The 72,089-nt window shown below is 39.8% G+C and overlaps 3 protein-coding genes across 4 annotated transcripts; all 3 read left to right on the forward strand.

The window, feature by feature from the left end:
* Window positions 1-8,981: 8,981 nt before the first annotated feature.
* On the forward strand, window positions 8,982-16,678 carry LOC131721964 (UDP-glucuronosyltransferase 2B31-like). Its single transcript, XM_059015392.1, has 2 exons — window positions 8,982-9,407; window positions 14,754-16,678. Exon 2 carries the CDS (start codon window positions 14,759-14,761, stop codon window positions 16,361-16,363), a length of 1,605 nt encoding a protein of 534 aa, XP_058871375.1. The 5' UTR covers window positions 8,982-9,407; window positions 14,754-14,758; the 3' UTR covers window positions 16,364-16,678.
* A 12,756-nt stretch (window positions 16,679-29,434) lies between these two features.
* LOC117404702 (UDP-glucuronosyltransferase 2B31-like) lies at window positions 29,435-39,451 on the forward strand. 2 transcript variants are annotated; one of them, XM_059015396.1, is made up of 2 exons: window positions 29,435-29,505; window positions 36,536-39,451. In XM_059015396.1, the coding sequence occupies exon 2, from the start codon at window positions 36,544-36,546 to the stop codon at window positions 38,143-38,145; it is 1,602 nt and encodes a 533-aa protein (XP_058871379.1). In that variant the 5' UTR covers window positions 29,435-29,505; window positions 36,536-36,543; the 3' UTR covers window positions 38,146-39,451. The 2 variants fall into 2 exon arrangements, with proteins under 2 accessions (XP_058871379.1, XP_058871378.1); XM_059015395.1 differs by lacking the exon at window positions 29,435-29,505 and adding an exon at window positions 30,041-30,089.
* A 5,658-nt stretch (window positions 39,452-45,109) lies between these two features.
* Window positions 45,110-54,605, forward strand: LOC131721954 (extracellular calcium-sensing receptor-like). The gene is made up of 8 exons (XM_059015360.1): window positions 45,110-45,394; window positions 45,670-45,948; window positions 47,244-47,515; window positions 47,591-47,891; window positions 48,923-49,150; window positions 51,195-51,318; window positions 51,818-52,290; window positions 53,308-54,605. The coding sequence occupies exons 1-8, from the start codon at window positions 45,137-45,139 to the stop codon at window positions 53,740-53,742; spliced, it is 2,370 nt and encodes a 789-aa protein (XP_058871343.1). The 5' UTR covers window positions 45,110-45,136; the 3' UTR covers window positions 53,743-54,605.
* Window positions 54,606-72,089: the final 17,484 nt, after the last annotated feature.

Raw genomic sequence — 72,089 nt, forward strand, 5'->3', positions numbered from 1 at the left:
TCCACCAAAGAAAGGCTTTTCTCCCCTATATACAGGTGACCATTCCCTAATTAGCACTCACTTACCTAATTGGGGAATGGCCACACCTGTGATTGTTGGCAGGGACAGAATTAACCTCATCCCTGTCAAACCTAGCCCTATTTTTCCCTTTTTGATGATGGGCAGGTCAGATTTAGTCCTATCAATAGTCACCCTTTCAGTCCGATTTTGGAAGTAATTCTTAAACCAACTTACAGCAACAGAATCAAAAACAATATTCTGCAGTTTAATAATCATGATTTCATGGTCAACAGTAACAAAAGCTTTGTTAGATCAATGAAGATAGCTGCAGTGTTCATTATTGCATTATGGGCAGCAGTGTGGAGTAGTGGTTCGGGCTCTGGACTCTTGACCAGAGGGTCGTGGGTTCAATCCCAGGTGGGGGACACTGCTGCTGTACCTTTGAGCAAGGTATTTTACCTAGATTGCTCCAGTAAAAACCCCACTGTATAAATGGGTAATTGTATGTAAAAATAATGTGATATCTTGTAACAGTTGTAAGTCGCCCTGGATAAGGGCGTCTGCTAAGAAATGTATTATTATTATTATTATTATTATTATTATTATTCGTTTATTTGACAGACGCCTTTATCCAAGACGACTTACAGGAGCAAAAACAATATTTAAATAGTGTAGTTTGCAGTAAGTACAAATACTACTAGAATACAATATTCATATAATATATCATTTAGTACGCTGGCAGTGGCAGTAGCTGTGTTAAGCATGGGTCTAAAACCAGACTGCTGAGGTACCAAGAGTTTATTTTCAGTAACATAATTCAACCTGTGTTTGATTACATTGAATACAGTTTTGGAATTACAGGCAATAAGGAGATTGGACATGAATGAATTAAATCAGAAGCAGAGTCAGATTTAAAGGGAAGTTTATCAAGTGATGACTCATGGTTGTTCGAGTTTAAAAAATAATAAAGAGTTTTTCTACTGACGTCTTAGATTCATTATCTTCATTATTCTTGGTCAGGTTTAGCCTGGTTACAGGTAACCTTGGACAGCACAGCAGGGCTGGGACTTTCAGTTCAGCATTCACGAATGTTAGTGTGATAGTTTATTTAAAGGTACTGATAATGTACTGTAATATCTTATCATATTTATTATGAGTGATAAAAAATGACAATACCCAGGAAATGTTAAAGTCTGAGGATGTCCTAATATGGACATCCTGATTGGATGAATGAACTTTTACCTTCACTGTATCAACATTTTGTAAACATGATTGCACAGTAACAGTTTATTACAATCAATTATTAAACGACAGGCAAATATGCAGCTCTCTGATTGGTCAATCACACATTGCACCCATTGAAAAATCTCACAACATCCTCTCGGCAGGATCCTCATCACAAAATATTAATGATGAAATATGAATCCGCTAACAAAAAGGATATCAGGAGATTGAAGAAAACAGGGACTCCATGAACCGCTCTTGTTGTAATAAAGCACGTGTTACAACTGCTTTCAATAAAACAGATGAGTCAGGAAAGAGATCTGCAACACTGACATTCAACGGGGGAAAAAGGTCATGACTCTGAAGCAAACAAACCAGTGGGATGATGTATGAGGACTTTAATAATCCACTCGAACCTGCACTTTTGAAAATGCCTGAAAATCCTGCTTTTTAAATTCCACCCTCGGCACCTCCCACATCACCACCTACTCACTGGAGCCAATGGGTAAACATTACACTGGTTCATGATGTAGAAGCTGAGCAAAGCGGTGGATATACAAACCATTCAATACGATCTACTGCTGTTCATATTCTCAACAAAGCTGTGCTTGAAACACAGTGAATAACATCCATAAAAAATAAGTATGTTTGTACATAATGATGATAAATGTCATTTTCTAACCCATGTCAAGCATGGTACTCCAGGGTGTAAAGATATGCTGGAATATAATAACAACACCCTGCTGTATCATCATTCTTAAACATTCTGCATACTTTGTTATTTTTCTTACTTATTTTAATCAATAAAAGCCAAAAATTTACAAAATCCTTTTTTACCTTTTCTATCAAATAAGCATTATATATTAAAAAAAAAAAATCAACTACAATTTTTTTCATATCTGGAACCCATACAAATGAGAGTAGATGTTAAAACTTCATGCTGATTTGAACTCGGCTCTCGCCAAGATAGGCTCCAACTAAGTTGTAGCTTTACAGTAAAATAATGTGATCCATCTGTATCTCCATCCATTTGCGTTTCCTTCCATATGATGATGTAGATATCCTTCTGTCTGGTGTTAATGGTTGAAGTGTAATGCTGGCTCCAGGGATCAGCTTATTTTGCCTCCCTGGCGCATCAGCACACACAACGGCTGCGATGCTCTCCATCCTCGCTGTTCCACTTCAGCGTCTAGTTGAGCATACCACAGTTTCTTCCTCTCATACTCTTCATCTACAACATCCTCCCATGGCACTGTTAACTCTACCAGGTGAACAAGGCATGCTGATCCAGACAACAAGACAATATCTGGTCGAAGGTTAGTGGTGGCAATCTCAGGTGGAAAACATCTGCCAGCATTTTCCAGTCTAGAGCAGCTTCCAGGTGTCCTGGGTGAGGCTTGGTTTTAACACCTTTTCTTGGTGGTTGCTCTCCTCGGTGGAGGAATGTTGTCTTTTGTGTGTAATGTTTAGATGGAACTGGTGGCAACTTATTGGTCATGTTCCGCTTGTGATGTTTCATGATAAAAAGAAAATAATGTAGTGCTGAATTCTGAAGTTGAAAAAGTACATTGCAAATCTCCAAAGTAGGCTTTCACTAAATTTGTTATAAGATCAAATGCTGCCCAAAGAAGTTCATGTGGCACTGAACCATATGCATTAGCCAAATCTAGGAATGTCACATGGAGTTCCTTCCTCTCCTTTTTAGCTGATTGAATTTGTTGCCAGATCACATTGATGTGTTCTAAGCATCCTGGGAAACCTGGAATGCCCTCTTTTTGTACTGAAGTGTCAATGAAGCAGTTCTTTAATAGGTAAGTTGAAAATCTCTGAGCCATAATGCTGAAGAAAATCAATTAATGTTGTTAGTAATGGCAGATTATTAGGGAATAAGTCAAGTAAACTTCATATTAATTTGATCTAATAGTTTTTCTCAATAGATTTTAGATTTTGGAAAACGACAGAGATTTGAACAACAATTGCAGATAAATGTGTTATTACAACTGAATCTCAATGGCACCCTGCATTCATTTCAAGGTGACGTAAGACATTGTGAACAAAACTATACTGAAAAATGTTTGGCCATAACAGTAGAATCAAACACAGTAGCATATTCTTAGTAAAGTGGTACATATTGTTATACCAATTATCCCAAGCCTTGTATTTTTCATTTCCTTTCTTATTTCTGGGCAACCATATCCCTCATGTGTACAAACAATGTCTGTGCAATTCACAGAACTAAAATCACTATCCTGATTGCAATAGAAAAAAACAGTAATGGAAGCACCGTTAGTCTCATATTATATTGCATGTATGCTGTCCTTTTCCCAACGAAAGCCTTGGTTCAATGTACTGCTGGTTCATTTTTCGATCTGTGTGCCATATATATATATATATATATATATATATATATATATATATATATATATATACACATTGAATTTTGGAAAAACATTTCTAAAATACCTATACTTTGAATTCATGAATCGAGGCCAACATGTCTTGTCAATTCTTAAACTTGGCATCCTTTTCCCAATGTATACATACCAAATGCAGCAGGTGGCAGTGTTGTGTTGTTTTCTGTATACCAATGGTGCTACTCTACCTTTGCACTGTAGAAATCTGCTTGCTAACAGTAATATAATGTACATGTGAGGAAGTGTCTCCTATACTGCCCTAAGTCTATCTCCACTTTATTTCCAGCTGTGTCCTTTAGTCTAGTTCTGGTTTCTGCACTTGATTGGTTTGCGTTAAGTGTGTCAACTCCTAATTCTTCTTTGCTCCAGGCTAAATAGACGGAGTTCTTCCAACCTCTCTTTGTAGCTCATTCCTTGAAGCCCTGTGATTAGCCTTGTTGCTCTTCGTTGGTCTTTCTCCAGGACCACAATGTCCCTGTGATACTGTGGTGACCAGAACTGGACACAGAACTCTGATAGGGTGGTCTCACTGGTGCATTATACAACCTTCTCAGAAGCAATTCATCTGACTTTTTTTTTTCAAAAAATAATAACGGAAATACCCAATGATCAATCACAATTATTAATAAAATACAAAAATAAAATAATATTTCATTTGTAATGGTGTGTGATAGATTGAAAAATGCACAAAAAGTGAGTTATCTGGACATCGTGCTCAGAAGAGACACTTTGGGTGGATTTAAAAAAGAATAAATGGATTTGCATGGGTTTTGTTTGTTTGTGTTACCTGATTAATTGATTTTGTATTCGGATTTGTTTTTCTGACCCAGACATAAGTCAAATAAATAAAATCAAATTGCAATATATATTTACCTTATTATAGGGTTGTAACGGGACCACAGCACCCTAAATTACCCAAATGGTTTAACTTTAAATTTATAGCCAATCTGCCAGGTCTGAACAAAAAAAAATAGCTCAATATGTTCTTTATAATTCAAGGAAGCAGCCCTGAAACAAGGCAGCAGGATACCCAATAAAGACACAAGATGCCTGTGGTTTTATTACAAGCTTACAATTGTAGACAAAATACCCAGTTTTAAAATACTCAGATCAGAAGCTTTTGTAATACCTGGGACAGGTTCAGTAATCTGGCCTGTATTTTATTCATGGTAAATGGCACTTAATGGTCTAAAAATATATTTTTCACGATATTCCCCTGATTAAACAGAATATTTATTTAAGCAGAAAAAATAGTCAAATTAAAAATCGATCGTGTTTCTCTAGTTATTATACAAACAATGTTCCTAAATATTTAAATACCTAACAACAGTTATGTCCACCTTTTAAAGACATTCTATTTTCAAACAAAATAAAAACATAAATAAACATAAAAACAGCAGCAAACTGGTGCAATGTTCCCTTCTTGTACTGACAGAGCGATCTTTGGCAGAATTATTTCCAGTCTTTGATGCAGCTGGTATTGTTTTTGTTGAAGACATTTTAAAGAAATTGTTCTGTGCAATATGTTCAATCGTTTCAAGTAAGCAAACTAAACCAGCTGCTAGGTTCATAACCTAAGCGTTGTATATATTTTTTTGTACTAAAAAAGATGTATATTTGCACTATTCTTTCAGAAATAGTCATTTTCACAGTGAACTATATATTATATGGCAATGGCTAAATTTGACAGAAATCATGAAATCATGAAATGTTTCTAAATCCCTGCTGCAATCTGGCTCATGCTGTGTCTCAATCAACAAAAATATGCCTAAACAGAAATGTCCCTTGTGGAAGTGAAACCTTCACGCAGGTGTGGCTGTTATTGCGTCTGCTCACGAACGGCCGTCATGCATTTTATCTTGCTCAACCTGGGTCAAAGCCTGTCAACCCACATCCTGACGTGGGTCGATGGGACCCTGGTTAACGCTGAGCGCTGTTGTCTGTGGCCTCAATACTGACAACGGCAGTCAGGTCCACAGTAATATCAATGCAGGTAGTCCAATGTCTCGCACTCACAGGTGCTCAAAAGAATAATGAAAACAAAAGGCGAAAGAAAAAGGGAAAATAAAACACAGTAATAAAACTACAAAATAAAAGTGCTGCACTGGGCAGCGTTACCCCTGCCCGGGTCTCCATCCTGCGCTCACCCGTCCCCTCAACCTGCTTGTACTATTTGGGGTTCTGCCCAAGTTTTTTCCCCGCTACTAAAAATTCCTTTTCTTTTTCTTTTTAATTAATTATTTGTTGTGCTCGTTCTTCTCCGGCTGTGCTCGGTCCGACAACAGCGCTTCCAGCAGCTGGCTCATTTCGTCTTAGAGAGGCAGGCTGAGGGAACAACAGAGTGTTATTTTATAGGGTCAGCAATCCCCCAAGACCCGCCTCTCAGCCACTCACAGAGAGGGAAAGCCAACACACCCTCTTCACCACCATGACTGACAGGCAGATCTACGAGGCTGCTGCTTAACGCCACATTTCCTTGCTTTTGTGGCGATTCGTTCAAACCTAACTGCCGTTTTATAAGCAGAGAGCTACAGCTCTAGTCCTATCTCTAGCATTGTATTGCTAAACCCCCCCAGGTAAGGAGACTTGCTTTCACTCACTCGCCTGATGGGCGATGAACCAGCAGTATGTAAAAGGGCTTTAAGTTATTATTATTACTATTATTTATTTCTTAGCAGACGCCCTTATCCAGGGCAACTTACAATTGTTACAAGATATCACATTATTTTACATACAATTACCCATTTATACAGTTGGGTTTTTACTGGAGCAATCTAGGTAAAGTACCTTGCTCAAGGGTACAGCAGCAGTGTCCCCTCCTGGGATTGAACCCACGACCCTCCGGTCAAGAGTCCAGAGCCCTAACCACTACTCCACACTGCTGCCCATTGATCATACTTGCTTGTTTACTTTTTAATGAAAAGGATAGCCTACGTGCAATGTAATATTTTAAAGATGGTGCTTCCATTATTATTTTATTTTCTGTAGCGTTATTATTTCTGTTAGCTTTTTTGTACACCTAAGGGATATGGCTGCCCCTAATTTACTGTATCATACATGCAATATTTATCTGGGAAAAGGTTTTGGTATTGCTGAATGGTGAAAGTGGGACAGTTAAGTCCCTCCCATTTCCCCAATAATTCCGACACCGTACTTAACTTAAATGGAGCAGAGATTCCACTAAGTGCAAAGCCTGGTTATTTATTACAGAACATCTGGACACGTGGTAAAGTAGGCTACCCTATGAGTGGTGAAAGAGAGCTCAATTAAAAAAATAATCTCATTTAGTTTAAGATATTTTATTATCTTTTAATGGAGCAGACTATTTCTTAATGGTATTTTCCATTGCAGTAACAGATGCAACCTGGGCAATAAACCTTTTAAAACAACTGGATGTTAAGTGAGTGACTGTTTTAGAAGAAGTGTTAACTCTGACTGTAAAAATGTCCCTTATTTACTCTTAAACCATGTAATAAATCACTTGCAGTTTCTGATTGATGAAATCAATGTATACAAATGAAGCCGACATGTGGTAGATGTGATTTTTGTAGAAGCGATTGTGAATGAAGTGATGTCACAGAAACTGAATAAAAACAGTCAGAGAACTGTCGGGAAAACATAAGGAATTTTGGGACCAGCTCTTTGATGAATCGAGGCTTGTGTCTCAGGTAATAATTAGACATACCGTGATTGAAATTCAATGTTTCCATTCAAATCGGATGTTACATTTTAAATTGATGGCATAAAATTGAACTTTCAGGCTAAAATGTTACTTCTGGGCCATGAAATGTAACTTTCAGCACACAATGTGACTTCCGGCAGACGCTTGCTAAGTGATGTGCCTTGTTTAGGATGTGGCTGCAGTTTTTTAGATGTCACCACCCTGTTTCAGTCCCCTGGTTGCAGCTTCGTCTCTGTGTAGATTTGCTATCTCTTTATCTGTTTAAAAATAATTATTCTCAGTAAGTATTTCTAGTGATTGATGAGTACCCTGTTTACATAAGAACATAAGAACATAAGAACATAAGAAAGTTTACAAACGAGAGGAGGCCATTCAGCCCATCTTGCTCGTTTGGTTGTTAGTAGCTTATTGATCCCAGAATCTCATCAAGCAGCTTCTTGAAGGATCCCAGGGTGTCAGCTTCAACAACATTACTGGGGGTTCCAGACCCTCACAATTCTCTGTGTAAAAAAGTGCCTCCTATTTTCTGTTCTGAATGCCCCTTTATCTAATCTCCATTTATGACCCCTGGTCCTTTTTTCTTTTTTCAAGTCAAAGAAGTCCCCCGGGTTGACATTGTCTATACCTTTTAGGATTTTGAATGTTTGAATCAGATCGCCGCGTAGTCTTCTTTGTTCAAGACTGAATAGATTCAATTCTTTTAGCCTGCCTGCATACGACATGCCTTTTAAACCCGGGATAATTCTGGTTGCTCTTCTTTGCACTCTTTCTAGAGCAGCAATATCCTTTTTGTAATGAGGTGACCAGAACTGAAGACAATATTCTAGGTGAGGTCTTACTAATGCATTGTAGAGTTTTAACATTACTTCCCTTGATTTAAATTCAACACTTCTCACAATATATCCAAGCATCTTGTTAGCCTTTTTTATAGCTTCCCCACATTGTCTAGATGAAGACATTTCTGAGTCAACATAAACTCCTACGTCTTTTTCATAGTTCCCTTCCTCAATTTCACTATCTCCCATATGATATTTATAATGCACATTTTTATTGCCCGCATGCAATACTTTGCACTTTTCTCTATTAAATTTCATTTGCCATGTGTCTGCCCAGTTTAATCCAGATTCCGATGGGATATCGTGCTGTTTCTGAATTCTTGAATTACTGTGGTTCCCCTGAGTGTTGAAACGGCACATTCCTTTGGTTTTGCTTTCTAACATACTGAATGTATTTTCAAGAGAAAACAAAGGGTGTATGCAATAGGAATACAGGACCCCAGTAAACTTTATTGTTTTCTTTACTTGTAGCCAGTTCTGCTTTTCAACAAAGTTGATATAACTTGGTGTGCTAACATATTATTTGATCTGAGGTTAAAGTGAGTTCCCTGCCAGAACCGCAGCTTTGTTTAATTACCTCTGGCAAATGTCCAGGACGGCATTATGTGCTGAGCCAGACACAGTTTCAGGGTAATCATGTCTACTTGTTGGAGCTGCAACATTTTCAAACCACACTTATATTTACACTACTAAAGTAATTCTCAATTATTCACAGAACCAGTTTACAACACAAGGTACTTTAAAGCTCGGGTGTCATGACAATAAAGCATTGCTTGTGCTGTACGTCACGTCCAAGTCTGAGTGCAGCTGCTTCTCAAAAGGGGCGGTTCTGTGGCAGAACCGTACAATCCTAGGGATTATTTTCTTCTTCATGAGCTTTGGAAAGTGAAGTGTTCTCGCAAAAACTGGAATACACTGACCCCTAAATCTCCTGGGCCCTGGATAGTTAAATTATATGCAACCAAATCTGCCTTGAAGCAACTTGGCATGCATACAGAGTTCTCCAGCACTGAAATATTTGGCATGCTTTACACAGCTACTCGCCCCCGAACGTACACCCCTAGACGATTCCCCCTGCACAGTTTTTGGAAGGACGGCTCACGCTACAAAAGTCTGAGAGTGCTATTGCTAATCTATTTAGCTTTTAATCTACAACCCAACAATGTGCAGATACTTTGGACTTTGAATCTAATCCAAAGGAACTATCTATATGTATCAAGGGACCAGAAACTGTGCAACTGCAAAGTTAAGGTACTGTATGCTTTTCATTTGATGTAAAAGTTTGAAATGCATTACATAGAGCTGTATCGGTATTTTTCAATCTAGTACAGGAACTAAGCCAATGCAGTTATTTGATTGTTTATTTTATTCAAAAACCTTAGCATTCAGAATATTGCAGGCAAAAGACAAGGCCGAGGCACTGTAGGAGTCAGCTGTTACATGATATGGAGCTTAGAGTAAGTAGCGGGGTTCTGGAAAAATCTAGCATTACCCCAGGTGTTGCTTCAACTGTTTAAATAATTTACTTGTAATTTTTCTTTTCATTGTTAACACCCTGACAACTTTTTACACTTATAACTTTAAAATATGTTTCAAAGCTCTAGTGCACTGACAGTGTAAGGATTATTGCCCACATTGTCAAACAGGTAACACAGAAATAACGACCCATGATGTGGAACGGAACAGAAAAGCCAGAGCACTTGTTGTTATGTTTTTTTTTTGTTTGTTTTTTTAAATCGCTCTTCCTGCAGTGATTTAGATGACAGATCTCAAACTCCAGTGCTCTAGAGGGGCCATTTTGAAAAGAGCTTTGAGACAGACTTTAAAGTTATAAGTGTAAACAGTTGTCAGGATGTTAACAATGAAAAGATAAAATTACAATGCAACAAATTTCTAAAATGTAACTAAGACATTTACCAAAATAACTGGTTGCTAACATAAAGTTTTAGGTTCCCTGGGTGCTCCCCTGGTAAAAGTGCAGCAGCGAGGTGTGCAGGGTGTCATGCATCGCAGGTTCGCGTCCTGGCTGTGCAAAGTCATCGGTCTTTGCTGGGGAATCTGAAGGGAGCGTCGCATTGGCTCTGGTGCTCCCATGGGTTAGGGAGGCAAAACCGACAGGGACTGTTTATCCTCATCGCTCAACAGCTTGCTAGATGCCTAGTGAACACAGGCGGACACCTGCAGGGATGGCTTATGTCCTCCAGAGGCCGGTAGCTCTCTGACAGCCACTCTTAAGTTCCTGGGTGTAAACTGGTTTGGTCGTGGGATTGGAGGATGCCCACTGAACTTTCAATTTTCCTGAGCAGCTGTGGGGAGAGGGAAAAAATAATTGGACATTCCAAATTGGGGAGAAAATCGGTGGTAAAATAATTGGGCATATAAAAAAAATAATAAAGTCATGTACAGTTTCTAAAAAGGGTCGCTAAGAATTGAGCACTAAGCACATTATCATTTTTATATACACAACCTCCCACGTGCGTGTGTGTTTGCAGTCACACTGATTGAGGACAGGTTAAGACAACATCAAACATGTTTTTGAACCAGGGCCTCATGAATGTGGCTCAGTTCCAAGGATCAGTGAAAGAGGGTTGTAAAACTCTGTCAACAATTTACTAAGAGCACACATGTGAAACGATTGCATATAGTAGGAAAGGTTACACTCTGCATGAGTCAGAAAACACCAAAAACAATTCATTATTCAAAACCAAAACCAATTCATTATTCAACAGGTATTTTCACCGCCCCGGTTAGAGAAATTAGCTGTACATCATATTAAATAGACACCACTATGAGTTGTGGTAGCTTATCATAGTGAATTAATTTTGACCCCAAAACAACCATTTAGTTTATCAGATTAGTAGGAAACAATGTACAGATAGGGGCAGTTCAGTCAGTGTTGCTATACAGACACAAGTTAGAAAGTCAAGCATTTACTAAGTCACATTTTACTAAGTCACTCTATTACCATTAACAGTAGAATAATAATAATAATAATTATTATTATTATTATTATTATTATTATTAATATTATTATTATTATTATTATTACCATTAACAGTAGAATAATTATTATTATTATTATTATTATTATTATTATTATTATTATTATTATTATTATTTTTGTTGTTATTATTATTATTATTATTATTATTATTATTAGAAGAACATAAGAACATAAGAAAGTTTACAAACGAGAGGAGGCCATTCAGCCCATCTTGCTCGTTTGGTTGTTAGTAGCTTATTGATCCCAGAATCTCATCAAGCAGCTTCTTGAAGGATCCCAGGGTGTCAGCTTCAACATCATTACTGGGGAGTTGGTTCCAGACCCTCACAATTCTCTGTGTAAAAAAGTGCCTCCTATTTTCTGTTCTGAATGCCCCTTTATCTAATCTCCATTTATGACCCCTGGTCCTTTTTTCTTTTTTCAAGTCAAAGAAGTCCCCCGGGTTGACATTGTCTATACCTTTTAGGATTTTGAATGTTTGAATCAGATCGCCGCGTAGTCTTCTTTGTTCAAGACTATTATTATTTATTTCTTAGCAGACGCCCTTACCCAGGGCGACTTACAGTTGTATACAAAAAAACATATCAAGAATTACAGTACAATTAAGAGCAAAGCTACAAAATACAATGACTTCAGTCCTAATAAGAGCAAATACAAAACATATTATGATTTGATATCGGGGCAGTTCAAGAGCGGATAGTTACATCAGGGTTAGATACGAGTGCAAGTGAAATACTACAGATTGGGTTCAGTGCAGGATTAAATACAGTAAAACAGGGAGCAGATAAGTGCAAGTTAAAGTGTGTAAAAGGCAGAGTGCTATATTGTCCAGAAGGGAATGATCAGGTTCTTGTCAGCTTTACAGCAACGGTTGACTTTCAAATAGCCTCTGTACCCTTTAATAACAATTCTAGCTTCCCTGCTTTGTGTTTCTTATATTCTAATCGCTGCAAACAGACTCATAAAGGCTGAGCTAGAGACCAGGATTTCAGTCATTTGTTTAAGTTATTTTTCTCAAGTTCATCTGCTCCATCTAACGTACTTCATCAGTCAGGGGTTTGAAGATTATTTCATTGGTGAGCATCATCCTTAGTTATATGATGAACTGATACTTCTGCAGACAATGCAACAGCATAGCTTCAATAATTGTCCATGCTATTTTACAATAAGTAAAAAAAAGAAATGTGGGTTTACTAAAGCAGGGCCAGGTGTAGCAGGGAACACAGTTTATTTCTGGAACAGACTGTTTTAAGAATAAAAGCATTGAGAAAGCAGAAAGCATAGAAAAGTGTACGCCTACCATTATAAGAATAGCCAGAGCAACTGAAGTAAACGATTAAAAAACATTTAAGGAATTCAAATAAAATTCAGTACACCCTTTGCATTGCACAAAATGTATTATTAAAAAATCCTTAAATAAAATAGTACCAGTACCAAAAAATGTGAATGTCCGAAGCGTCCGAGCTTGAATATGTGGGATTTCTTATTAAATCTAAAGGGCAGCTCTGCAGGTATCTAATCTGGTTTACAATACAGAGGCAGGGCCCTCTATGTGAGGAACACAATCTATCTTCATCCTCTCTATACTTCATTTAAACTAAGCTTGCCTCGCTGTAACAATATTTCTGGTGCCTCTGATTACAGAAGTTTGGTCTAGACCAGTGGTTCCCAACCTGTCGTCCGTGGAGCACTTGTGGTCTGTGAGTAAACTCCAGGGGGTCCGCAAACAAAATTCAGTTACGCAGTTCTAAGCAACACAACAAGCAGCTCGTGGTCACGTAAACACGATCATACTGAAGTGTCATTCTGGGCCCGTGATCAGGAAAACACGATAAAAAAAACACACTTCATTATGGGACATCATAATGTGCAGTACAGCTTGTTAACACATATCATTGGATAGGAGGAATTGAGTTTCACTGTCAGCTCGTTAGTTTTTTCGTGTGACGTCACTGAGATGGGCATTTCATTTTTAAAGGACGGAGACATTTTCAGAAGCACAGAGAAACAAAACATGACACGAGAACTTGTTTACAGCTAATATAAAATGGGACAACGCTGTAAATATGATGCATTTGATTTATAGTTATATTAGAACATTTATTCTGTTGTATGTGTTTTACAACATTTATAAATATCAAGAAATGAGTGGCTATAAGCAGATGCTATTTCATGAACTAAATTTGCCGGGCAGGTTTTTTTTTTGTTGTTTTACTTATTACTGATAATAATGGAATGAATGAACTATTATTTTATTTATAAATATTTATTTTGTGAAAATAACCAAGAGTAGTGTCCATTATTATTTTCTTAGCAGACGCCCTTATCCAGGGCGACTTACAATTGTTACAAGATATCACATTGTATACCCATTTATACAGTCGGGTTTTTATTGGAGCAATCTATAAAATACTTTACTCAAGGATACAGCAGCAGTGTCCCCTACCAGAGATTGAACCCACGACCCTCTGGTCAAGAGTCCAGAGCCCCTAACCACTACTCCACACTGCTTCCTGAGAATAAACATGTATTATGTAATTGTAATCACATGTATTATGTATTATGTAATTGTAATCAGGTTTTTATACATGTATCTCTAAGCAGAGTACATAATAATAACAAATACTTCACTGTTAAAAAGAATTATATAAAAAATGAAATATCATGTTGAAAAAAGAGAAAGTTTATATGGTTTCTGAAGTACTTTATAATGTTCCCCAGAGTGTTCCGAAAAGGACACCAATTCCAAGATGCTACTGTAAAAAATAGATTTTTAGTGAATTTTTTATAGAAAGAGATTCAACTACAGCCAAAAACAAAACTGATCCTTGGGGAGCATTCCACTGAAAAATGCTTGGTCCTTAAAGGGTTAACCACATTATGTATATAATTACAATTATGTATTTTCCCCCTTTTATCTGTTTTCTTTTTCATATAATTTTTCTAATTGCTTCCCACGTATTCCAGTGTTTTTTATAAGTACATCAAGCGAAGTTGGAGACTCAGTGAATGCAATAAATTGTGTTAGAAATGGATAGATTAATTTGCTGCACGAGATAATGGTTGTGAGGACCAGCACTGGCATTTACATTTACTGGATGCGAGGACAACCCAAGCCCCAGTGCATTATTTGTCAGGTGCTTTTGTCAAACAAAACTCTTAATCCTACAAAATTGAGTTTATCTACAAAACATTCAGAACGCGAAACAAATTACTTTTTTCAACAAAAGGAACATGAACTTTGCCATCAGCAACTTTCAATGCATAAAATGACAACATTCCTTAATGAACTGGTAGCGAAGACTAAAGCCCAGGAATCTCATTAAGTTAGGTACGTTATATAAATACTTTACTTTCTACATGTACTTATACATATGCACATACAAATTAGTTTCAAAATGCTGTGAAAAAATGCATGGCAAGTGGTCTGTCTGAAACTCAGATACCAGATCAGTGCAGAGATGCTCAGAATATGCTCTGCATTTGGTGATGTCTCTGCCCCTCTCACCCCCAGATAGACAGCAACCAATCTGCCATTCTGACTGTCTTATAAATAATAATGCTAACCAATTACCTCTCTTTGTGTGTTTCAGACTGTATGATGGGATATTCCCTTTGGAAGAGGTACCCGGCCCTCACATTCATCCTATCTCTTCTTGCTGTGCCCTGTTGCCATGGCGGCAAGATCCTGGTGTTCCCGGTGGACGGCAGCCATTGGTTGAACATGAACATCCTCATTGAGGCACTGCATGGGCGGGGTCATGACATCACAGTGGTGCACTCCAAGACCAGCAGGTACATCAAAGAGAAATCACCCCATTACACTTCCATCACTGTCACTCCACCTGCAGGCTTGAGCATCGAAAGTGAAGACTACATGGCCTCCCTTTTGAAGAAAATGCTGGAGTTCCGAAGAGGAGAGGGTTCCCTGCTTTCTTTAATTTCCATGCAAATGGAGAACTTTGAAATGCTTTCTAATCTTCACAGAGGGATGTGCCAGATGGTAGTCACCATGTTTGAAGATCAGCAGTTCATGAAGAAGCTCCAGGATGCCCACTTTGATTTGGTACTCACAGATCCAGGGTTGCCAGGAGGAGTTTTGCTGGCCCACTACCTTAAACTGCCTATGGTCTTCAATGTCCGCTGGCTTACAAGCGGGGAGGCTCATTTTTCTATTGCTCCCTCTCCTATCTCCTATGTCCCGACTCCAGGAACAGAGCTATCTGACCAAATGGACCTCATTCAAAGAGCCCGGAACATGCTCCAATACAGCATCAACCTCTATGTAGACAAATATGTGGTTAGCCCCCATTACGATGCCCTGTGTGCTCGGTACTTTGGCCCAGGTGTAGACCTCTTCAGTCTCCTCATGTCTGCAGACCTCTGGCTTATGCGGGCCAACTTTGTCTTTGAATTCCCACGCCCCACTATGCCCAACATTGTCTACATAGGCGGCTTCCAATGCAAACCTGCCAAGCCCCTACCACAAGACCTAGAGGAGTTTATGGAAAGCTCTGGAGAGAACGGTGTGGTTGTCATGTCCTTGGGAACTCTGGTAAACGGTCTTCCAAGTGAGCTAACAGATAAGATAGCCTACGCTTTCTCACAGCTCCCTCAGAAAGTCATCTGGAGGCATTTGGGAGAAAGGCCTTCTAGCTTGGGCAACAACACCCTCCTGGTCAAATGGCTGCCCCAGAATGATCTCCTGGGACACCCCAAGACAAGAGCTTTTGTGGCGCATGGGGGCACCAACGGGGTGTATGAGGCCATTTACCATGGCGTGCCAATAGTAGGCCTACCACTGCTCTTTGACCAGTTTGACAACCTCCTCAGGATGCAGGTGCGAGGGGCAGCCAAGGTACTGGAAGTCACCACCCTGGGCAGCAAGGACTTCCTCCAGGCCCTGAAGGAGGTGCTTGAGGAGCCTTCCTATCAGATGAATATGAATAGGCTCTCCAGCCTCCAGCGAGACCAGCCTGTCAAACCAATGGACAGCGCCCTCTTCTGGATCGAGTATGTCATGAGGAACAAAGGCGCCGCTCACCTGCGCACAGAGTCCTACAGAATGCCCTGGTACGCCTACTACTGTGTGGATGTTATAGTGGTCTTGCTGGCTGCTGTGTTAGTCTTCATGGCAGCTATCATAGGCATTATCAGATTGTGCTGCAGGGTTTGTAAGAAAAGAAAAATAAAGCACGAGTAAGGGGGGATTAAATATAGCTTTACAGCACAGCTTTATTACCTTTGGTTCTTATTTTACATTTACATTTTTTTCATGCTGATTCTACAATTCGAACAGCTGTTAAAAAACATTTTACATGGACTACGATTCAATTTAAAACTTAAAAAAAAGAAAAATTGGTGGAAATATCCAAATATTTTCTGCTAATATATCTTTTATAAATCAGATCAAGAAATACAAAAAAATATATAATTTGTTTGTGTTGATTGCATAATTTCTTTTATTCAGTTTGCAAATAAACACTTTTGAAACTGTTCAATGGGAAACAGAAACATGTTTTAGCATTAATGTTTTTCTTTCTACATTTCCACTATTAATACAAATATCATTATTATTAATAGTATACACAGCACGATGTATAATTGAATGATTTATGAGAATTCATAAGCATACCAATATCTCTATCATTTATAGTTTGTGTGAGCTGTGTTCCAAAGCAATGTAAAAAGGCACATTCAATTCAGGATTTATCATTGCACCAGCTGCACAAAAATGTGATGGTTCATTTAGCCAATAGGCTTAGAATTATTTAAACTGGAGTTGGATTTGTATTTGGCCACCTTAAATGTCAGTAAGTATATGGCAAACACTACATAGATGGGGTTAATTTGAATTTGCTGGCTTCATCAACACAACATCTCGTTCATTAAGATTTGCTGTCTATAGGTACAGTACTGGTGTAGTGAATGAGAGAGGAGTCTTCATTAAGCCTGGTCTTCTACAGGTACAGTACAGGTGTAGTGAATGAGAGAGGAGTCTTCATTAAGCCTTGTCTTCTACAGGTACAGTACAGGTGTAGTGAATGAGAGAGGAGTCTTCTTTAAGACTTGTCTTCTACAGGTACAGTACAGGTGTAGTGAATGAGAGAGGAGTCTTCATTAAGCCTTGTCTTCTACAGGTACAGTACAGGTGTAGTGAATGGGAGAGGAGTCTTCATTAAGCCTTGTCTTCTACAGGTACAGTACAGGTGTAGTGAATGAGAGAGGAGTCTTCATTAAGCCTTGCGTCTACAGGTACAGTACTGGTGTAGTGAATGAGAGAGGAGTCTTCTTTAAGCCTTGACTTCTACAGGTACAGTACAGGTGTAGTGAATGAGAGAGGAGTCTTCATTAAGCCTTGTCTTCTACAGGTACAGTACAGGTGTAGTGAATGAGAGAGGAGTCTTCATTAAGCCTTGCGTCTACAGGTACAGTACAGGTGTAGTGAATGAGAGAGGAGTCTTCATTAAGCCTTGCGTCTACAGGTACAGTACAGGTGTAGTGAATGAGAGAGGAGTCTTCATTAAGCCTTGCGTCTACAGGTACAGTACTGGTGTAGTGAATGAGAGAGGAGTCTTCATTTAGCCTTGCTGTCTACAGGTACAGTACAGATGTAGTGAATGAGAGAGGAGTCTACATTAAGCCTTGTCTTCTACAGGTACAGTACAGGCGTAGTGAATGAGAGAGGAGTCTTCATTAAGCCTTGTCTTCTACAGGTACAGTACAGGTGTAGTGAATGAGAGGAGTCATCATTAAGCGTTGCTGTCTACAGGTACAGTATAGGTGTAGTGAATGAGAGAGGAGTCTTCGTCTTGCTGTCTACAGGTACAGTGCAGGTGTAGTGAATGAGAGAGGAGTCTTCATTAAGCCTTGTCTTCTACAGGTACAGTACTGGTGTAGTGAATGAGAGAGGAGTCTTCATTAAGCCTTGTCTTCTACAGGTACAGTACAGGTGTAGTGAATGAGAGAGGAGTCTTCATTAAGCCTTGTCTTCTACAGGTACAGTACAGGTGTAGTGAATGAGAGAGGAGTCTTCTTTAAGACTTGTCTTCTACAGGTACAGTACAGGTGTAGTGAATGAGAGAGGAGTCTTCATTAAGCCTTGTCTTCTACAGGTACAGTACAGGTGTAGTGAATGGGAGAGGAGTCTTCATTAAGCCTTGTCTTCTACAGGTACAGTACAGGTGTAGTGAATGAGAGAGGAGTCTTCATTAAGCCTTGCGTCTACAGGTACAGTACTGGTGTAGTGAATGAGAGAGGAGTCTTCTTTAAGCCTTGACTTCTACAGGTACAGTACAGGTGTAGTGAATGAGAGAGGAGTCTTCATTAAGCCTTGTCTTCTACAGGTACAGTACAGGTGTAGTGAATGAGAGAGGAGTCTTCATTAAGCCTTGCGTCTACAGGTACAGTACAGGTGTAGTGAATGAGAGAGGAGTCTTCATTAAGCCTTGCGTCTACAGGTACAGTACAGGTGTAGTGAATGAGAGAGGAGTCTTCATTAAGCCTTGCGTCTACAGGTACAGTACTGGTGTAGTGAATGAGAGAGGAGTCTTCATTTAGCCTTGCTGTCTACAGGTACAGTACAGATGTAGTGAATGAGAGAGGAGTCTACATTAAGCCTTGTCTTCTACAGGTACAGTACAGGCGTAGTGAATGAGAGAGGAGTCTTCATTAAGCCTTGTCTTCTACAGGTACAGTACAGGTGTAGTGAATGAGAGGAGTCATCATTAAGCGTTGCTGTCTACAGGTACAGTATAGGTGTAGTGAATGAGAGAGGAGTCTTCGTCTTGCTGTCTACAGGTACAGTGCAGGTGTAGTGAATGAGAGAGGAGTCTTCATTAAGCCTTGTCTTCTACAGGTACAGTACAGGTGTAGTGAATGAGAGAGGAGTCTTCATAAAGCCTGGTCTTCTACAGGTACAGTACAGGTGTAGTGAATGAGAGAAGAGTCATCTTTAAGCCTTGTCTTCTACAGGTACAGTACAGGTGTAGTGAATGAGAGAGGAGTCTTCATTAAGCCTTGTCTTCTACAGGAACAGTACAGGTGTAGTGAATGAGAGAGGAGTCTTCATTAAGCCTTGTCTTCTACAGGTACAGTACAGGTGTAGTGAATGAGAGAGGAGTCTTCATTAAGCCTTGTCTTCTACAGGTACAGTACTGGTGTAGGTTATGAAAGAGGAGTCTTCATTAAGCCTTGTCTTCTACAGGTACAGTACAGGTGTAGTGAATGAGAGAGGAGTCTTCATTAAGCCTTGCGTCTACAGGTACAGTACAGGTGTAGTGAATGAGAGAGGAGTCTTCATTAAGCCTTGCGTCTACAGGTACAGTACAGGTGTAGTGAATGAGAGAGGAGTCTTCATTAAGCCTTGCGTCTACAGGTACAGTACTGGTGTAGTGAATGAGAGAGGAGTCTTCATTTAGCCTTGCTGTCTACAGGTACAGTACAGGTGTAGTGAATGAGAGAGGAGTCTTCATTAAGCCTTGTCTTCTACAGGTACAGTACAGGTGTAGTGAATGAGAGAGGAGTCTTCTTTAAGACTTGTCTTCTACAGGTACAGTACAGGTGTAGTGAATGAGAGAGGAGTCTTCATTAAGCCTTGTCTTCTACAGGTACAGTACAGGTGTAGTGAATGGGAGAGGAGTCTTCATTAAGCCTTGTCTTCTACAGGTACAGTACAGGTGTAGTGAATGAGAGAGGAGTCTTCATTAAGCCTTGCGTCTACAGGTACAGTACTGGTGTAGTGAATGAGAGAGGAGTCTTCTTTAAGCCTTGACTTCTACAGGTACAGTACAGGTGTAGTGAATGAGAGAGGAGTCTTCATTAAGCCTTGTCTTCTACAGGTACAGTACAGGTGTAGTGAATGAGAGAGGAGTCTTCATTAAGCCTTGCGTCTACAGGTACAGTACAGGTGTAGTGAATGAGAGAGGAGTCTTCATTAAGCCTTGCGTCTACAGGTACAGTACAGGTGTAGTGAATGAGAGAGGAGTCTTCATTAAGCCTTGCGTCTACAGGTACAGTACAGGTGTAGTGAATGAGAGAGGAGTCTTCATTAAGCCTTGCGTCTACAGGTACAGTACAGGTGTAGTGAATGAGAGAGGAGTCTTCATTAAGCCTTGCGTCTACAGGTACAGTACTGGTGTAGTGAATGAGAGAGGAGTCTTCATTTAGCCTTGCTGTCTACAGGTACAGTACAGGTGTAGTGAATGAGAGAGGAGTCTTCATTAAGCCTTGTCTTCTACAGGTACAGTACAGGTGTAGTGAATGAGAGAGGAGTCTTCTTTAAGACTTGTCTTCTACAGGTACAGTACAGGTGTAGTGAATGAGAGAGGAGTCTTCATTAAGCCTTGTCTTCTACAGGTACAGTACAGGTGTAGTGAATGGGAGAGGAGTCTTCATTAAGCCTTGTCTTCTACAGGTACAGTACAGGTGTAGTGAATGAGAGAGGAGTCTTCATTAAGCCTTGCGTCTACAGGTACAGTACTGGTGTAGTGAATGAGAGAGGAGTCTTCTTTAAGCCTTGACTTCTACAGGTACAGTACAGGTGTAGTGAATGAGAGAGGAGTCTTCATTAAGCCTTGTCTTCTACAGGTACAGTACAGGTGTAGTGAATGAGAGAGGAGTCTTCATTAAGCCTTGCGTCTACAGGTACAGTACAGGTGTAGTGAATGAGAGAGGAGTCTTCATTAAGCCTTGCGTCTACAGGTACAGTACAGGTGTAGTGAATGAGAGAGGAGTCTTCATTAAGCCTTGCGTCTACAGGTACAGTACTGGTGTAGTGAATGAGAGAGGAGTCTTCATTTAGCCTTGCTGTCTACAGGTACAGTACAGATGTAGTGAATGAGAGAGGAGTCTACATTAAGCCTTGTCTTCTACAGGTACAGTACAGGCGTAGTGAATGAGAGAGGAGTCTTCATTAAGCCTTGTCTTCTACAGGTACAGTACAGGTGTAGTGAATGAGAGGAGTCATCATTAAGCGTTGCTGTCTACAGGTACAGTACAGGTGTAGTGAATGAGAGAGGAGTCTTCGTCTTGCTGTCTACAGGTACAGTGCAGGTGTAGTGAATGAGAGAGGAGTCTTCATTAAGCCTTGTCTTCTACAGGTACAGTACAGGTGTAGTGAATGAGAGAGGAGTCTTCATTAAGCCTGGTCTTCTACAGGTACAGTACAGGTGTAGTGAATGAGAGAGGAGTCATCTTTAAGCCTTGTCTTCTACAGGTACAGTACAGGTGTAGTGAATGAGAGAGGAGTCTTCATTAAGCCTTGTCTTCTACAGGAACAGTACAGGTGTAGTGAATGAGAGAGGAGTCTTCATTAAGCCTTGTCTTCTACAGGTACAGTACAGGTGTAGTGAATGAGAGAGGAGTCTTCATTAAGCCTTGTCTTCTACAGGTACAGTACTGGTGTAGGTTATGAAAGAGGAGTCTTCATTAAGCCTTGTCTTCTACAGGTACAGTACAGGTGTAGTGAATGAGAGAGGAGTCTTCATTAAGCCTTGCGTCTACAGGTACAGTACAGGTGTAGTGAATGAGAGAGGAGTCTTCATTAAGCCTTGCGTCTACAGGTACAGTACAGGTGTAGTGAATGAGAGAGGAGTCTTCATTAAGCCTTGCGTCTACAGGTACAGTACAGGTGTAGTGAATGAGAGAGGAGTCTTCATTAAGCCTTGCGTCTACAGGTACAGTACTGGTGTAGTGAATGAGAGAGGAGTCTTCATTTAGCCTTGCTGTCTACAGGTACAGTACAGATGTAGTGAATGAGAGAGGAGTCTACATTAAGCCTTGTCTTCTACAGGTACAGTACAGGCGTAGTGAATGAGAGAGGAGTCTTCATTAAGCCTTGTCTTCTACAGGTACAGTACAGGTGTAGTGAATGAGAGGAGTCATCATTAAGCGTTGCTGTCTACAGGTACAGTACAGGTGTAGTGAATGAGAGAGGAGTCTTCGTCTTGCTGTCTACAGGTACAGTGCAGGTGTAGTGAATGAGAGAGGAGTCTTCATTAAGCCTTGTCTTCTACAGGTACAGTACAGGTGTAGTGAATGAGAGAGGAGTCTTCATTAAGCCTTGTCTTCTACAGGTACAGTACAGGTGTAGTGAATGAGAGAGGAGTCATCATTAAGCCTTGCGTCTACAGGTACAGTACAGGTGTAGTGAATGAGAGAGGAGTCTTCATTAAGCCTTGCGTCTACAGGTACAGTGCAGGTGTAGTGAATGAGAGAGGAGTCTTCTTAAGCCTTGACTTCTACAGGTACAGTACAGGTATAGTGAATGAGAGAGGAGTCTTCATTAAGCCTTGTCTTCTACAGCTACAGTACAGGTGTAGTGAATGAGAGAGGAGTCTTCATTAAGCCTTGCGTCTACAGGTACAGTACTGGTGTAGTGAATGAGAGAGGAGTCTTCATTAAGCCTTGACTTCTACAGGTACAGTACAGGTATAGTGAATGAGAGAGGAGTCTTCTTTAGCCTTGTCTTCTACAGGTACAGTACAGGTCTAGTGAATGAGAGAGGAGTCTTCGCCTTGCTGTCTACAGGTACAGTGCAGGTGTTGTGAATGAGAGAGGAGTCTCCAGACACCAACATTTGAACGTTTTGTTGACATGATATATTTTATATATATATATATATATATATATATATATATATATATATATATATATATATATATATATATATATATATATTATGTACACACTGTCTGTGAATGTTTGTGAGTGACAGGAATTGCTTCCCTTCATGTTTTGTTTCTCCAGTTTGAAGTTAAGCTGGGCATCTACAAACATGAGAAGGAGTGAGTGACATGCTGGATTTACAGTTTCACTAGAGTTTCCTGTTGACTGTTCAAATGTCAGTAATAGCATTCCAATAGTTTGCATTCTCAGTAATCTGATTGAGGTTTTGGGGATATCTTTTTTAATTATTTTTTTAATAAATAAAGAACCCCAGCATTGTCCAGATCTGTGTGAATATTATACAGTTTGATGTGTGTGAATCAATAGCACTGCTTTGTAATATCAAAGCTGCAGTGTGGCATTGCCCCCCAGTCAAGGCTGGTCTGCGCCCTTGCAATAGTATCCAGACTCAGAACAGTTCAAATGCTTCTTTGGACTTTTATTATTCTTTACAAAACAAAACACAGGAACAAAACAAACAGTTAAACAAAACTCTACAAACCAAACCCGTCAAAATCAGCATTCCTTCTCTCTGTTCGACATGCTATAATATCTTTATATAGTGCCTTTCATAGTGGCCCACCATCACACAGTGTTTTACAGACGTAGGCTGTGAACTGTGCATTATATGCAGAGTCACTTACAATAGGACATTGATTTAACATCTCATCCGCAGGACAGAGCAGAAGGAGGTTCAGTGACTTGCCCAGGGTCACACAGTGAGTCAGTCAGTCAGTAGTAAAGGTGATATTTGAACTGGTGACCTTCTGGTTCCAAGCCCTGGACTTTAACCACTGGACCACACTGCCTCCTCCTGTAGGTTTCTATATGACAGGTGAGCGGTATTCTTTAAAAAAACACAAACCGACACTGTTTACACGCAGTAATTAACAGTTATTTAATCTCAGCATACTTTCAGAAGGTGTTTCTGTGTTGGTATTTCAGTTGTTTTTTGGGGATCTGTGTGGGATATTGCACAACTATTTCGTATACCTCGGCTAACGGTATACAGCAGCCATTTTGTGTGTTTTGACTAAAATACTTCCAGCTGGGGATGTTGATAAGTTTCAGCTGAGTTATTACAATTTAATACATTTCAAATTATGTGCAACTGTAGCAATTTGTTTTAAATGCCACTGGCACCACATTGAATTTCACATGCAAAGCAACATCATTTGAATAGTCAATCAGCTTCATTTTGAAAGAATGATGATAAAGTTGTTTTTTTTAACTTTATGAATTGACAAATTCATGTACAAATTGATTTATGAATAAACTCATTTTGAACCTTGTAATGCTCCACAAGCCTTGTCTTCTACATGTACAGTACAGGTGTAGTGAATGAGAGAGGAGTCTTCATTAAGCCTTGTCTTCTACAGGAACAGTACAGGTGTAGTGAATGAGAGAGGAGTCTTCATTAAGCCTTGTCTTCTACAGGTACAGTACAGGTGTAGTGAATGAGAGAGGAGTCTTCATTAAGCCTTGTCTTCTACAGGTACAGTACTGGTGTAGGTTATGAAAGAGGAGTCTTCATTAAGCCTTGTCTTCTACAGGTACAGTACAGGTGTAGTGAATGAGAGAGGAGTCTTCATTAAGCCTTGCGTCTACAGGTACAGTACAGGTGTAGTGAATGAGAGAGGAGTCTTCATTAAGCCTTGCGTCTACAGGTACAGTACAGGTGTAGTGAATGAGAGAGGAGTCTTCATTAAGCCTTGCGTCTACAGGTACAGTACAGGTGTAGTGAATGAGAGAGGAGTCTTCATTAAGCCTTGCGTCTACAGGTACAGTACTGGTGTAGTGAATGAGAGAGGAGTCTTCATTTAGCCTTGCTGTCTACAGGTACAGTACAGATGTAGTGAATGAGAGAGGAGTCTACATTAAGCCTTGTCTTCTACAGGTACAGTACAGGCGTAGTGAATGAGAGAGGAGTCTTCATTAAGCCTTGTCTTCTACAGGTACAGTACAGGTGTAGTGAATGAGAGGAGTCATCATTAAGCGTTGCTGTCTACAGGTACAGTACAGGTGTAGTGAATGAGAGATTAGTCTTCGTCTTGCTGTCTACAGGTACAGTGCAGGTGTAGTGAATGAGAGAGGAGTCTTCATTAAGCCTTGTCTTCTACAGGTACAGTACAGGTGTAGTGAATGAGAGAGGAGTCTTCATTAAGCCTTGTCTTCTACAGGTACAGTACAGGTGTAGTGAATGAGAGAGGAGTCATCATTAAGCCTTGCGTCTACAGGTACAGTACAGGTGTAGTGAATGAGAGAGGAGTCTTCATTAAGCCTTGCGTCTACAGGTACAGTGCAGGTGTAGTGAATGAGAGAGGAGTCTTCTTAAGCCTTGACTTCTACAGGTACAGTACAGGTATAGTGAATGAGAGAGGAGTCTTCATTAAGCCTTGTCTTCTACAGCTACAGTACAGGTGTAGTGAATGAGAGAGGAGTCTTCATTAAGCCTTGCGTCTACAGGTACAGTACTGGTGTAGTGAATGAGAGAGGAGTCTTCATTAAGCCTTGACTTCTACAGGTACAGTACAGGTATAGTGAATGAGAGAGGAGTCTTCTTTAGCCTTGTCTTCTACAGGTACAGTACAGGTCTAGTGAATGAGAGAGGAGTCTTCGCCTTGCTGTCTACAGGTACAGTGCAGGTGTTGTGAATGAGAGAGGAGTCTCCAGACACCAACATTTGAACGTTTTGTTGACATGATATATTTTATATATATATATATATATATATATATATATATATATATATATATATATATTATATGTACACACTGTCTGTGAATGTTTGTGAGTGACAGGAATTGCTTCCCTTCATGTTTTGTTTCTCCAGTTTGAAGTTAAGCTGGGCATCTACAAACATGAGAAGGAGTGAGTGACATGCTGGATTTACAGTTTCACTAGAGTTTCCTGTTGACTGTTCAAATGTCAGTAATAGCATTCCAATAGTTTGCATTCTCAGTAATCTGATTGAGGTTTTGGGGATATCTTTTTTAATTATTTTTTTAATAAATAAAGAACCCCAGCATTGTCCAGATCTGTGTGAATATTATACAGTTTGATGTGTGTGAATCAATAGCACTGCTTTGTAATATCAAAGCTGCAGTGTGGCATTGCCCCCCAGTCAAGGCTGGTCTGCGCCCTTGCAATAGTATCCAGACTCAGAACAGTTCAAATGCTTCTTTGGACTTTTATTATTCTTTACAAAACAAAACACAGGAACAAAACAAACAGTTAAACAAAACTCTACAAACCAAACCCGTCAAAATCAGCATTCCTTCTCTCTGTTCGACATGCTATAATATCTTTATATAGTGCCTTTCATAGTGGCCCACCATCACACAGTGTTTTACAGACGTAGGCTGTGAACTGTGCATTATATGCAGAGTCACTTACAATAGGACATTGATTTAACATCTCATCCGCAGGACAGAGCAGAAGGAGGTTCAGTGACTTGCCCAGGGTCACACAGTGAGTCAGTCAGTCAGTAGTAAAGGTGATATTTGAACTGGTGACCTTCTGGTTCCAAGCCCTGGACTTTAACCACTGGACCACACTGCCTCCTCCTGTAGGTTTCTATATGACAGGTGAGCGGTATTCTTTAAAAAAACACAAACCGACACTGTTTACACGCAGTAATTAACAGTTATTTAATCTCAGCATACTTTCAGAAGGTGTTTCTGTGTTGGTATTTCAGTTGTTTTTTGGGGATCTGTGTGGGATATTGCACAACTATTTCGTATACCTCGGCTAACGGTATACAGCAGCCATTTTGTGTGTTTTGACTAAAATACTTCCAGCTGGGGATGTTGATAAGTTTCAGCTGAGTTATTACAATTTAATACATTTCAAATTATGTGCAACTGTAGCAATTTGTTTTAAATGCCACTGGCACCACATTGAATTTCACATGCAAAGCAACATCATTTGAATAGTCAATCAGCTTCATTTTGAAAGAATGATGATAAAGTTGTTTTTTTTAACTTTATGAATTGACAAATTCATGTACAAATTGATTTATGAATAAACTCATTTTGAACCTTGTAATGCTCCACAAGCCTTGTCTTCTACATGTACAGTACAGGTGTAGTGAATGAGAGAGGAGTCTTCATTAAGCCTTGTCTTCTACAGGTACAGTACAGGTGTAGTGAATGAGAGAGGAGTCTTCATTAAGCCCTGTCTTCTACAGGTACAGTACAGGTGTAGTGAAAGAGAGAGTAGTCTTCATTAAGCCTTGTCTTCTACAGGTACAGTACAGGTGTAGTGAATGAGAGAGGATTCTTCATTAAGCCCTGTCTTCTACAGGTACAGTACAGGTGCAGTGAATGAGAGAGGAGTCTTCATTAAGACTTGTCTTCTGCAGGTACAGTACAGGTGTAGTGAATGAGAGAGGAGTCTTCATTAAGCCTTGTCTTCTACAGGTACAGTACAGGTGTAGTGAATGAGAGAGGAGTCTTCATTAAGACTTGTCTTCTACAGGTACAGTACAGGCGTAGTGAATGAGAGAGGAATCTTCATTAAGCCTTGCGTCTACAGGTACAGTACAGGTGTAGTGAATGAGAGAGGAGTCTTCATTAAGCCTTGCATCTATAGGTACAGTACAGGTGTAGTGAATGAGAGAGGAGTCTTCATTAAGCCTTGTCTTCTACAGGTACAGTACAGGTGTAGTGAATGAGAGGAGTCTTCATTAAGCCTTGTCTTCTACAGGTACAGTACAGGTGTAGTGAATGAGAGAGGAGTCTTCATTAAGCGTTGCTGTCTACAGGTACAGTACAGGTGTAGTGAATGACAGAGGAGTCTTCGCCTTGCTGTCTACAGGTACAGTGCAGGTGTAGTGAATGAGAGAGGAGTCTTCATTAAGCCTTGTCTTCTACAGGTACAGTACAGGTGTAGTGAATGAGAGAGGAGTCTTCATGAAGACTTGTCTTCTACAGGTACAGTACAGGCGTAGTGAATGAGAGAGGAGTCTTCATTAAGCCTTGCGTCTACAGGTACAGTACAGGTGTAGTGAATGAGAGAGGAGTCTTCATTAAGCCTTGCATCTACAGGTACAGTACAGGTGTAGTGAATGAGAGAGGAGTCTTCATTAAGCCTTGTCTTCTACAGGTACAGTACAGGTGTAGTGAATGAGAGAGGAGTCTTCGCCTTGCTGTCTACAGGTACAGTGCAGGTGTAGTGAATGAGAGAGGAGTCTCCAGACACCAACATTTGAACGTTTTGTTGACATGATATATTTTATATATATATATATATATATTATATGTACACACTGTCTGTGAATGTCTGTCAGTGACAGGAATTGCTCCCCTTCATGTTTTGTTTCTCCAGTTTGAAGTTAATCTGGGCATCTACAAACATGAGAAGGAGTGAGTGACATGCTAGATTTACAGTTTCACTAGAGTTTCCTGTTGACTGTTCAAATCTCAGTAATAGCATTCCAATAGTTTGCATTCTCAGTAATCTGATTGAGGTTTTGAGGATATCTTTTTTAATTATTTTTTTAATAAATAAAGAACCCCAGCATTGTCCAGATCTGTGTGAATATTATACAGTTTGATGTGTGTGAATCAATAGCACTGCTTTGTAATATCAAAGCTGCAGTGTGGCATTGCCCCCCAGTCAAGGCTGGTCTGCGCCCTTGCAATAGTATCCAGACTCAGAACAGTTCAAATGCTTCTTTGGACTTTTATTATTCTTTACAAAACAAAACACAGGAACAAAACAAACAGTTAAACAAAACTCTACAAACCAAACCCGTCAAAATCAGCATTCCTTCTCTCTGTTCGACATGCTATAATATCTTTATATAGTGCCTTTCATAGTGGCCCACCATCACACAGTGTTTTACAGACGTAGGCTGTGAACTGTGCATTATATGCAGAGTCACTTACAATAGGACATTGATTTAACATCTCATCCGCAGGACAGAGCAGAAGGAGGTTCAGTGACTTGCCCAGGGTCACACAGTGAGTCAGTCAGTCAGTAGTAAAGGTGATATTTGAACTGGTGACCTTCTGGTTCCAAGCCCTGGACTTTAACCACTGGACCACACTGCCTCCTCCTGTAGGTTTCTATATGACAGGTGAGGGGTATTCTTTAAAAAAACACAAACCGACACTGTTTACACGCAGTAATTAACAGTTATTTAATCTCAGCATACTTTCAGAATGTGTTTCTGTGCTGGTATTTCAGTTGATTTTTTGGGATCTGTGTGGGATATTGCACAACTATTTCGTATACCTCGGCTAACGGTATACAGCAGCCATTTTGTGTGTTTTGACTAAAATACTTCCAGCTGGGGATGTTGATAAGTTACAGCTGAGTTATTACAATTTAATACATTTCAAATTATGTGCAACTGTAGCAATTTGTTTTAAATGCCACTGGCACCACATTGAATTTCACATGCAAAGCAACATCATTTGAATAGTCAATCAGCTTCATTTTGAAAGAATGATGATAAAGTTGTTTTTTTTAACTTTATGAACTGACAAATTCATTTAAAAATTGATTTATGAATGAACTCATTTTGAACCTTTTAATGCTCCACAAGCCTTGTCTTCTACAGGTACAGTACAGGTGTAGTGAATGAGAGAGGAGTCTTCATTGAGCCTTGTCTTCTACAGTACAGTGCAGGTGTAGTGAATGAGAGAGGAGTCTTCGCCTTTCTGTCTACAGGTACAGTGCAGGTTTAGTGAATGAGAGAGTACTCTTCATTAAGCCTTGTCTTCTACAGGTACAGTACAGGTGTAGTGAATGAGACAGGAGTCTTCATTAAGCCTTGTCTTCTACAGGTACAGTACAGGTGTAGTGAATGAGAGGAGTCATCATTAAGCGTTGCTGTCTACAGGTACAGTGCAGGAGAGCAATGGTAAGTGTGTTTGCTGTAACAGAACAGAAAATAGGAAGCACTTTTTTTTTACACAGAGAATTGTGAGGGTCTGGAACCAACTCCCCAGTAATGTTGTTGAAGCTGACACCCTGGGATCCTTCAAGAAGCTGCTTTATGAGATTCCGGGATCAATAAGCTACTAACAACCAAACAAGCAAGATGGGTTTAATTGCCTCCTCTCGTTTGTAAACTTTCTTATGTTCTGATGTTCTTAAGCACTGGGCTGTGCTTTACCTCTGAGGTGTTCTGTTTGTAACCACTCCCCTGTGGGGGCGTATCTCCTCCCTTGGCCTTGGACACTAAACCAAACAAACTTGCTTTATTTAACAAGAGACCAGGAACGGCAGCTCAGAACTGCGGAAGAGTTAAGGTAGGTTTATCAGTTTATGCCCATTTTACCCAGCTAAAGCTTTAGAAAGTGCAGTAAGCAGTAAGTGTGTAGATAGACGTGGGTATTTGATAATACCTGAGCTTCCAGATTATTTTCAGGCAAAAGACAAGGATAGGTACTGTAGGACCGGATTTTTTTAAAACTTATTTTTATCGGTGTGATGGTTCATTTATCAGATAAATAACGCAATGTGAAGAAAGTAAATATAAAAAAATAATGTGTAATATACTATATTGTTATCTGATTTATATAAGTGCATTCTATGTATTTTTACTTATTTGATCATTATATTTAAGAATAACAAACTGGAAGGAGTAACTCAATTTTAGTGGGGAACCTATACATGTACAACAGTAAATATGCTGTACATCCTAAAACATATTTTAAAACATATTTTAAATCTAAACTGCATGCATCATTTTTATGTATGCATAGGTATATAAAGTCTCCAATTGTTTGTTACTTAAAACTGCTTTTAAACCTGTTTAAAACATATCTATGTTGGAATCCTGTTCATATCCAAAGAAACAGAATTATTCATTTTAAACAACACTTCAGATACTGGGCAGTTGAGAAAAAACACAAAGAAAGTGATTTCTATCATTTCTAATTGTTCTATTGAAAGATATAAATTAGAGATTCAGCTTTATAATAAAACAACTCGTTATTACATAACATGCATCAAATGAAAACTAACATGCAAAAAAAAAATACTTTGACAAAAGTATTTAGACAACCTTACATTAATGTTAGGTGTGCCCACCCTTTGCTTCCTTTAAAGCTTGCTGTCTTTTTTGTATTTTGAAACCAATTCCTGGCATCTTTCTGGAGATTTTTTTGCCCATTCTTTAACACATACAGCTTTGATTTCTGCAATCGATGTTGGTTTCCTTTTTGCAACAGCAGCCTTCAAGTCAATCCACAACATCTCAATGGGATTCAAGTCTGGGGACTGAGATGGCCAATACATAACTGTAATCTTTCTTTTTTCAAAAATTCCTTTGTAGACTGCTTAGGTTCATGTCTTTATCCTGCTGGAATACAAATTTCCATCCATAAGCCTTCTAGCACAGAGTAACAAATGTGAGTGCAAAATTTCTTGATATTTTGCAGCATTCATTGATCCTTCTATAATACAAAGGTCGCCAGTGCCTGAGGAAGAAAAACAAGCCCATACCATCACACAACCTCCACCATGTTTAACACAAATTCTTCTCCACTCTTCATCCAAACTTGTTGTTTTCTTTGTGAAAAAAAAAAAATCTATTTTGGATTCGTCTGACCACCAAATTTGGTTGAAGAAATCATTAAGCTTCTTCAAGTATTCAATGGAAAACTCCAATCATTTTCTTTTGTGTATTGTTTTTAACAAAGGTTTGCATCTTGGTTTTTGCCCACGGACATTCATTTTGTAAAGGTATCGTTGAATTGTTCACTCATGTTTCCAATCTTTTGCAGTAATCCAAAGATTTTGCCGGGCTGCTTGAATGATTCTTCTTCCAGATTTACAGAAATCATTCTTCCACACCTGGAGCTACTTGCAATAGTTCCTGTTCTCCCGTGTTTGTCAAATAGGAAACCAAATCTTTCTGCTCTTTTTCTGGCAGTTTCTCCTTTTTCGTTTAGTTGTATCACTGCCATTTTGAGATAGTTGCTGTACTCTGCAATATTAACCATTTGTGTTTATTGACAGTTAGTTTTGGCAAACATGCAGAATGAGAACTTTTTATCACCTGGCTCACTTCCAAGGACCAATTAAAGAAGGTTATCTAAGTCTTTCAATGATTTACATGCAATACAAACTAATCTGATACCTGACTTGAAATGTGCAATGCAAACTAAGCTGAAGGGTAGCAAAGCTTTTTTTAAAGATATGTTTGACTTGTCAAATGTTCGAGATCTACCAGCCACAGATGGGCAGAATGGCTTCCTCTTGATGTAACTCTCCTTGTGTTCTTCGTGTTATCAGGACATTAGCATAGATCTGTGCAATTCTAAGCAATTCAATCGAGGTGATTTGCCAAACTGAAATAGTTGTGTGCCATCTTTAATTTACACCATCTAGGCATGTAATAAACATATCCTACAGTTCACACAACATCAATTGCATAGTATTTATTGTATTACGTACAGAAAAAAATAGTCCCCATAGAAATCTGCAGTAACATTTCCTAAAATCTGCAAAGAGAAAAAATTATATTTTTTTGCAATTCTAAAGCAATGACTTTTCAATGAAAAATAGTGTTAATGAATATTAATAAATAAGAAAAAGTAAGTCCCAGTTAGTTATATACAACAACAACAACAACAACAACATTTATTTATATAGCAACATTTTATTTGTATAGCGCCTTTCATAGCAAGTATCCAAAGGAACTTTACAAGATTTAAACAAACAACAAGAAAAAAGTACAATGAAGTACAATTAAAAGCCAATTTTTTTATATAATTACTTTTAATATAATTTGGCAAGAAGTTCCAAAGTCTGGGTGCATAAACAGAAAAAAAGTCTTGTCACCCTGAGTGTGCAGCCTGGAGCTGGGGACAACCAACAGACCAGCCAACTATTATATAAGCAATAACCCATGACAAGGTGTGAGGGTTCAGGAGAAAAAAAATGACTGTGCACATTAAACTTGCTTATTATAGGACCAAGTCCGCTGTTATCTGGAGATGTACATTGTTTATCAGCTTGCACGTAATGTGCACATTAGTATAGTGTTGGACACAATGTGTAAACTATTATTTGCAGTGTTAAGTTTGCTCTTCTTACAACGGAAAGGTGGTTAGTTCATGCAAAAGAAAAAAAACACAACAGCAGTGACATGGGGATATGTTTTTTTAAATATGTACATGTGGGTGGCTTACATGACTATCACCGTGGCCGATGAAATCAGGATTTTGAGACTTTAAAGAAAATAAATCCAAGGAAATTGATTAATCTTCAGAGGGGGTGATTCACCCCTTGAAGTGCAGAAGACAAGTCTTTCTGCGTGGTCATGTGATCTTGTTCAGCCAATCATGGCATTTAATTTATCCAAGCTGTATTTGAGGCTGTGTGGCAGGGCTTCCAAATGAGCTCTCTATTACTTAACTAGACCCTTAATTGAACTGATCATTTGCTTAATTAGACCTTTTAACTTGTGTTCAGCTCTTAAACAGCTGCAGATTCCAAGTCAGCTATAACAAGTAACTTGAAATATGCAACGTTTTAGGAGCTGAGAACAATGAAGAAAGGTCTACTTAAGCAAATTATTAGTTAAATTAAGGGTTACATTATTTATTGAAACAATACAGCATGAAAATGCCAATTGTACAGAATAAATGATATACTTGTTCTTTTTAGTGAGTGACAGTTATCAACACTGTATAAGCATGCATATAGTCCACTGCAACCTAGATGCAACATTACTCCTATATAAGTACTAAGCAAAGGACAGTACCAGTATTAAACTTTCAATAATTTAACAACAGCAAAACATAATTTACAGATACATTTAAACAACAAAAACAGTAATACAAAACTTTTCCACCTTAAATACATGTTCAGTCCTTTTCTTGTAATGTTCTAATAATAAAAGGAAATGTCTCCCTAAGAGTCAAGCAGTTCAGCTTTTTATGCCGAACCCAACCTTGTTTAAAAGCCCAACGGCTGTGTCAGAAGAGAACAGATTGTAATTTTGTTTTAAATATGTTTCTGAAATAGGAGAGTTGTGGTGAGATGTTAAAATCACTGTTGTTTTGGTAACTATCCCTGCCTTTAACAATTGTAATTTAAGTTTTGTAAACTGCTGGGCTGTGTTGAATCGTGAGGTTGATTAGAATATTGTGGCACGTGAACGGTGATTAGCGTGTCTTTTTTCTTTTAAAATAGTGGACGTCTGTGTGAGTCTGATCTTGCCTGAACTTATACTGGCATCTTAACTGTGCAAACATTTAGTTTACCTTGCAACTGAGGCCACACATGCTGTGTGTCTATTTTCATTTTCTGAACATGTCTATCCTCGTTTGCTGCTGGGTGACTCAACATATAACCAGGTAAGTGGATTGTATTTAATTTGCTAGTGAAAAACCGTCTAAGGGCCACACATCCAAGGGCAGTCTGAGCTGTGTCAATCAGAGCGAGGACAGGTGGAGCGAGGACCTCTTCCAAATCTCTCCCAATGGTTACTAGAGGCCTCATTCCTACTTTGACACCCAATGTCTGGATCCCCTGCACAAAGCTGGCTCACTCATTCTCCACTCCCATACCTGCTGCACATACTGCTACTAACTCCTTCTCCCTCTACGTCGCCTTCTACACATTTGAACATCTCCTTTTTCAATTGTTGTTCTCTGACTAACAAATCTCTGCTTCTCAGGAAACTTATAACTGATTCCAATCTTGATCTTCTCTGTCTAGCTGAAATCTGGCACTCTGTAAATCACATGCACTCGCTGCATCTAGGCACCCCAAAGGGCTGTTCCCTCTTTGACAAACCTCGCCTCACTGGCCATGGCGGGGGCACTGCTGTTATTGCCAATTCTATGCTTGCTTTCTCAGTTCTTTCTTTGCCAGCCTTTACTTCATTTGAGCATCTCGCCATCAAGCTCCCCTCTCCCATGTCCCTCACCCTTGCAGTTATCTACCATCCACCTAAGAGCAACTCTGCTTTATTGCAGAGTTTTTAGAATTCCTCTCCCTCGTCTGCACTTCTACTGACAAAATCCTACTCCTGGGTGACTTCAACATTCATGTTGACTTGTTCCTCCCCCCTAGTGACCGACTTCAACACACTTCTGGACTCTTGAGCTCTCTCAGTCTGTCAACGTCCCCAATCACACCCGAGGACACACCCTGGATCTGCTCATCACCAAGGGTCTTGACCCATCAAATCTTTCCGTCTCAGATATCTCCCTCTCTGACCATTTCTTAATCACTGCTAATATTAATCTCCCTGCTCCTTCCTCTGCTACTGACACTGCTATCTCCTTCTGTCCCAAGAATCTGCTGAATCCTCTGAAACTTTCTGAATGTTTCTGTTCATCCCCCCCAACTGGTACTCTCCCATCCTCCGTTGACGATGCGGTGACCCTCTACAAAGCCACCCTTACTCATATCATCAACACTGTTGCACTGCTTACAACCAGAACCGTCAAGAAAGTTCACCCTCGAACTTCGATTGCTTAAGTCTGCCTGCCGCAAGCTTGATCGCAAGTGGAGGTCGTCTGGACTAATGGTTCGCAGAGAGATCTGGACCGACCATGTCGGTAGCTACAGGCGTGCGCTCGCCGCTGCCAGGGTGAAGTACTTCTCTGAAATCATAACTGTGGGACACGGTAAACCCAATGTTCTCTTTAAGACCGTTGACCAAATCCTACATCCAGCCACCGACAGATCCATCTCCCGTTCATCCTCCTCTCTTACCTGTCATGATTTCTCCTCTTTCTTTCGGAACAAAATTGACAACATCTTATCGTTGCTCTCCCACCACAAGCCCTGTCTACTATTTGACCACCTTGACTCTCCTAGCTTTGGTGCGTGATGCTTCCACCGTCGCTCACTTTAAATCAACTCTCAAGACCCACCTGTTCTCTCTTGCTTTCCATGCTCTTTAAGCCTGATATCTGCTATTAGCTACTGTGTTGTTGCTACTGTATCATGTATTATGCATTTTTCACTGTATTGGATTAGGCATTTATATCATGTAATATCATGCAATTATGCACTTCCCTGTATTTAAAATATTATGAATTTTGGTGTTACTGCATCTTGTAAAGCGCTTTGTGATGGTGGTCCACTATGAAAGTCGCTATATAAAATAAAGATTGATTGATTGATTGATGTATCAGTTAAGTCTAATTTAAACATTGCATATTCACTGGTCAGTTTTATAAGGTGATAATTAGTTTAATTGTATGTATTACATGATGAATGAGACTTGCGTGGTGATTTTTCAGATGGCTTTTGAATAAAGTGTTACTGCTCCTGCTTGCAGAGTTTTCCTTGTTCTGTTCTCTGACTAAATACCACAGTACAATATATTTGCCAATTTTTCTGTAATTCTTAGTGACAGAGATGAAAAAAAACAGATTGTTGGGTGATTTAAATGCTGTTTCAGTTGTATGTTGACATTTTTACCTACAGAAATACTGTTTAGATAAGTGTTACTATTAAGGTGTAGTAAAATTAGTCGATCAGGTAAGTAAGTTGGTTTATGATGTCATAGCCGTGCGGTAAGACAATTCTTACAGCATGGTCATGTGACCTTGTTAAGCCAATCACAGCACTTAATTTATCCAAGCCATTTTATAACCAGCCATATACATAATATACATTTTAATTAATATGAATATACAGACATTATTTTACAGTGTCACTGAAAGTTACTAAAATATAGTAAGATGCTAAAGCCTTTAACAATTGTATTCAATATGTGTTTCAGACTGTATTATGGAATTTCCCCTCTGGAAGAGCTACCCAGCCTTTGCATTCATCCTATCCCTTATTGCTGTGCCCTGTTGCCATGGTGGCAAGATCCTGGTGTTCCCATTGGATGGCAGCCATTGGGTGAACATGAACATCCTCATTGAGGAACTGCATGGGCGTGGTCATGACATCACAGTGGTGCACTCCAAAACAAGCTGGTACATCAAAGAGAAATCACCCCATTACACTTCCATCACTGTCACTCTACCTGAAGGCTTGAGCATCGAGAGTGAAGACTTCATGGCCTCATTCTTGAGGAAAATGCTGGAGATCCGACGAGGAAAGGGGTCCCTGCAGGCTTTCATGGCCATGAACACTGATTTTTCTGATCTCTCAAACGTTCACAGAGGAGAATGCCAGATGGTGGTAACTATGTTTGAGGATCAACAGTTAATGAAGAAGCTCCAGGATGTCCACTTTGATTTGGTTCTCACAGATCCTTGTTTGGCTGGAGGAGTTTTGCTGGCCCACTATCTTAAACTGCCTGTGGTATTCAATGTCCGTTGGCTTCCAAGTGGGGAGGCTCATTTTGCCATTGCTCCCTCTCCTCTCTCCTACGTCCCGATTACAGGAACAGAGCTATCTGACCAAATGGACCTCATTCAAAGAGCCCGGAACATGCTCCAATACAGCATCAACCTCTATGTAGACAAATATGTGGTTAGCCCCCATTACGATGCTCTGTGTGCTCGTTACTTTGGCCCAGGTGTAGACCTCTACAGTCTCATCCAGTCTGCAGACCTTTGGCTTATGAGGGTCAACTTTGTCTTTGAATTCCCACGCCCCACTATGCCCAACATTGTCTACATAGGCGGCTTCCAATGCAAACCTGCCAAGCCCCTACCACAAGACCTAGAGGAGTTTATGGAAAGCTCTGGAGAGCACGGTGTGGTTGTCATGTCCTTGGGAACTCTGGTAAACGGTCTTCCAAGTGAGCTAACAGATAAGATAGCCTACGCTTTCTCACAGCTCCCTCAGAAAGTCATCTGGAGGCATTTGGGAGAAAGACCTTCTAGCTTGGGCAACAACACCCTCCTGGTCAAATGGCTACCCCAGAATGATCTCCTGGGACACCCCAAGACAAGAGCTTTTGTGGCGCATGGGGGCACCAACGGGGTGTATGAGGCCATTTACCATGGCGTGCCAATAGTAGGCCTACCACTGCTCTTTGACCAGTTTGACAACCTCCTCAGGATGCAGGTGCGAGGGGCAGCCAAGGTCCTGGAAGTCACCACCCTGGGCAGCAAGGACTTCCTCCAGGCCCTGAAGGAGGTACTTGAGGAGCCTTCCTATCAGATGAACATGAATAGGCTCTCCAGCCTCCAGCGAGACCAGCCTATCAAACCAATGGACAGCGCCCTCTTCTGGATCGAGTATGTCATGAGGAACAAAGGTGCTGCTCACCTGCGCACAGAGTCCTACAGAATGCCCTGGTACGCCTACTACTGTGTGGATGTTATAGTGGTCTTGCTGGCTGCTGTGTTAGTCTTCATGGCAGCTATCATAGGCATTGTCAGATTTATGTGCTGCAGGGTTTGTAAGAAAAGAAAAATAAAGCATGAGTAAAATAATCTAGCTTTACAGCATTCCCTATTTTTTTATAGTGCACTTAAACAAACCCCGTCTATGTTTTTGGCTTCTGCTCACGACCCCAGTTAGACACACAGTGGCCGTGCCCTTAGTTCACTCACCCTGGTTACACACACAGTGGTCAAGGTTCGCTCACCCTGGTTACACACACACACAGTGGTGAGAGTTCATTGCCAGTTCACAAACTCTTACCTCCAGCGTGCTGTGAACAAAGAACTAGCTTTCCAGCTCCCTTTTAAAATAAATCAATTAATGCCTGGCCACATTTCACACCATTACATTGACCAATTGTAATTGCCCAAACCCTGCTGTCCGTTAGTGGTGCAGCTTGGGCAACGTAAGCAGCAATGACATCCATGAGCCGTACCATCTGGGTTCAACCATGATAGCTGGTGACAGCAATCAGAACGTGGCCGTCTTTTGACCATTTTAAATCCCCTAAAAGCCTGTCACCAGTACATTCTGTAAAATACACTTGTGTCAATTCAGGTGGGGTTTATTATTACTATTTTAGTGGCAAAACTGTACATTTGAGGTTTATTGTACCTGTGTGATGGTGGCACCAGCAGGATATTCATCCAGTTCATCATTACCACATGGAAGATCTCCTATCTTTCTTCATTTTTGCCTGCTTTGCATGGTAAAGAATCAAGGTGAAAAATACACGTGCAAAACAATGAGAACAACTTTATATTTAAAAAATAACATTCAAGTATGTTAATTTACCAGTGTTCAGTTACCTGTTTTCTTTATTAGTATAATTAGTATAAACAATGCAGCAAAATTACAGAGGGGTTAGGGCAGCGAATGTATCTCTTATCTCACCTCCACACACAGTGAAACCACATTATCCATACAGTTAAGTACAACCATAGTTAATGTCGCCATCTAATGGTTGGCATACTGTATGACAAACAGAAGCTCCAATAAAACAGAATGTCACAGCAAGCATTTCATATATTAGGGCCAAAAATGTTGCTAATTGTTTTTTAATAATAAAAGGCTTGAAAATAAAGATGTATTTATCGTACACTTTTTGGCCAACTTACACATTTCAATGGTGTGCTGGTTTGTTGTGTTAATTGTTGGGCGGCAGTGTGGAGTAGTGGTTAAGGCTCTGGACTCTTGACCGGAGGGTCGTGGGTTCAATCCCAGGTGGGGGTTGCTGCTGCTGTACCCTTGAGCAAGGTACTTTACCTAGATTGCTCTAGTAAAAACCCAGCTGTATAAATGGGTAATTGTATGTAAAAAAAAATGTGATATTTTGTAACAATTGTAAGTCGCCCTGGATAAGGACGTCTGCTAAGAAATAAATAATAATAATGATAATAATTGGGTGAGACGTGTGTTGCCTGTGAAACTCACTCAGACAGTGGTGACTGCTAAGAGGTATCATGTGGAGTGTAAACAGTTATGACAATGTATTTGGTTATCTGAGTGTGCGTTTGAGAGATTGTTTGTCTTCTTAGGAAATTAATTTGATGCTTATCCACAATCTAAGCTCTTCCAGATAACCGAGGAGGGAGACGGCCTCCCCCTCACAGAAGAGGAGTTATAAACCTAGGCTGTGGCTTCCTTGTGCTCCAGTTGGCCCTTTAGTACAGATACACTGTGTTTCCATTGAAAAACACTTTTTAAATCACTATTTGAAGTGATTCAAACTTGAACAATTTATGACTCTACTCATCTGTCTTCTTTCACTCTCTGGTGGGTTTGCAGTGTTATTCCTATCTGATAAACATGCACACCAAAGCCCAAGTGTGCCCTGCTAGCGTTCTCCGTTATCTGCTAAACAAAACTCTGCCACGGGGCAGAGGAAGGATATAATTTCTACTTGATGAGCTAATTGCTGTCGAGTGATTAGAGCTTCCTTATGATTACTGCTTTCAGCAGATTCTCAAGGGCCTTCAGAGTGCCTATAGCTGCAAATGCCATTTCAATAATAGCAGACCAAAACAGCCAAGTAAAAAGACAATCAAGGTTCAATATCTATAAAAGGGGACCATTTATAAAAAATGGGATTAACTTGGAGTGATCCCTATTTTATTGCATCAGGAACTACTGGGTGCTTGTATAAAAACATATTTACTATAATTTGGCTGTTTTTGTACCAGTAACATATTCTTGGACTGCTATCACAGTAATGCCAGGGTAACATATTAGGACCACTGTACGATATTTTTTCTCTAAACCCAATGTGTTGCCATTTCTGGTAATGTTTTGGTCTGCTAGTGGTTCTGCAAAGATTTCTTCGGGGTAATAAACTGGTAGTAGAATATAATCCCAATAGGGTATTTCAAATGTTTCTGTAAAGCTGAATCAGAGACCCAGTGATTATTTGTCAGTGTATGAATCTGAACTGAAGAAACGTCCCTGGTGTGTTCTAAGTTGTTCGTGCCAGCGCAAACTTGCTATGTTCTCTAAACTGCATTGCAAAAAATAAGACCTTTTTAATTGTAATGGAGAGCCCTTAATTATAATGCATGGTGTTTTTGTAGGAAAATGATACCTTGGAGAGCTACTATAGAGAGCTATAAATGTGCCCTCTTTGGAAACAAGGTAGCAGAGCACCTTATTTGAGTTCACTTGCTGACGATTGTTCTTAAAAGTATTAACACTTATAAATTAGGAAAAGTTCTATTATATTAGTGTGTGTGTGATATATATATATATATATATATATATATATATATATATATATATATATATATATATATATATATATATATATATATATATTAATTCAGGACTTTAAAAAGAGATTTGTTACTAAAACAATATGTAATATTCAATTATATTTACCAACTTCTATATTTTATAATGAAAACAACAAATTATTAGTATGTAATACTGCATTTCAAATTTTGGTTTACGTTATGAAATACTGTTCGACTATCTTAAAGTAAAAGCGAACCGATAAAGCAAATATTGGTACAAGCAGAAGAGAGGCATAACTTTTAGTGAGACGGAGAGAAGAGGCTGCAACGCCACATGAGTCACAGTTAAAGACAGCTCAAGAAAAACTCCAGTGACCAAGCGGAAAAGGTACTGTATATGCTTGCTTCATACTCAGCTTTCAGTTTGTTGCTGAGTTGCAGAGACTACAAAAGTCCGATGTAACTGGACGGTAAGATACAAATGATGTAGATTTAAGCGGTAGATTTAAAAGGAACATACAAGATAGTACTGAATTAAATGACTATATATTATTATTAAATTTAAGTCTAATAGAATATCTACTTTAGATAATTGTCCCAGTGTGTGTTTTGGAGATACATCCTTAACAATTATATATATAATTTTAATTGCCAAGACATAAGTTGAATTGAATACTATGTAGCATTCATAACAGACATAATGGCTACACGACACTGTAGGTTAAAATGGGGTGCTATGTTTTTTAATATGGTTTACGATACCTCTGTGGGCATTAAAATGCTTACCTGTGCTTTACCATGCTTTGGTATTAAGTATTATGATTATGATTGCTACAATTAATTCTATCTAATTACAATGTTTCTGGTGGTACCCTTTTAATAGGACTTTGGTGTTAAGGATGTATCTCCAAAACACACACTGGGACAATTATCTAAAGTAGATACTCTATTAGACTTGAATTCAATAATAATATAGAGTCATTGAATTCAGTACTATCTTGTATGTTCCTTTTAAATCCACAGCTTGTGTAATATAAAAGCAATGAAATGGAAAAGGGTCCTGCAAAAGGATTTTGTGGATTATAAAAAAAACAAAAACACAGCAATATTTCTAAATCTTAAGTATTTTTCAATACTTGTGTAAAAAAACATCACAACAAGATCCTTTTAGGGCCTCATTTACTAAGCGGCGATAATGTCACCAGAATTAAAATTGAGATGACTGTGCATGCCAAAGTGTCATGCCTTATTTACTAACTAATTAGAAGCAAAAATACCGGTTGGAAAAATTTTAATTAGCATACAAATTGTGGGTGGCAACAGGTCTGAAGTTGCGCACGGTATTTATTACAAGTCACTTAACCTCCTTGTGCTCCGTCTTTCGGGTGAGACGTAATTGTAAGTGACTCTGCAGCTGATGCATAGTTCACACACCCTAGTCTTTGTAAGTCGCCTTGGATAAAGGTGTGCTAAATAAACTAATAATAATAATAATAATAATAATAATAATAATAATAATAATAATAATAATAATATTCTATTGACAACAGGTGAAGGAGCTTACTTACTGGTGACGGCACGGATAAAAATATGAGAGACAGATAAAAGAAAATATGCTGAAATAATTTAGTTTCAATTTAAAATAATATTTTATTATCTACGCGTCTACAGCAATGAAAAGCCTACAATGCATCAGCATGGTTTGTTTTGTATTACATGTATAATAGACTAAAAAGAGAAAAAAGCCTGCTATAGGTATTCATTTAATTTTACTACTGTACTGTTTAAGCCTATTGTACATATCTACATTTACATAATGTAATGTCTACAATTCTTACTGTTATAATTACTGTTATTTTAATGTGCCCTTGTATGTATTAGACTATTCATTATTATTATTATTATATATATATATATATATATATATATATATATATATATATATATATATATATAGGGCAGCTGGCTCTTTGAGCTTATATATATATATATATATATATAAATAACAAACTAACTAAAATACAGATGAATGCACTTGGGGTCAGCGAATGTAATGTAGAAACAATTAAAAAGCTCCATTAAAATCACTGTATAAATAGGTTGCAGAATTTGAAGTCAATTCAACTGTTTGACACAATGTTACAAGATTCATCAAGATTCATTGTTACAATGTAACCTCCCAACTTTGTTAAGCCAGAAAGAACCTACAGAAAAATGTACCTGTTTAGTTACAATTTTAGTACTATATTTAATTTAACTATATTAAATGGTGATGAATCTTGTAACGTTGTGTCAAGCAGTTAAAATTTGCTTCTAACACTGTTTGATCAATAAAAGGTATTTAAAGGTCAGTTGGGTACACTAAAAAAAAAAAATGAGGCTAGTGTTTTTTTACACATATGATTTCACCTACTGTATTCACTACACAGTTTTATTAAAGCAATATATTTAGAAAGCTCATTTGTATTGGGCTTTAAACAATTTCTTAATGGTTATTGGGATGTTTATAACCCTACTATAGCTTATATCGTAAAGTGTTTGATTTCTAAAGAGATAATGAATATGTTTGTCCTCCCCAGACTGTGACAGCGATGTCAGTAATGTTGTTCCGTTTGCTGGCTCCAGCTGTCTGGTCGCACTTCCTCTCCCTTGTGTGCTGTTCAGAGCAGACAGGGGCGGGACTTGCAGCGTGTACACTGGGCAGTCTGAAGGGGCGGGGCTTCTCTGCGGAGGGTGACATCATCATTGGTGGAATATTTCCAGTTCATTATAACAAGGTTTTCCCGGACACCCCGTTCACAGAGCTGCCTGGACCCACCCGCTGTGAGATGTGAGTAGAATCTACTCTGAATTGTATTGGATTCATTTGAACACTGAATCCCAAGTAAAAATGAGTAACTGCCATTTTAAACCCTTAACTGCTAATCTGTCACATAACACCCCCATCAGCATGCTCTATGTCTCCTCACAACCAGGTTGATATTTATTCATCCATTTTGTCATCTAAAATGTTATTTCTTCCCTGTTAGGATTCAGTGTATTAAAATGACAGAAGATTCCACATTTTATAAAGGCCTCAGAGTATGAATTATTCACGATACAGTACAGTTTCACAGCTGGAAACTGAGCATAGACAGATTTACCCTTAGAAAAGCATAACAAAGTGTATTAAAACAGTGACAGCATAGTAAAGCATAAGTAAGCATGGTAAAGACCAGCGAGGTTTGATTAAGTATATTAATAAACATGGCAAACCTGAGTAAACGATGGTAAATGCATAAAATAACCACTGGAAAAGCGTAAAACTGCAAACATGCATGCACTGTAGTAGACGTTTATGAGGGTAGGGAGGGGTGAGAATGGGTTACTAAAACACTGGGATCCTTTAAGAGCCGGCCACATTTCTGTGATCAATTGGCTGCAATTGGAACTAGGGCCACTTTTTGTCTCTTGTTTGTATTTTTGCTTCTGTTCTTTTTGTTCTAAACACATTGTTTGTGATGACAATAAGAGAGTCATTGCCGAGTTTCACAGCCAATGTTACATTTAGGAGACATACTTTTACAATAGCATGTTCTGTTGCTGGCTGGATTTATGAATTGCTTGGACATTGAGATTCACAATACAGAGAATAGCCTGAAAGCTAGGGTAAAACATTCACATCTGATGTTATTCTACCTGAGACTGAGGCTGACGATGGATAATGTATTTAGGGTGTTTTGGAAGGCATGTGGTTCAATTCCTGCATTCATTGTTGCTGCCCACTCATTGGTGGGCAAGCTAGCCATGTGAGCATGTGGCTGGATTGTGAAAAGACAGACTTGTGTCCTTGTCTGAGAAAGAGTGAAGAACTCAAGGAACATCTTGAGATTTTGTTACATGAATTGGCAGGTTTTGGGTTTCAATGTACCGAACAGAACCTGTAAACAACATGCCTATCCTGAGAAAGCCACAACGGGCATGCTGGACCTTCAAATTCCCCTCAGGCTGCAACTAGGGGTTCATTTGTAAACGAAAATGTACAGGGTCTTATAATTAAGGAAGGGGTAGGATTGTTGTATATTGACCTAATGTACTGACTTGTACTCATTTACAGCAGCTCCCATATATGCTTCAAGTTTTCATCTGCTTGCGGATTGGGGTTTCTTGCCTTATTGTTGGTATCGGTAGCTGAATGCCCACCTTTGCCTTGCCATGGTTTAACATAATCAGGTTTGAACAATATCAGCAACGGGCCATCACTAAACTAAAATCTCCCATTTTGTTGTTGATCTAGTTTCAGTCAGCGGTCCTACCGCTGGGTGCAGACTATGGTGTTCGCCATCAATGAGATCAATCAGAATGCAACACTGCTCCCCAACCTAACGCTGGGCTTTGGGATTTACGATACCTGTGGTGCCGTCCACCGAGGGATAGAGGGCGCTCTGTGGATGATGAGTGGTCAGGAAGTCTTGGTGCCTGGGTACCGCTGCCTGCCTGGCACCCCCTTGGCTGCCATCATCGGAGATGCAGGCTCTCGGATTTCGCTGGCCATCGCCCGAATCCTTGGACTGTACAGCTACCCACTGGTAAGGGGAACTTGTACAGGTCTGAGTAATCTCTACATCAGGGCTTCTGTGTATATTTACACTAATATTAGTTAAGTAACTATACACTGTTCTTTGTAGATTTTGTTTTTGGCTGTTACATAATATGAACATGATATGGTTAACAAATATTTTCAGTTTATCACCTAATATCAATATATTTGTTTGAGCCAATTGGACAGTGAAAATCAATAAGGGTTCGATTGAAACCAACAGCGCAGTGCCTCAATGACTCAATTGAACTTGGCTTTCCACAGATCAGCTATTTTGCGACGGTGCCCCAGCTCAGTGACCGGCGGCAGTTCCCCTCATTTTTCCGGACAATCCCTAGCGATGTTTTCCAGGTGCAGGGGCTGGTCCGGCTGATTCAACACTTTGGCTGGTCCTGGCTGGGGCTCCTGGCATCGGAGGATGACTACGGGCAGATGGGCAGTCAGATCCTGCAGAAGGAGTTGCTGCAGAGCGGGGCATGTCTGGCCTTCCATGAAACTGTGCCCCTGCTTTATGACAAGAGGAAGATACAACGCATAGTACAGGTTAATACAGTACAATACAATACAATGACAACTGGTGAACTCTTTGCTAAAATGTGTAGAACTTGTCTTGACAAGGTTTACACAATGGTGGCATTCTTGTTTGGTGCTGAATGATTTTAGAATGAAAATAGACCACAATTTACAGATGTGATGACATATGATTGAACAGCATCACTAAATTGTGTGTTTGTGTGGGTTGAGGCACTTTTTTGCATCTGTATCACAATTTATAATTTTTTCTACCCAAGTTCATATGTCTAATGTCACATCACAATTGTAACCCACTTACCAGTCAGAAGGACTGCTCCCAGTCTCAGTGGCTCTGATTCAGTCACTGCCGTAGGGTCATTGAAGATGAAGTACTGTATGACCAGCTGATTCTACTCCCTTACCTAAGAATTGGCAAAGGAAAAACTCCCTGTGGGCCCCCAGCCAAGATTCAGCTTATTAATGTCATCTTATATTTTGTGACAAACTACTTGGTTGGCTGAAACTTTCCATAAATTGTAACTAGGGCTTCTGATTTTCTGTTTTAACCGATAAAAAACGATAAAACACCCCCAATACAAAACAATGAAATCGGTGTATAGCCAAATAGCCAATAAACAATGGAAAAACACTGGCAATGGTTACTTAATTCACGTTGACTACACCCCTTTCCAATAAAAAAGAAACTACAACAAACTACCTTTCCCAGTGCAGTTGAATCGATCGGAATACTTTAAACCCACCTCAACTACCGAGTGGCAGCAAATTCCTAAATTTCTATTGGAGAGTCTGTTGCGAGATTTAAAATGAGATTACAACTAGAAACATGTTCGCAGGATTTGAAGCAAATTAAAGTTAAATAGGGAGGATTGTGGGGAACTATAAAAAAATGCCTAAACACACAAAAACCCCAGAAGAATGTTCAAGCATTTTGCAAAGTAACCGAAAACAATAATTTCGTGCAGTATATAAAAAGCGAAAGCCCAGGAAAAAAAAAAAAAGTTTTCGGGGTATCTAGAAAATAGCAAAAAATAATCACTGAACAATTAAATTAATAAAAACCAAAAAACAGAAGCCCTAATTATAAGATAGCTGGGATCAGGTTTCTAACTACATTTGTAACCAACTTGTAGATGCAACACCAGTTGGCTTTATAGGTCTTCTGGCCTGGGCTTGTTTTTGTACCACAGCCACCTGAATGAGGAAAGCAGCAATGAGGGGGGCACACTATATTTAAACTTGTAAAGAAGAAACTTGACACAAATTCTAAACAATAAAGTGGGTCACTTGTCTCCAATTCACTGCAGGTTGTGAAGAGTTCCTCTGCTAAAGCCATCATTGTCTTCACCTTTGAGTCCTTCCTGATGCCCGTCGTAGTGGAAATGGCACGTCAGAATGTGACAGGCAAAGTGTGGGTCGCCACCGAGGGCTGGTCCACATCGCACAACCTGGCAAACAGAGAGCTCCTGGAGACAATGGAAGGAACCATTGGGTTTGCAATCCGCAGGGCTGATATACCTGGGCTCAGGGAACACCTACTGAGTGTGTCACCCAATTCACCCACCGGCAGCACCAACCAGTACACAGCCAACAGCATTAAGGAAAGCAGCAATAACAGCCTCAGAGAAACTGGCACTGCCAACACCACAAAGAGAACTGAAGAGAACAAAAGCTTGGTCAAGTTGTTTTGGGAGGAGATGTTTAAATGCAAGTGGCCTGACATCCAGGATAACCTTGGAGGCTCACAGCAGCTTTGCACAGGCCAGGAGAATCTTAGCCAGCTGGGCATGGCTACAACTTACTCTGACGTTTCCAATCTCAGAATCAGTTACAATATCTACAATGCTGTGTATGCTGCTGCTCATGCTCTGCACGACCTCCACTCCTGCAAGCCTGGGGAGGGACCCTTTGCTAATGGAGGCTGTGCGAACATCAGGGATTTTGAACCTTGGCAGGTAATTCTCAAAGCTATTTACTCATCTTAGTTAAAGAATAAAAACAGCAACAAACATTTCTAAAATGAATAAGACACAACCTTCGAACAGGTTGTTTATTTCTGGTTTGGTAACTTGCAACATGTCACAATACACATGTCACAAATCCTGAAATATGGTAAATAGTTTACTTTGTGTGAAGTGCGGTAATTTAAACATTTCATTGGAATACTACGTCACTTCTGAGAGTGCTGCATTATCGTAAGGTTCAAAGCATATGAATCCAATTATTATTTTGGCGACAGTTATTTTCAGTATTGCAGATTTCTACTTCATATTGAAGCACAGGGATGTGTTATAAATAGTTTGTTTAGATTTTGTACCCGTTGAGTTTTCATATACGACATAATATTTATTTGTATCATTTATATTTGTTTGTGGAATTTTCAAGCCTTTTACTGTTTTTTTTTTAATGGGTATTTTGTCACTGATGAATGGTTGAGAGAAAAGGTATTTTTGTTGACTGCATATTTCAAATGTTAAAAAAAAAACATATTTAACCATCTATTACAAAGTAACACTGTGGGAAATAGTAAGTATATTTAAATACATTTTTTATCCTATTTTCCTCGATCTGAAATACCAAGTTTCAATGTAGCCTTACTACTGCAGCCTACTTACCAATTAGGAGGATCAAAAATCAATGGCCAACCTCTGTTCCAATCCATGGGTGACCAAAGGCCAATGCAGCACTCCCTGTGTCCCTCTGTCCAAGAACTGCAATCAAAGTTGCACAAGCCTGTGTCTCCCTCTGCTCTCCTGCTCTCCTGCACAATGGGGCCTTTTCTGATTGAGACCGCTAGAGGACATTGTCATTGACAGCCAATCAAAGGCTTCTTTGCAAGCAAATTAGATAACAGTCCAAACACGTGTGTTCTACAGCATGCCTTCATCCAGCAATCATTGCAACTACATCACGTGTGAACAAAAAGTCATGAAAAATTGCCACGTCTCAACCTTTGTCTATCGATATCTTTCATTTTGTTCCATAGCTCCTCCACTACATAAAGAAAGTGCGTTTCAACAATAATGCTAAAGAGGAGGTGCATTTTGATGAAAACGGCATTTCGCCAACTCGCTATGACATCCTAAACTGGCAGAAGACCCCTACAGGTGACATCCAGTATGTAAAGATTGGAAGCTTTGACTACAGTGCTCCATCAGGACGAGACCTGGAAATAAATGAGAGCGCCATCATCTGGAATGGAGGCCAAACACAGGTGAGGGTCAAGTATAGAATGTTCCAAAAAATATATGGGCCCTAATCATAAAGCATATTGATCTCTTAGACACGTGTACACATGGAGCTGCCCTTAAATCCTGTGCGTATTTTTAGTCACTTATTTATGAAGTAAGTTTATCTCTGCATGTGCTGAAGTCTGTTCTACATTTTCGGTGCAATAGAATTTGTTAAACAAGGATAGAGTTTGTTTAAGTCTTGTTTTAAGCTCTTTTAGTCACATTTATGCAGAGATAAAACACATATTCGGTTATTCTTTTTTTTTTTTTACTTTTCCACTAATTTAAATCACTTTGAAATTACTTTGATAACAAATGTACTTTTATAAAAAAAAAAAAAAAAAAAAAAAAAAAACGTACCCATCTCAAAACACTTTGAAGTCCTGGTATCACCTCCCTGTATTTGATAACTACATTCTTTACAGTACCCTACTCATTTCCAGCTACAGTACAGTATTAAAAAATGTATTATTTTCCATCTTTCGTGGCTTGCAAAAAAGACGTGTGTTTTGAATACTGTGGACTACCACTATAGCTTCCATACCTGCAGAATGGATTGCTGAGAGGTGCAGGGGATCAGGGAGAGATGTAGAAAAGGGTTATTCCTTCTAAAGAGTTAACTCTACATATTAATTTTTAGCCTCATGTCATTTCTAATGTTAGAATGATACAAACATGAAACTGTATGCATATGTGTGTATAATACATTCACTTTCAGCACTGCATTTGATACAGTTGTTCATTACAGTATTCTGCTTATTACCTGTCACAGTAAGGTATTGAATAAATATAATTGTATTTTTTTCTGTCTTCCATGAAATGCAAAAAATGTAGCTTGTTGCCTTGCAGAATCGATGGCTGAGAGAGAGAACAGTCAATCTGTAGTAAATGTGCCCCCATGTACCGGTCTTTGATAATGGTGCTAGTTGTATTGGCATTCTTATTTTTTCAATGGTTGAAGTCCATTATTTTTTGTTAGTTGTGTGCACTTTTATTTATATTATTTTTTTTGCTGAAAAGACGGAAGCAGGGTTATTTTTACGCGTAATGTGACTTCATATTGTTTGTTTATTTACTAGATTTTGTACATATTGAGTTTCCATATGCAGTATAATATTTATTTGTATATTTATATTTGTGCTTGTGAATTTTTCAAGCCATTTACTGTTGATATCATGGTATTGTTTTGTCACTGATGAATGGTCACTGATGAATATTACCTGAAATTTAAAATGTGCTGATTGGAACAACATGGGCTTTTAATTAACATATTCCTTTTTACATTGCCATTCAACATTGCTTTTACATTTCACTCTTGCATTTCAGCTGTGTGAATCATAACAGTGTGCAGTTTCAATTGATCAGACTGCAAGCAGAGCCACTTGTAGCTGCAAGCAAATAGCTTAACACTGCCTGTCTCACAGATGCGTTTGAAGTTTTGTTGAAAGCCCTTTTAGCCGAACGCTCTTAGCTCCTATTTACACATGTGTAACTCTCAGCAAGTCTAAAGCTACACATCTGGTCAACACCCTTTATGAATACGGCCCATAAGATCTACCACTTCTATTTAAGAGAACTGGTTTCTGGTTTAGTAAATTTATTGTGAAAGTTTTTAAGAAAATTCTAATGACGATTTTGTGTAAACAGCTTTGAGAATCAAACCACGTTTAAAAATACTGCTCGGAGAGAAGCAGTATGGCCCAGTGGTTATAGTTGAGTGACTGGGGGGTAGGGTGGTAAGATGTGTGGCCATATGGGTAGTGGGAGGGACTGGGAGTGATGGAAGCAATGTGACCAAATTGTTAGAACTGGGGGATTAGGAGGGAGAGAAGCAGTTTGGCCTTATTATATAGGACCAACCCAATCCAGGAAGTACTTACTCAATTTATTCGCTTCTGAGACCTGACCAGATCAGGCCTGACCCCTGACCCAGATCATAATCCATGAATAAGGCCTACTCCCAAGTCAGACCCTGGTTATTGACAATGGACAGACTGAGCTCTCTTTCTCCCCCTCGCTCTTCAGGCACCGGTCTCAGTGTGCAGTGAAAGTTGCCCCCCTGGGAGTCGCAAAGCAGCGCTCCGTGGTCAGCCTGTTTGCTGCTTTGACTGCATCCCCTGTTCTGAGGGTGAAATCGCCAACCACACAGGTAAGTGAGGGCCTGTGATTGCTGGGGGGAGGTCGGTACAGGTGGGTGAGTGGGGTTGGGATCGCAGGGGGGGGATCGGTACAGGTGGGTGAGGGATTAGAATTGCTGGGGGCACAACTTACTTTGTTACTTGTAAGTGACAGGGGATACAGCACCACCCATGTGCATTAGTCTGTGATGCCCCTTCATGAAAATGGCATTTATTAACGCACATGCCAATTTCAGTTAACTCACCGTCAACTGTAATGGGAAATTAGCAATTTGGTGGAAATACAACAACTGCATTTTTTCCTCATAAAGAAAATCACTTTTTAGACAACACTGCATGCTGTATTAATGCAATAACAGTAAGATACAGGGGAAAACCATGCCCAATATATCTTATCTACTTCGCAGAATGGTATAATAGTGCAAATGTGTTATTTTCTTGGGTGTTTCACTCACATAGCATGGCATAGAAGACAAATTTGTTGACAAAAATATCTCTCCTATCTCTCAGACTCCACAGAGTGCCTGCACTGCCCAGAAGGTTCCTGGTCTAACAAGCAGCGGGACAGCTGTATTCCAAAGGTGGTTGAGTTTCTTTCTTACACGGAGCCCCTGGGTGCTGTGCTGGCATCTCTCTCTGTTCTCACCTCACTTCTGCCTGCCTCAACACTCGCTCTCTTCCTGTGGCACCACCACACGCCAATTGTGAAAGCTAACAACCGTCAGCTGAGCTACGTGCTGCTGTGTGCCCTAGCGCTGTGCCCCTTGTGTTCACTAATCTTCATCGGTCAGCCTTCGCCCGCCTCCTGCATGCTACGCCAGACAGCCTTTGGCATCATATTTGCCCTCAGCGTCTCCTGCGTTCTGGCTAAGACTGTCCTGGTGGTGATAGCTTTCAAGGCCTCCATACCCGGCAGCAGCTTGCACCGATGGGTAGGAACTCGATTACCAAACTCCATTGCTTGCTTGGGCACCTTAATCCAGGTTGGCATCTTTTTTTTTTATTTCTTCTGAATAATTATTTACCATTTTTTTATATAGCCAGTTCAAATGTTGTCTCACTGCTTCAACCCACTTACCGATCAGTAGGACTGAAGATTTTACCAAGCTACTGAGCCCTTGAGGCAAGGGTCCAGTTTGGGAATAGTTCTCGATGGTGAACTATGCCTAGAGAAAAAACAACAGTCCACACTCTCCCAGCCCCCTACCCCTAACCCCATCCCTAACCACACCCTCCTACCCCTAACCCCATCCCTAACCACACCCTCCTACCCCTAACCCCATCCCTAACCACACCCTCCTACCCCTAACCCCATCCCTAACCACACCCTCCTACCCCTAACCCCATCCCTAACCACACCCTCCTACCCCTAACCCCATCCCTAAACACACCCTCCTACCCCTAACCCCATCCCTAACCACACCCTTCTACCCCTAACCCCATCCCTAACCACACCCTCCTACCCCTAACCCCATCCCTAACCACACACCCCTACCCCTAACCCCATCCCTAACCACACCCTCCTACCCCTAACCCCATCCCTAACCACACCCTCCTACCCCTAACCCCATCCCTAACCACACCCTCCTACCCCTACCCCTATCCCCACCCCTAACCACACCCTCTCACCCCTAACCCCATCCCTAACTACACCCCCTACCCCTAATAATTTGCATTTTGAAAATTATAATTGTTGCTAATTAGTCAAGGTTTACATTATTTTTTTTAGTTAGTCTTAAAATAAGGGTTTTGTAGTAACAATTTGCCTTCATGGCATGCATTGCTACTTGTTTGAAATATCGCAACCATTGTCTGCGGAAAGACAACATGAAGAAACAGCATTATCCATAAACAGGTAGGAGGAGCCACAGGTGGAGGGGGTCAAGTTTAGATGTTACACTCAATACTGGTACTATATATGAAACTATTAACACAGTATGTGTCAGGTAGCTGTACAGAAATAAAAAAAAGGTGTATAATATTTATCATGCCTTCCCAAGGTTGGTATCTGCGGGACCTGGCTAGGTGCTGCCCCACCCTTCCCCGAAAATAACATCAAATCCCAAATTGGCAAAGTCATCCTGGAGTGCAATGAAGGCTCTGCATTGGCGTTCTGGTGCATGCTGGGATACATGGGCATTCTGGCCAGCGTCAGCTTCGTAGTGGCCTTCCTGTCACGGAATCTTCCGGATAGTTTCAACGAGGCCAAGTTTATCACGTTCAGCATGCTGGTCTTCGTCAGTGTGTGGCTGTCCTTTATCCCAGCCTATCTCAGCACAAAGGGGAAGTACATGGTTTCTGTCGAGATATTTGCGATTTTGTCTTCGAGTGCAGGCCTTCAGGGCTGTATCTTTTTCCCAAAGTGTTACATTATTTTACTGAGACCAGAGAGAAATACACGTGATTACCTCATGGGCAAGGGACCAACAAGGTAATATGATTAGGGGACAACCACGGGTTTACCAGGCTTTCCCCTTATAAAAGTGTCCCACAATAAAAGCATAGCAAAGTGTAATAAAGCACAGTGGTTAAAGCACAGGTAAGCATTGTAAAGCACTTGAGGTATGGTAAAGCATATTAAAATACATGGCAAACCATGGTAATTATGCATTGTATAACTGCAAAAATTCAGTGTAAAAATAATGTGGTAAGAGTCCCTTCTTTGAAACAGCTTAGCCTGGGAATCTTACAATACAATTGCTAATTGGCTATTGGCACCAAGTTGTCAATATTACAAAACTGGTAAACTACTTTTTGCCCATTTGAGTTGGTAAAATAGTTTCTTGCTAGTTTTGAAAAATTACCCATTTGATTTCCTCATCGAAAGTTGTTATTATCATGCTTTATGTACATACAAAGGTTTCCTATTTGACTTTTTCTCATAAATTACATTGAATTTTATTTGCAAGTCTACAAAACAAGTAGAGAATCCGCATGAATCTGCGTGGGGAACTGCAGTCAGGATGTCCCAGTCTTGTATTGTGTAGCTACCTGGTTAAACACAAATAGAACATATTTATATAGATTGAATTCATTTAGAAGATTCTGCTAGATTCTAGATAAAATACAATATTTCAATTTTATTGTCTTCTAAGATGTTGCATGCATCAAATGATTAGGGGGTATGAGCAGTTTAAGCAGTACAGTGAGTTAATGCTGTGTGGCTGAAGTACCACCAGTGGATTTTTGTTTTGACATTATAGTTTTTTTTAAAGAACATTAGGGAATGTACAAACAAAAAAAGCCAGTCAGACCAATGATCGTCCAATTCCTAATAGCTTAAAGGATCCCAATGATTCTGCATTAACAACATGGCTAGGTAACCCATTCCATACAGTCACCACTGCCTGTGGCATGCTTACAAACTGTGACCTCTGGTTCTGTTTTCTGTATTGGTTCACTGTGTTAACACTGTTTAAGACTTTAAAGACATTGATCAAGTCCCTCTAATTCTTCTTTGTCTGGGTAAATGCAGCTCTGTTTTTTAAAGATTGTTGCTAAAAAATAGAAATGGTCATACTTTCCCATTAATGGTCTATGGGCAATATAGAACACATATATATATTTCTGATAGAACGGGGTATATTGTTGTATATTGAATAGAATGGGTTATACATATATTATAAGCACTTTTGTTAAGTATGACCTGCTAGTGACAGTGGACCAAACATGTTTTAAATTTAAGTATAGCCATAGTAAACTTTTAAATATGTTAAAACATATAGGCTTTGATATATATATATATATATATATATATATATATATATATATATATATATATATATATATATATATAACTTGAACATTAATTAATGATGTTATCTCATCAGTAGTGTATGGGTGTGATGTTGCATATTTTAGGTGTGTGGGATAAAGTATTTTTTTACATACTGTATGTAATCTCTAAAGGAAATAATGATGTTATTATGTAACTATAATGTTTTATAATATTTTGAGCCTGTTTTGCTGTGCAGAGTGTGGATAATACTATGTAGTGTATCAGTAAAAAGCGTAACCAGTTACTTTGAGTCATTACAGTAAATGAAGATCCCTGATATGTGATAAAATCAATAAAAGAATGAACCCACAAGGGAAAGAAATATAAAAAATGCTTTGACAGATTGTACAAAGAGAGATAGAGAGAGAGAGAGAGGGAGAGAGAGAGAGAGGGAGAGAGAGAGAGAGAGGATTTATTAGTTGACCTTAATCAATAATCCATCCATTCAATTAATTCATTTTTTGTTGTAAGTAATAATAAAAAATAATAATATGACCGTAACTATTGAGTCAGGAATGGAGAGTCAAAAACAGTGTGGGTCAAGGGGAGGGTCACTGCCCTGAGTGAATTAATCAGTTCAGACAAAGGGGAATCGGGGAGGGGTTAGGGTTAGGGTTCGGGTTAACTTGCTGTGTAAAACATAGAGGGACCCCCGGAGAGTCTTTTTTCTAGTTTAAGAAATTGCTTTACATCCCTTATCCTATTTATTTATTTATTTATTTATTTATGTATTTATATATGTATGTATGTATGTATGTATGTATGTATGTATGTATGTATTCATTTGACAGGGACAATGCACATTTTTTGAAATTGCTCCCAGATTTAGGTATGAGCTCATTTTCATTGGCAGTCCCTGGACAAACACAAAAGAAAATTATACAAATAAAGTAACATTTACAGAAAGGAATGTGATTGAGCATCAGATAATTGTATAACAAAATAGAAAAAGAAATATAAGGAGAGAGAGAGAGAGAGAGAGAGAGAGAGAGAGAGAGAGAGAGATGTCAGCTGAAAAGACACAGCAGACCTATAAAAGCAAATGAAGAAATAAAATACACAACTAACTAACTAATAAAATAACACAACACGATTGCTGCACACGCTGCCACTCAAACCAGCAGGGAAGATGAATCCGTAGCAATCATTAATCAGAGGCAGCAGAAACAGGTGTGTGATGGACACAGGTATTCATCCTACACGAGATATCACCCTGAAGCATGAAGATCGGGGTGGGGTGCTGGTGTATTCATCCTACACAAGGAGATATCACCCTGAAGCATGAAGATCGGGGTGGGGTGCTGGTGTACTCATCCTACACAAGGAGATATCGCCCTGAAGCATGAAGATCAGGGTGGGGTGCTGGTGTATTCATCCTACACAAGGAGATATCACCCTGAAGCATGAAGATCGGGGTGGGGTGCTGGTGTATTCATCCTACACAAGGAGATATCACCCTGAAGCATGAAGATCAAGGTGGGGTGCTGGTGTACTCATCCTACACAAGGAGATATCACCCTGAAGCATGAAGATCAGGGTGGGGTGCTGGTGTACTCATCCTACACAAGGAGATATCACCCTGAAGCATGAAGATCGGGGTGGGGTGCTGGTGTACTCATCCTACACAAGGAGATATCACCCTGAAGCATGAAGATCGGGGTGGGGTGCTGGTGTATTCATCCTACACAAGGAGATATCACCCTGAAGCATGAAGATCAGGGTGGGGTGCTGGTGTATTCATCCTACACAAGGAGATATCACCCTGAAGCATGAAGATCAGGGTGGGGTGCTGGTGTATTCATCCTACACAAGTAGATATCACCCTGAAGCATGAAGATCAGGGTGGGGTGCTGGTGTATTCATCCTACACAAGGAGATATCACTCTGAAGCATGAAGATCAGGGTGGGGTGCTGGTGTACTCATCCTACACAAGGAGATATCACCCTGAAGCATGAAGATCGGGGTGGGGTGCTGGTGTACTCATCCTAAACAAGGAGATATCACCCTGAAGCATGAAGATCGGGGTGGGGTGCTGGTGTATTCATCCTACACAAGGAGATATCACCCTGAAGCATGAAGATCGGGGTTGGGTGCTGGTGTATTCATCCTACACAAGGAGATATCACCCTGAAGCATGAAGATCGGGGTGGGGTGCTGGTGTACTCATCCTACACAAGGAGATATCACCCTGAAGCATGAAGATCAGGGTGGGGTGCTGGTGTATTCATCCTACACAAGGAGATATCACCCTGAAGCATGAAGATCGGGGTGGGATGCTGGTGTACTCATCCTACACAAGGAGATATCGCCCTGAAGCATGAAGATCGGGGTGGGGTGCTGGTGTATTCATCCTACACAAGGAGATATCACCCTGAAGCATGAAGATCAGGGTGGGGTGCTGGTGTACTCATCCTACACAAGGAGATATCACCCTGAAGCATGAAGATCGGGGTGTGGTGCTGGTGTATTCATCCTACACAAGGAGATATCACCCTGAAGCATGAAGATCGGGGTGGGGTGCTGGTGTATTCATCCTACACAAGGAGATATCACCCTGAAGCATGAAGATCAGGGTGGGGTGCTGGTGTATTCATCCTACACAAGTAGATATCACCCTGAAGCATGAAGATCAGGGTGGGGTGCTGGTGTATTCATCCTACACAAGGAGATATCACCCTGACGCATGAAGATCGGGGTGGGGTGCTGGTGTACTCATCCTACACAAGGAGATATCACCCTGAAGCATGAAGATCGGGGTGGGGTGCTGGTGTACTCATCCTAAACAAGGAGATATCACCCTGAAGCATGAAGATCGGGGTGGGGTGCTGGTGTATTCATCCTACACAAGGAGATATCACCCTGAAGCATGAAGATCGGGGTGGGGTGCTGGTGTATTCATCCTACACAAGGAGATATCACCCTGAAGCATGAAGATCGGGGTGGGGTGCTGGTGTACTCATCCTACACAAGGAGATATCACCCTGAAGCATGAAGATCAGGGTGGGGTGCTGGTGTATTCATCCTACACAAGGAGATATCACCCTGAAGCATGAAGATCGGGGTGGGATGCTGGTGTACTCATCCTACACAAGGAGATATCGCCCTGAAGCATGAAGATCGGGGTGGGGTGCTGGTGTATTCATCCTACACAAGGAGATATCACCCTGAAGCATGAAGATCAGGGTGGGGTGCTGGTGTACTCATCCTACACAAGGAGATATCACCCTGAAGCATGAAGATCGGGGTGTGGTGCTGGTGTATTCATCCTACACAAGGAGATATCACCCTGAAGCATGAAGATCGGGGTGGGGTGCTGGTGTATTCATCCTACACAAGGAGATATCACCCTGAAGCATGAAGATCGGGGTGGGGTGCTGGTGTATTCATCCTACACAAGGAGATATCACCCTGAAGCATGAAGAGCGGGGTGGGGTGCTGGTGTACTCATCCTACACAAGGAGATATCACCCTGAAGCATGAAGATCAGGGTGGGGTGCTGGTGTATTCATCCTACACAAGGAGATATCACCCTGAAGCATGAAGATCGGGGTGGGGTGCTGGTGTACTCATCCTACACAAGGAGATATCACCCTGAAGCATGAAGATCGGGGTGGGGTGCTGGTGTACTCATCCTACACAAGGAGATATCACCCTGAAGCATGAAGATCAGGGTGGGGTGCTGGTGTACTCATCCTACACAAGGAGATATCACCCTGAAGCATGAAGATCGGGGTGGGGTGCTGGTGTATTCATCCTACACAAGGAGATATCACCCTGAAGCATGAAGATCGGGGTGGGGTGCTGGTGTACTCATCCTACACAAGGAGATATCACCCTGAAGCATGAAGATCGGGGTGGGGTGCTGGTGTATTCATCCTACACAAGGAGATATCACCCTGAAGCATGAAGATCGGGGTGGGGTGCTGGTGTATTCATCCTACACAAGGAGATATCACCCTGAAGCATGAAGATCGGGGTGGGGTGCTGGTGTATTCATCCTACACAAGGAGATATCACCCTGAAGCATGAAGATCGGGGTGGGGTGCTGGTGTATTCATCCTACACAAGGAGATATCACCCTGAAGCATGAAGATCAGGGTGGGGTGCTGGTGTATTCATCCTACACAAGGAGATATCACCCTGAAGCATGAAGATCGGGGTGGGGTGCTGGTGTATTCATCCTACACAAGGAGATATCACCCTGAAGCATGAAGATCGGGGTGGGGTGCTGGTGTATTCATCCTATACAAGGAGATATCACCCTGAAGCATGAAGATCGGGGTGGGGTGTATTCATCCTACACAAAAAGATATCACCCTGAAGCATGAAGATCGGGGTGGGGTGCTGGTGTACTCATCCTACACAAGGAGATATCACCCTGAAGCATGAAGATCGGGGTGGGGTGCTGGTGTACTCATCCTACACAAGGAGATATCACCCTGAAGCATGAAGATCGGGGTGGGGTGCTGGTGTATTCATCCTACACAAGGAGATATCACCCTGAAGCATGAAGATCAGGGTGGGGTGCTGGTGTATTCATCCTACACAAGGAGATATCACCCTGAAGCATGAAGATCGGGGTGGGGTGCTGGTGTATTCATCCTACACAAGGAGATATCACCCTGAAGCATGAAGATCGGGGTGGGGTTCTGGTGTATTCATCCTACACAAGGAGATATCACCCTGAAGCATGAAGATAGGGGTGGGGTGCTGGTGTATTCATCCTACACAAGGAGATATCACCCTGAAGCATGAAGATCGGGGTGGGGTGCTGGTGTACTCATCCTACACAAGGAGATATCACCCTGAAGCATGAAGATCAGGGTGGGGTGCTGGTGTACTCATCCTACACAAGGAGATATCACCCTGAAGCATGAAGATCAGGGTGGGGTGCTGGTGTATTCATCCTACACAAGGAGATATCACCCTGAAGCATGAAGATCGGGGTGGGGTGCTGGTGTACTCATCCTACACAAGGAGATATCACCCTGAAGCATGAAGATCAGTGAGGAGTGATGAGTTAAAGGCTATAGCCGGTGGTCCACCACAGATTAATGTACCTCACTAGAATGACACTACCAAGCATAATCAAATTAAGCGTTAATGACCGACATGGATTTCTCTAACTGGCAGATAATGAACTAAGCTCTTAACAACCCTTTGTCATTATCTGCCAGTTAGAGACTGATTCAGATATCATTAACACGATTACAAACCATATTATTGTGGCATTTTGGGAAAGTTGTTATTATTATTTATTATTGTTTATTTTTTAGCAGACACCCTTATCCAGGGTGACTTACAATTGTTACAAGATATCACATTATTTTTACATACAATTACATGATTTTTTACACATTATTTTTACCCATTTATACAGTTTGGTTTTTACTGGAACAATCTAGGTAAAGTACCTTGCTCAAGGGTACAGCAGCAGTGTCCCCCACCTGGGATTGAACCAACGACCCAATGGTCAAGAGTCCAGAGCCCTAACCACTACTCCACACTGCTGCCCAAGTTAGCCCCCTTAACACAATTTGCAAGCTTTACCAGTTACTTTGAGTCATTACAGTAAATGAAGATCCCTGATATGTGATAAAATCAATAAAAGAATGAACCCACAAGGGAAAGAAATATAAAAAATGCTTTGACAGATTGTACAAAGAGAGAGAGAGAGAGAGAGAGAGAGAGATAGAGAGAGAGAGAGAGGGAGAGAGAGAGAGAGAGGATTTATTAGTTGACCTTAATCAATAATCCATCCATTCAATTAATTCATTTTTTGTTGTAAGTAATAATAAAAAATAATAATATGACCGTAACTAAGTAATTGTAAGTCAAAAGCAACATTTAATTAAGCCTATAAAGAAATTATTAGATTTAACCCTTTGCAGTCCATTTATTAAGTGCATGTCAGGCACGTCAGGTCCAATTTATTTTCACACGCGCAGTTAGTTTTAGACGCGCTGTTTAAAAGTATTTTTTTTCCACAGTCAAACGGGTTTTAAAGGCCCTGCATATCAACAAAGCACTCACTAGGCATCTCCAGCCCCGCCACACCCTTTCATTCGCTAAAGCTTTTACATATGCCAAGAAATAAATAATAGTACATACCGATCAATCATCTCCTGATCACTCGTTTGATCACCAAACGCCTCAATAATGTGATCCAAGTCATTATTTTATTACTATAACATCTGAAAAAAGCTCTGCAAATGTCTGTGATATTCTCTGAGCACTGATGCAGTAACAGCCAGCTTGTTTCCTTATGGCCGCCGTTATCTGATGCCAGTGGCAAGTATGACTATTCATGAGATACACCCTTTTTTTTCGGCTTGTCTCGGCTCCTGTCGCTCCCACTCAGCCATTGAATGGTTTTCTCGGCTTTTTCCGGAGAAAAATCGACTAGAAACCCGTTTTTTGTGTTTTTTTGATGATGTCGGTCAGGTTCCGACATTGGACCGGATAGGAATAATTGCAATGATGGACCAGGTCCGACATAGGACAGCAAAGGGTTAAAAAAATGAATAAGCAAAGACTGTGTTGGGCAAGGAAGAGAAACTACAAAATTTTTCATTTCCCATTTGTGCTACTAGCTACTGCATTACTAGAAAAGTGAGAATATTATCAGGTAGAACTAAACTTGTAGGATGGATTGCGTCCCAGAGGAGGTATTCACTGCCTAAAAAAGTGTTGTCATATGAAGTGAGTATTAGTTTCCAGTGCTAACAGTAGACTGTAGCATGAGGTCTATTTCCCTATCCATAGTCCAGAAGACGGGATAGAGTTTCTCATTGGTATTGAAATCTATGAAAGTGTAAATGAGAGATCTGGCCTCCACATTGTAAAAAGAGAGCTGCCCCTCTTCATAATCTAAATACACCCCCAGCTTCCGTGGCTTCATGCTCAGGGGTAGTGGGGCATGTGGGTCAATAAGAGCACTGAATTGATTTCCAATTTCCCACCACTCAATAGTCCAGTAACCATGCTGCGGAGTCATAATAAACCCCCTCTTCCTCTCGGCAGACTCGCTGGTGACTCCTAATCTCCAGAAAGTATTCTCCCCCACCTCCACCTCCCAGTAGTGTCTTCCGGAGATGAAGCCCTCTCTGCCAAGCACACAGAGCCTGTGATCAAATCTCTGGAGATTGTCGGGGACAGTCTTTTTTTCCTCTCCCAGTCTCACTCGCTTCCCATCTGCAGACAGGGTGAGCAATGGGTTTGCTGTATTAGAGTCCAGAGTCACATCAACTGTGTAGAATAGAGGAGACAATAAGAATAAATCATATCAAACAGGATTGTACAAACAAACAGAAACATTATACTCTGGCAAACAAATAATAAAGTTAAGCAGTACCTGATGAATTACAAATCGAATTCCAACCTAGAAAAAAAGGCAGATATTTTTCAATATTCTCAACAGTAAAAATGCAATAAAAATAAACTTTAAGGCCAGACAAGTGACTATCAAAATCTGGCTTTAATGGGGGAGTGGGCTTAATACTGAAAGGACATACACTTAATTCTGACAAACTTCTATTAATTAATAACAATTAAAAGCTCACTAAAACCAAATAAAAACACAAAATGTGAAGTTCATTTATGTATCTATTCTAGGTAACTATTTGACAGAATAATCAGTATGTGTATAATATATATTATACACACACAGTCAGAGACAAAGTGATTTCTATAATTTCTAATTGTTCTATTGAAAGATATACATTAAAGTACAGATTCAGCTTTATAATAAAACAACATATTATTACATAACATGCATAAAATAAAAAATAACATGCAGTTTTTCTAATTTTTTTAAACTGCCCAAATACTTTTGTCTGTGACTGTATATATTAGACGTATATAAGGGCATAGTTATCTTGGTTTATTATGATTGAAATAAATAAATGAATACCAGTACTGCACTGCATTGTTAAAATCAGGACAATCTAAAAATAGACCATCCTATGAAGCATTCATTTTAGAGGTGTGACATTGCTATGAAAAATTACTTACATGAATAACCAATTAAAACAAGCCATGCAAATAGAACTCCATCACATTCAAGGGAAGATTTGCTGGTTGTATTACTTGAAACCAAGGTTTACCATACTTACCACTATTCTGAGAGATTTGCTTTTTAGAAAGCCACATCTGAGTAACAATACCCTAAAAAAAACAAAGACATAATGTTTGGTTTCTTTCTTCCTCTATCTGTTCATGTAAAACCCGAATTGAACACTCCAGGTTCATCATCCCAAGAAAACGGGAGTAACAGTATGCTTATTAATGTCAACCACTCTATAGAAATGGGTGGCAGTGATGTTACAAGACTTTGCAGGTCTTGAGGCAAAATAAGTGTGGGCCTTTAGAATTTCATTTTTATATTGTTGTAATGCAGTCAGTGGTACATGTATTGTTTTGGGTTCTATGGGTCTTTATGAGTTCAGCTTGCTGCTCTCACCTTCTCTTTGATCAGGGATTGCATGATGAACTCCATAATTGGTAAGATGTTCCTCAGCTTGCCTCGCTTCCACTCCTTCACCAGCTCTGCTAGACCACCTGATACCTCCTCCCCAGCAGATAAGGAGTTCTGTTTTTAAGAACACGCATTCAAATGCAGATTGTTACATCATTTCCAATGAGTCTCCTCATCCTTTCCAAAAGCTGTATGAAATAAATCCACAATAAATCCATTAAAATAAAAACAAGTTTATTGTATGGGCTGCCAATTATTATTGCAAATGGAATCCATGTGACCAGCAATATTATCTGACCCCCTCAAACTCACAGAATGTGGGAAGGCAGTGAACAGTGTGTACCGGCATGAAAACAAACGCAGTACCTGAAAACAGCAATGCACCTTTGAATCATGCTTAAGTTAGACTTTTTCCCTACATTTTTTTATTTTAAATTCTGATTTTTGTATTTGCCTGTTGTAAGACATACATTTAAAAACTATATAATTAATTACTTCAAAAGATAGCCAGTTTCAGGCTTGTCAATAAGGTTCTATTTGACTTTCTATCAAGTTTAATTTTGTTTTCGTGAAAATATACTCAAGTAATAAGAAGCCATTCTGCCCATCTGTGTTTGTCCAATTCCTAGTAGCTGGTTGATGTCAAACCTTTGTCAGGTTGAGCCTTAAAGAATCCCAGTGGTTCAGCATCAACAACATGGCTAGGTAACCCATTCCATACCCTCAACACTCTGCGTAAAGAACTGTGTCTTCAGTCTGCCTCCACTTGTCCTGGTTTCTATTGCCTTGGGTTAACTTTGTCAACTCATTTTAAGATTTGAAATGCTTCAAATCAAGCCCCTCCTTAATCTTTGCTTTAGGCTAAATACATCTTCAAAGGTCATTGCTTAAATCCCAGGGATAAGTCAGCTCGTTATTTATTGGCCTTCCTCCAAGGCCAAAACTGGGAAGGTGCAATAATGTAGTTGGTGATTTTTGCAGGGATCTGGAACCAGTGTTAACAATACCTCTGGCACTCTCTTCAGTTCCCTTGCCCACTCCATGATGATGTGCTGGCCTTCCCTCAGCCTTTGCTCCTCCCCCTCCGCCCACTCGTTCAGCTTGTCTAACTCGTCAGCCCATTTCATGATGAAGCTCCGGCACTCTTCAAGGTTACACATTTCCTCACTGGACACACTGGATGGCATGGCAGAGTTCTGACATGCAATGTAAAAATTACAAATAATACAAAATACAGTTAATTATCCACAAACTCTGCAAAAATAAATATATTTAATTTGAACAGGAAATGCGTTGCAACAAGGTTTTCATAGTCACAATATTTGTGTAAAGTGTGCAGTTGTTGAAAACAAGTTTGTAAAGTCTATGGGGTAAATGTCTGATGCAGACTATTTCATTTTTGTATAGGCACAGAACAAGCCTACAACAATGTTCAGATTGGATTCAACAGTTGATTCATAATTGGCAGAGTCAATGGAAAATGCATAACAAATTGTGACTGTAAACATTCTGCGTGGCTCAATACGTGATTTTTTATGTTGTTCCTACAACACCTGAGAAGATAATCTTGCAACAGCTTGCTGTACCTGTAACTATACAGCAGTGGATTGATAAGACAACAATAGCTCTACAAACTCACTTATAAAATGTAAGTGAAAATGTAAGTGTTGAAGGTTGGAAAAAAGATCCATTACATTTGTAATACATGGCGTACAGATGATTATTATTATTATTTATTTCTTAGCAGACGCCCTTATCCAGGGCGACTTACAATTGTTACAAGATTTCACATTATACAGATATCACAGTATTTTTACATACAATTACCCATTTATACAGTTGGGTTTTTACTGGAGCAATCTAGGTAAAGTACCTTGCTCAAGGGTACAACAGCAGTGTCCCCCACTGGGGATTGAACCCACAACCCTCTGGTCAAGTCCAGAGCCCTAACCACTACTCCACACTGTGAGACTGCTTGACGAGAAAGCCACCTCAATTCCAATCACTTCCTGCTGGGGTATGAATGTCAGATGTAAAATGCTTTGTAGAGATTGTTGATGGGCCAGTCTTTGACAGAAAGAGGAAAGCAGCTTAGAGAGGAAACCGTCCAGAGGCTGGTTTAGATAAAGTTTGCCCCTGGAAAACTGTGGTATATTCAAAACCCTGGACAGTTGGGATGATGCTGCTGAGCGGAGCAAGGAGGCTGCGGATCCAGAGCAGAGCGGTCTTTGAAGAAACCGCCACGGAGGAGAAGGATCAAAAGAAGAAGCTTTCGTTTTGATCAACATCAAGGGCTGGTTCAGCTGCAATGTCCAATGTAGGACAGAGACGGATGATTTCATGGATTATTATGCAGAAGTTTTTTTCTGGGCTGCTTAGCTGGAGGGATAATATTTGCGTCTGAGATTTTTGATCCTTGTGAGAGGGTGACGCAGGTATCCATTGTATTAATATGCTTTTATTAGAGTTTTAGTTTGTTAAGTTAAATAATGGGGTTTTAGATAACAATATTTTTTTGTCTGTAAACCAAAAGTAGCAAATACTTTCAGTCCAGTGGATTTGTTTGATTTATTGTCCAAGTTGTATTCAAGTTAAAGCTTTGGTTTGTACACAGAGCATAACGAAAAGCCAAGACCAAACTAAACAGCAAAATTAGAGTGTGACCTGGGTTTAAATAGAAAGATTGACAGATTAAATTTTAGCAGGAAGACTGAGGGAGGAGCCCAAGCTCCTGCCCCTTGAACCACCTAAGGTTACAATAGAATCAGTCGCTCTATGATCAGCTCTCACTGTAACTGTGACCCTTATGCTGAGCTCTCACTGTACTCTCTTTACCTGGTAAAGCTTGTCCAACTCATCAGCCCATTTCACTATGAAGCTCCGACACTCTTCAAGACTACAAACTTCCTCACCGGTCACATTGAATGGTATGATGGGGTTCTGAAATAAAATAAATAAATATGACTATATAACTAGGTACTAAACCACAAACGCTGCAGAAATAAATACAGGAAATGTGTTTCTGTTTCTACTCCTTTCCTGCCCCCTCTGTACCTCACAGCCTTTGTTCAGCTCCTTCGCCAGCTCCATGATGAAGTGTCGACCCTCCTCCAGACTCCATTCACCAAACTCATGATGCCTGGACTTTTTATCATAGGTCTGCAGAATGAATGAAAGTATAAATGCATATTTACAAACCTCTCAATTCGTCTCAGTCAAACAGGTTCACTGAGCATTCTACTGTAGATGCATTGCATTTTTAAACTCTATCCAAAACTATTTTACAGTTCATAACAGCACTATGAAATCTCTCTCTCTCTCTCTCTCTCTCTCTCTCTCTCTCTCTCTCTCTCTCTCTCTCTCTCTCTCTCTCTCTCTCTCTATGTACCTTGAAAACTTTCTTCAGCGCCCCTGTCCAGGCCGGAATCTGCAGAAGAAAAGTTAATTGTTTCCATCAACGTTTGCACAAAGCAAAACACAAAACTGAAGAGCATGGCCTGATTGTAACTTTCATCAGCAGCACAGCTGTTGCCTGATCTAGCAGATCGCTGGAGAGCAGGAGTACAGGCAAAAGACAGTAGAAAAGTTGACAGCCTGTTCTGAGCGTGGAAGAGAGACATTGGTCAAGCTATTCCAGAGTGTCTTGCAAGCAAGTATTGAAAAGCGAAGGGTGATTTTGCAAAAGCAGCTGTCCATTGATATGCTTGAATTTTTTTTATTCTTGTCAATTGCCACAAATGGACAAAGAACAGTGATGTGATTGCTGACCTTTTAGCTGTTTCTTATTTTGAATGGCATGCCTACAAAAAGGTTGAAAAACTACCACAGCGGACACAACAAGCAACATGTTGGGAAACTCAGGCTGAGCCACTGGGGAAACTTGCTGCAATTGCAAAGAGATACATTTGGCTACCAGCGAGCGCTGATGATGTAGAAAATACATTTTCTGTTTATTAAGACCTCCTGAAAGACAACAGACGAATCCTGACAAAAGACAATGTGAAGCTTCTACTCATGTTAAAATAGAAAAAATGCCAAGATTTTTTGTTTTGTTTTGTTTCTTTGTGTGACAGTTTGATTTTGAATAGTTATTTGTTTTCCTGAAAACTGTGTTGCCATGCCCAAAATGCTTCAGATTCAACACTCAGAAGTTAATTTTTTGCATTCATTCAATTTTACATACATACATACAAATAGCTCTTTTGCACCTTTTATAAATCTATTCTGTTTTTGTGAAAGAAAAAAATAAAGTAGCGTTTTGCAACAACTATGATGTTTTGAGTCTTCTTTGAATGTATTAATAAAATAAAGTAGATCAAAGTAGTAAAAAAGTATACCAGTATAAATTTGCCCCTAAATACCTACAGCAATTTTTCGCACAATCTGGTCAAATATCCCCGCAATTTTTTGCCAAATATTTCTGCAAATTTCTATTGGCCCTGCTGATGAGTTAAGAAAACTCACATTAGCATAATACCTGTACTTACCTCTTGACTACAGAACTTGCTCTTTAGTTGAATGGTAAGACATTTGAATCATATGGCTTTCATCTTAAATGTATTAACAAATCCAAAAGGAATTGGACTGTACGTTGCTTTTTGGGCTTCAATGTAAGATGGAAAAGAAAAATAAGGTAAAAATACCATTACAAAATCAAATACACATTTAACATGATGACTTTAATAGAGGAAAATGTCAGATCTACAAAGTGATGGTAATTGATATTAGATAATCCTGGACTAACTGATGTTATTTTAAGTAAAGAAATCCATGACTGGTGCTAATCAGGATCAGGATTACAACACAGATACTGGTAGTAAAAATACTGTACAGTATATTAATAAGAATACAGACAGACTGAATTTATCTACCATACTGGGTGAGTGTTATAATTTACTTCCAGTTTGTTGTGTTCTTTTCAGCACTGTAAATTATTTTAATGCATACACATTTGAGTTTGTTTTTTGTTTTGTTTTTTGCCAAAAATGAATATAAGTTTTGAAGTTGAAAAACAAATCCTGGGATTTTAGTAATTAGGTTGCATGAAACTTGAACGAATATATAGTGATACAGAGCTCTATTCACAAAGCTTTAAATCCTGACTTATTTATTTGAAAGTCTGTTTTTATGAATAGAATAAAGTTTGACATTTATGAAACAGTTCTTTACTGTTATTAATAAAACAGCCAATAGTCTAGAAGAGTTTCGGAAATATCAAACTTGATTTTATTTATTAAAACCTTCTTTAGATAACTCCTGTGTTCAAGCTTTGTAATTTGTGCTTATAGAAATGCTTGAAGAGGTACTGCCTGGTCCAATGCCTACCTGCCCATGCAGGTTGATTCTGCCCATGTACACTCCCTCTGACCTGACCCTGATTACACACAGACTTGGAAGTCCTACACCCCCTTGGTAAAACAAAGGGTATTGATTTCCACTATTGCACTTTGAATTGCTTCCCACCGTACTGTCTGTGCCATACCTTATGGTTGCTTTGATGAGATCTCTCAGTGCTGAAGGATTTGGAATCACGTGCAGAAGTTATCCCCTTAAAGTGACTGCTGAAACTCTGCTGGGAAATACTGATGATTCCTGATGTGCTTGTAACTATGGGGACGAGAGACAGTGAGGTAACATGATGGGGTTATGGAGGTGGAGACAGTATAGGAACATAACAAATTCAAGAATGAGAAAAGGCCATTCGGCCCACTTGTGCTCGTTCACTTTGGTGCCAGCGTGGTCTGTTAGCACGGACATGTTATATAATTAGTCTTTGTTTCCTAAAATATCGAGAAAGATTTTCTTTTAAACACAGAATAATTCACTTTCACATAGAAACTGCATTTTAATTGCATTTTTTATTTAAATATTTTTTTTCCACTCAAGCTTCAGTGTCCCACAATTATTTTCTATTTATAAATACAAACATATTGATTGTGGTGTATTGTCCTATTCCCAGGTAGAAGACCCATGTATACTACCAAGAGGTATACTTTCACCTGAGGGTAAAGATATAGTGAACAGCCTTAAATACAAGGTGTCCCATAATCAAGCATCATAGGCTTAATTGTTAATATTAATGGACTCTACATGTTGTTTCAGGTGTGAAATATTTTAAAGCAAAATTGAACAAATTCTGAGCATTTGTATGATGCAGCTTGCCAGTGGGGTATGTCCGCCCAATTTTATACAACAACCTAATCGTCATATGAGACAAGATCAAAGGAGTGAAGTTTGGCCTCCGGACAGGCGGAGGTGCTAATGAGGATAACTTCCATACCCTTATCGAGATGGAACTGACATAGGTCTAGAATCAAGTTGCTACGGCCATCTTGATGAGGGCAGCTACACAGGTGTTCCTGGTTCCACTTCATCGTGATTAACACATTCGTTACAGAGTGGCTGAGATTAGATTGATGGGGCAGAGCCAGGAATATATAGGGAACTGTGTCAGCTGGAGGACGTTAGTTCTACGTAGGGAATACTACTGGGCAGACGAGAGCCGGGCTGTGAAGGTAGCACTTAAAAAAAAAAATAAACCTGTGCCGTTTTTCCTGTGATCAGGACTATTATCCAAGAGACTTATGTTATCCAGGCTGAAGGTGGAGGATTTGCGGGTGTGACAAAGGAGCCAACGCGGAACCTGTCTGACTGCCGGACTTGTTACTGTTCCAGCTGGCTTTGTTCTCCACCTTGTGTAAATATGTAAATGTAACAGACTTTTGAACCTTACAACTGAACTTTGTTTTGATTATTTTTCTCAACACTCAATATTATCACTTCTATATCGTTTACAGGGATAATATTTGATTTTGCTTGTAATGCCTGACTGACTGAACACTGTGTAATTTTATTGTATTGTTATTATCATATAATGTTGGAGTCAAACAAAACATTTCTCACCAGTTTCGAGTTCAGCATTTTTCTTTGCCATCTTCTCTACAGATCTTCCCACATTGATAACTGCACAGAAACAAAAGAAGAAAATCAGAGATAATGTCCTCCCAACTGGACATACACATACATGAGTCATTCATGGGTATAGTATATATACAGTAGTGTTCAAAAGATTGGAAACGACAAATGATTTACAGCAAGACTGGGAAGGATTCCTCACTCAGACCCTTTACTTACGAAATATCTTGGTAACCCTGAATAGATAATCGTCTCCTCTTTAAAAATATGCAAAATATTTGAATGAGTAAGACATCTCATAAGTAGAATGGTCCCCTGAAATGTTCTCCTTTTCCTAGGAAAGCAGTACAACTGGGAATAGGGAGTTTGTTGCCGAATAATTTCACTCAGACTATTTTCTCACTAAATATCTTGGCATCCCTAAACAGATAATTATCAGATGTTTGCCTTTTGCAACATAGTTTACCAGCTTACCTTTCAAAAGTAGTTCACAGCTCTGATATCAGTGGAGAAAAAACAGAAGTTTTGAAGTTTTGTTTCATAGTTTATGTTGCTCTTTGTTCCAACGTATGACTAAAATAGAAACTGAAAGTAAAGTCCAACACATAAAGTAGTGAACACCTGTGCAATATACCTGTATTCATTAACCAGGAGAGAACATTATCTCTCTCTGAGGGAGACTGTGCTACACTGCCAGCCTCTTTCACTTCTGGTTCAATTAAAAAAAATCACTATCCTCTCCTGCCTTTCATTTTTATAGGCCTGGGTTTGAATCTAGCTTCTCAGGTCTCAAGTGAAATGAGTTTGGTCAGTAGTCTCAATGACCTACTGTACATAAGAACAAATGAAAGTGGGTATGTAAAGGATCCAAGTGATTGAGCATCAATACCAGAACTAGATAACCCCTTCCATACCCTCACCACTCTGTGTGAGGACATGTCTTCTTCCGTCCACTTAATTTCCAGCTGTGTTCTCTGGTTCTGGTTTCTGTGCTGCGCTTAAAATATTGGTTAGGGTTAACTTTGACAACCCCTTTTAAGATTTTAAAGACTTCAGTCATGCCCCACTAATTCTTCTTAGTTCCAGACTAAACAGATTCATTTCTTTCAGCCTATATTCACAGCGCATTCCTTTAGTCATGGGATTAGTCTGGATGGACTATTTACAAGGAAACAATGTCTCTTTCACACAGGAGAATCCACAAATGATTTGATTTGAACCATTCTTTATTGTATTTGATAGAGCCATGCCCATGAAGGAACGTGATATACATTTTGGACAACGGCCTAGTCCATTAGAGCTTGATAGCCGCCCCATGTGCTGGCTGAACTTGATTGATGACAGCTACAGCCAGCGGGCTGGACAAGTGGCTCTCTGGGCCACCTTCCCCTTGGATAAGGCACACTGCAAGAAGGAGGAGGAGAACCAAACAAAGAAACGACAAGGAGGCATAGGCAAAAGGCTATTTATAGGAACAATTTGATTTCCTATCAGAAACACAACATAGTTTCCAATTGGTACTCTGGTGACCAGAATTGGCCACAGTACTCTTATATGTGGTCTCACCAGTGTATTATACATTATACACCACACGAGAGCTGGAGTTCCCTTA

This window comes from Acipenser ruthenus, chromosome 50 (genome assembly GCF_902713425.1).
Source record: "Acipenser ruthenus chromosome 50, fAciRut3.2 maternal haplotype, whole genome shotgun sequence".
NCBI classification, from domain to species: Eukaryota; Metazoa; Chordata; class Actinopteri; order Acipenseriformes; family Acipenseridae; genus Acipenser; species Acipenser ruthenus.

Bases quoted from the DNA above. Each gene is read 5' to 3' on its own strand.
- LOC131721964 (XM_059015392.1), top strand. From the start codon at position 14,759: ATGATGGGATATTCCCTTTGGAAGAGGTACCCGGCCCTCACATTCATC.
- LOC117404702 (XM_059015396.1), top strand. From the start codon at position 36,544: ATGGAATTTCCCCTCTGGAAGAGCTACCCAGCCTTTGCATTCATCCTA.
- LOC131721954 (XM_059015360.1), top strand. From the start codon at position 45,137: ATGGTGTTCGCCATCAATGAGATCAATCAGAATGCAACACTGCTCCCC. The intron at 49,151-51,194 runs GTGAGGGTCAAG...CTCGCTCTTCAG, and splicing joins GGAATGGAGGCCAAACACAG to GCACCGGTCTCAGTGTGCAG. The intron at 51,319-51,817 runs GTAAGTGAGGGC...CCTATCTCTCAG, and splicing joins TGAAATCGCCAACCACACAG to ACTCCACAGAGTGCCTGCAC.